Source organism: Cibotium barometz, chromosome 33 (assembly GCF_041138505.1).
Source record: "Cibotium barometz isolate CiBa-2024 chromosome 33, ASM4113850v1, whole genome shotgun sequence".
In the NCBI taxonomy this organism is placed as follows: Eukaryota; Viridiplantae; Streptophyta; class Polypodiopsida; order Cyatheales; family Cibotiaceae; genus Cibotium; species Cibotium barometz.
In genome coordinates, this window is record NC_141078.1 from 39,891,911 (window position 1) to 39,963,999 (window position 72,089).

General features: G+C 42.3%; 2 protein-coding genes across 4 annotated transcripts; both read left to right on the top strand.

The window, feature by feature from the left end:
• The first annotated feature begins 3,077 nt into the window (after positions 1–3,077).
• Positions 3,078–5,867, top strand: LOC147619558 (uncharacterized). Its single transcript, XM_086773232.1, has one exon. The coding sequence runs from the start codon at positions 3,144–3,146 to the stop codon at positions 4,947–4,949; it is 1,806 nt and encodes a 601-aa protein (XP_086629358.1). The 5' UTR covers positions 3,078–3,143; the 3' UTR covers positions 4,950–5,867.
• Positions 5,868–19,288: 13,421 nt separating this feature from the next.
• On the top strand, positions 19,289–54,279 carry LOC147619559 (protein KINASE OF THE OUTER CHLOROPLAST MEMBRANE 1-like). Of its 3 annotated transcripts, XM_086773235.1 has the most exons (6): positions 19,350–19,522; positions 20,433–20,597; positions 20,780–21,156; positions 22,573–22,664; positions 22,761–23,234; positions 52,977–54,279. In XM_086773235.1, the coding sequence occupies exons 3-6, from the start codon at positions 20,797–20,799 to the stop codon at positions 54,043–54,045; spliced, it is 1,995 nt and encodes a 664-aa protein (XP_086629361.1). In that variant the 5' UTR covers positions 19,350–19,522; positions 20,433–20,597; positions 20,780–20,796; the 3' UTR covers positions 54,046–54,279. The 3 variants fall into 3 exon arrangements, with proteins under 3 accessions (XP_086629360.1, XP_086629361.1, XP_086629359.1); XM_086773234.1 differs by lacking the exon at positions 20,433–20,597 and having other exon boundaries at positions 19,289–19,522; positions 20,784–21,156; XM_086773233.1 differs by lacking the exon at positions 20,433–20,597.
• Positions 54,280–72,089: the final 17,810 nt, after the last annotated feature.

Genomic DNA, 72,089 nt, shown 5'->3' on the forward strand with positions numbered 1-72,089 from the left:
TCACATTCAATGATGATTATTACCAATTAAAGCTTGATTATAGCACCTATAAATGATTTTACTTATTTGTTCAACTGACTGTACTAGCCTATTCAAAACGATCTGACTCTAGGGGCTAGATCGAGTGATTCTACCCTAAATGATCCAACTTTTAGGATTGAAACGATCCTACTAGCTCTATAATTCCAAAAAATAGAGAGTTGTTTTGACTATTTTTCCTATAATTTACTTAGCAATGATGTAAATATGATTATCCCTCTTCACCAATGAAGCAAAATCAACAAAAACACAAGAAAAGGGTTATGGGTTAGGAAAAGCTTTAATTACTCACACAAAACACACAATTGCATTCTAGATCAAACACTAAACTCAACACACAGTCGTTCTACTATTTTTCCTATAATTGACTTAGCAATGATGTCAATATGATTATCCCTCTTCACCAATGAAGCAAAATCAACAAAAACACAAGAAAAGGGTTATGGGTTAGGAAAAGTTTTAATTACTCACACAAAACACACAATTGCATTCTAGATCAAACACTAAACTCAACACACAGTAGTTCTACCATAATTTTTGCAACTCATAGGCAAGAAAAAACAAACAATGGATCATTACAATGTCTCAGTTCCACTTGCACTAGTTCTACTCCTTAGTAGAGTGGTGCTTCTTGTGTAGAGAAGTTGTAGTCTCTTAACAAGCATGTCAACATCAAGGAGTACAAACCATCTAAAGGAGTATGACCCATCTAAAGTCATGATAGTGCATTGCTCATGGGAATGGAGACCTCAAGGGTGGTCAAGCCCTCAATCTCTATTAATCCAATTCTTAGAGCCCTGTATTCCAATCACACAATAAGAGGGAGAAGCTAGCAAGCTTCTTCTCTCACTCCATCTCTCTCACTCACTCACTCTCTCTCACACTCCACACCTAGCTATTCTCAAGCAACCAAGCTCATCTCATGCCCACACACACACATGCTTAAGCACTCACACATGCAAGGAAGCAAGCTCTACGAGACTCCATAGCCAAAAACATCCATAGACATGGAGACATGCAAGAAACAAGAAGAGAACAAGATAAGCAAGAATTGAGGAGCTCCCAAGCTTGAGCTCAATTGTAGATTGTATTATCAAAAGTGACTTCCACACCCTCATAAGTCATTATATACATTTAGGCTTTGCTCGATCGCCCACACTTATGGGGTCATGTTCTCTTGCCCTTAGCTATATGCAATTTGAATTACCTAAGCTAGGGTGGGGATTACAAAATGTGTATGAAAAAGGACTAACACTAACTTGCGGAGCTTAACTCCAAGGTTACTTTGAGGTGATGAATAATATCTTCTACACCTTTGAATTTTGTTATTAGCTTGAAGATTTCATTTATTTTGGGTCTCTTGTGTGGGTCTTACTTACAGAGCTTAACTCTAGGGTTGTTTCCCTTCCTATAGCATGCGTTATGCTCAAAACATATGTTTTCTCAAGAGGAGGAGTTGCACGTGGTCAGGGTAATACAAGCACAATTTTGTGGTATCTCACAAGTGGAGGTGCCTAGGCATGGTGACAGCTTGACACGATGGTAACAAAGTGAGGCAGCAATGTGAAATCGGCTAGTCGTGGTGGATGATAGAGGTACAACAGGGAGGGCCGGCTGTGGGGCTAGCCTAGATTTGGAGAGTTATGCATAGGTAGGTGGTGGTATAATGGTGAGAGGCATAAACAAGGGGGGCGGCATAGGTGCACAATGTGAAGCATGTGTGGCGAGCAGGTGTTAGGGAAGGTGGGGACAGATCTCCGAGAAGACAACTGAATGTGTAAGTAAGTAGGTAACAAACCATGATGGTGGGTCCCTTGAGTCCACCCCCAGTGAGAAGGGAGGAAGATTCCTTGAAGTACATAGATAGTCCTGTGAGAAGGGAGAAGGCTTGTTGAAGTACATGTTTGGGAGGAGGTTTCGAATTGCATGTTGGGAACTTTGAATGACATAAGGAGGAGTCCTATATAGGGAGTGATGTGATGAGGTTTCCTTCGAATTAAGCATAGGGAGTAGCTTTTTGAATGATATGCGGAGGAATCCCACTGGAGTAGAGGGAGAAAGTGTGGCTCCCAAAAACTTAAAGATCAACATAGAAGGCTTTTACTCCTTTGAGGAATTACGAAAAAGATGGCTTCTCTCTCATCAAAATAAAGTGCACTCTCTCACTCTAGTCCCTCTCCATTTCTCACTCGTGGTCCTAAGGATATTTTTGAATCTTAAAACACCCTCACTTTTCATGAGAGAAAATGAAAGCATTTGAATTTTCAATTGTTCTTCAACATACACGACTCTTCATAGTGAGTGGAGAGCTTGTCCTTTTTCCTTACAAGGACTTGTGTAAGAACTTGTCATAGGGGCATAAGAGGGTGTTAGATCCTTAAACGCTTTTCTTCTCCTCTTGCTTGTGAGCCCACGTCGAGGCCATGGCCAAGTAGCGGGGCCATATTGGGTTGCGTAGTTTGCATGCATAGTTGTTAGCGGTTAGGTGATACGTGTACCTTGACTCATTTGATTATTATCATAGATCTCTTGAAGAAAAATGTTCATGGCCTAGTGACAACACCTCCAAGGGATACTACACCTATGAGGTGTACTAAACATATTAACTAAATATGCATGCCATCTTCATTCCATGACAAATGGCCTTGTCGAAGCAGCATTGCAACAACATAGGTGCATCTAGGACTAGTGTCGCTAAACTTCGAGAAGAGCCCGTGAAAGACATTTGTGCATTCATCTTGCATGTACTAACACATGCGCGTAGCAAATCGATCAAGCTTGATTTGCTCTAATACTTTAATGAGACTAAGGGTCTTTGCACATCTCACCTTGCTCATCGCTCATCATCGTGGAAAGCTAGGATCTAGGATGGATAGGCCTGGTGAAAGCTAGTTGAATGGGCAACCTTGAAAATTTACTAGGGGTTGTTGCACACGCTAAAAGAGTGTTGGAGAGCCCAGATGAATCACTTCTTGTCCGACCTTCAGTGTGAACAATATTGCATGTTAAAAAATTCAGGGAAAAATCAACAAAACCCTAAGTCTCTCTCTCTCTCTCTCTCTCTCTCTCTCTCTCTCCTGGGGTGTGCGTGAGTGTTAGGAGAGATGGGAGGGCAGGGCCTGTCTGGAAAGAAGAGGATATGCAGAAGAAAGAAGGGCGACATTGTGGAGAAGAAGAAGAAACGAAGAAGAAGAAAAGCAGGCGACAATCTTCCATGCTCTGCCATAGACGGCCCTTCAAATGGTGGGGACCTTCTCTCTGAAGCAGGCCCAGGACAAAGAAAGGTACGTTCCTCACACAACTCAGGGTTAAATTGCACAACTTCTGACAATTTGATCACAAAGAAGAACCATAAGAAGCAGAGGTTGAAAAGTTTGGATAAGGGTTTGCTGAGAATTGAGTGTAGCAGTGCCCTTTACTCTCGTGAGCTTCCAACAGACCCTGAGTCTTCATCAGAGAAGGAAAAGAAATCTTTGTTGGCGTGGGTGGAGATGTGTTTGGAGCGCGAGTCTGATGGTGTTGGAACCCAAGCTTCACAGGAACGCTTCTGCAATGGGCATGATTTTAAGTCTGATCACGAGAGAAGGTTATCTAATGGGCATGCTTTTAGGGTGGATCGCGAGGAAAGCTCAGTTTCTCACGTGTTTGAGCATGAAAAAAGCTCATCTAGTGGGAATGCTTTGATGGTCTATTCTGAGGAAAGATCGTCTAATGGGCATACTTTCAGGTCGGATCACGAGAATAGATCAGGTGATAGGCTTGTTGATCATGAGAAAAGATCATCTATTGGGCATGCTTCTAGGGTTGATCATGAGGAGAGATCATGTGATGGGTGTGGTGTTCGTGATGAGAGGTCGTCATCAAATGGGCATGCTTTTGGTGTTCACCATGATAAATGCCTCTCCAATGGGCCTGCTGCTAAGGTTAAGAATGTGGAAAGCCTCCTCAATGGGCTTGCAAGTTCCCCTAATGGACGTATTAATCTCGAGAAAAGCTTTCCTACTTCTAGGGTCAACCATGAGAGAAGCCTCTCCAGTGGGCAAGCTTGTAGAGTGCAGAATGTTGAAAGCTTTTTCAACAGTCATGCTTTTAGGCTTGCTCACAAGGAAAGCTTATCCAATGAGCAAGCTATTAGGGTCAATAAAGCTAAAACCTTTTACAATGGGCATGCTAATGGTGGCAACCTGCAGAAGGAAGGTGATTCTTTAGCAATAATGAATGGCACCAATCCTCACAACAAGAAGAGAAAGAGAGAGGATGACAAAGTTCTACAGTATGTCATGAAAAGGTGTGTTGTGAAGCCTTCTTCACTTTCCAAGTTTTCCTCATATGAGGCAAGAACGGCAAGAACAGTTGTGATTGCTTGGGGGAAGCATATTCCTGTAACAGTGACTAGTGAAGCATCCACAGTTCAAGAGTGGATATCTGCACAGAGTGGGGACCTCTTCGGTCTGGATGTTGAATGGAGGCCAAATAGGACCAGAAGTGAGAAGAACAAGGTCGCGCTTTTGCAGCTATGTGGTGAGAATGAATGCCTTATCATACAGATGTTGTTTCTAGACAGAAAGCCACCAGCCTTGTCTGAACTTCTGATGGATCCCTTGAAAGGGCTTGCAGGGGTGGGTGTCCTTGCAGATGGTAAGCGTCTTTTGCATGATCATGGTCTGGAATGCCAAGGTGAGATTGAGCTGACAACGCTCGCTGTGGAAAGGTTGCAGCGAGATGAATTGAGGCATGTGGGGCTGAAAGTTCTTGTGCAGGAAGTGTTGGGCCTGAAAATGGATAAGCCCAAAAAAGTCACTCTAAGTAATTGGGCCAAACTGAAGCTGGACCCTGCACAAGTTGATTATGCATGTATGGATGCTTGGGCATCTTTTGCTTTGTCTCGAAAATTGCTAGCTGAGGCCTAGAGGGCTTCACCACTAAGTGGTTGAAACCAGAGGTGGAGTGCTGCATTGGTGATGATGTCTGTATTATTTTTGTCATAAAGAACTAATCAGGCAACACGGAGACACACAAGGTTTCTCTGGCTCAATGGTCAATGGACCTTGTGCAGGTTGATTATGCCTTCATTGATGCTGCATGTCCTGTGTGCTGATGGGCTTTTTGGGCTTCACGAATCTCTTAAGGGACTGTGCCCTCTGCATCGGTGCCACTTTTCATGCAGTTGAAGGGCCAATTTTGAAATTTCATATTGTACCACTATCTGAGAGCATTCATAACCTTGTGAGGATTAGTTTTTGAATTTGTGAAGCAATTTTAGGCTACTATAATAAATTTGGAGATATTTCCTCCCTTTTGAAAGAATGCATGGGTGTGATAACTCTTTTGCTGCCACGTCTATAGATTGCACAAGTTTCTTATTGATTCCTGTTATGTCTAGAGGTGTATTGGTGTGTGGATATCATGACGCATACTACAAGGGGGGCAGGCACCCCTGACTTTTTATACCATGAGTGGTGTCAAAGCATTTGAAAGGCCAGGTGCGAGTTATAAGATGTGACATCTCTGACAGGAAAAAGGTGAGGTAACAATTTTCTTCAGCAGACTTCATCAACTGGCGGAGTATGGGGTCTTGGTGCTAGTGCTTGCAAATGCTACATGCCACATTTAGAAGTGTGCAAGACATAGCAGCACTGGGCTGCCATTGGGAAGGGGCTTTTTTGTAGTGTTTGATTACACATGTGCACTCGCATGCATGTACACAAACATGTATCAGGTACATTTATGTATGCATGTGCCTATGATCCATCCTTTGTCTAAATGCTTAATCCTGTGCATGGACTTGGACAGATCACATCTTGATTCCTTTAGATTTTCTGGTAAAATGTGCAGCATTTCCAAGGTGTTTACTAATTTGGGGCGCCTATTATTTGATTGACTGAGCTTTACTCTGATACACAGGTGATTTAATCTGATGCACAGGTCCAAAAAGCTTGGATTTTGTTGTTGACTGGAGTGCGTTTTGTTCTTAGAACCAGACATACCTGCAGGAATTTTCAATCTTAGAATGTGACAAAACAGTGTCTCTCTCCAGGTGGTTCTGTTTTCAGCAGAGTACAGATGCAGCAGTGTGCAAGAGTGTGATCGTTGTCTGCTTTCAGCAGGGTACAGATGCATTGGTGTGCAAGACTGTGTTGTAGTCTATAACACAAGCCTTTTGCCTCTCTGCACTTGTTAGCATCATGTGCATCAATTGTTTGTGGAAGTGAAGCTACATAAGCAGACATTTTGGTCTAACTTTCAGTCATTTAACACATTTTTTTGCTCCCGCTGTATAGGTAGAAATAGTTTTGAGAGTTTAATTATATCTACACTTGTGCCAGGTTTGAACCCAAGAGCTCAGGCTAGATCTGCCGGCATATGTATGCAGCATTCCTGAGTACATTACGTGAGTATGCCATTCTTCACTAGGCAACATGTGGTATGCAAAGATGCAAAGACATGCCGATGGGTGTTGAGAAGGAAAGGCTCATTAAAGCCTATCCATGTAAAAGGAGTTTGAGATGACCTATGAACACACAAAATACACACGAGATTTTAACGATAGGCACACGGAAAAGAAATGACATTGTGGTAACTGTCTAAACCCCTTTTATGGAAAGAAGCAATGAGAGTGGCCCCCAATAGGCTAAGTTTTTCTCCTCTCTACCTTGAGTTTACAATATAGATGGTCTGATTGTAAAGCCTTGTCCTGTACTTTGACCCTCAAACGAAAACAATGGTGGAGATGTGTAAACAAGCTTTTCTTAAATGAGTGAAAAGATGTAGAGGTGTATCCTTAAAGCGTAACCTCCAAAACTTGGTTCCACCCTCTCCCTTTGTCCACCATGAGACTGAGGATGATAGAAAAAACGCAAGTCCATCGAATTTGCGGATGACTTGCATATGAGCAGGGTGACAATCATAAGGAATTCCTCTGCTGATTCTAGGACAATCTGGCACCGCACAGACTATATCATCACAAAGCAACCACCTGTTCCGAATATCTACCTTCCACTGAGTACCTTTCACCCTAATAGGTGGAATGATCTTGGGGTCCTAGTCTAAATCAATGGATTTCCTTGCTTGGACTTATTACCAATATCTAATGAAGTGCCCATCGGCTCGACATAGCCCTCTCATATAAGTCAATACAAAGCTAGGTGAAAGATTCACCTTGCCAGTCATAGCGACCTCATCCAAATTACTTTTTGATTTTCTTGTCAAGTCTTATGTAAGCATAAACTCTGTCTAATGTAGAGTATCTATCCCCCATAAGGACATAACATGGCAAGGTTAGAAAATATATACACCCAAAAACATGTTGCAAATCCAAGCATCCCATATCACTAGGATACACACCATATAAATTTTCCTTGAGACTTTTAAAGCCAAGATAGGGTGATCAATGCTTTCCTAACTAAGTTTTGGTGCACTACACCTCCATCCCAAGTCATGGTCCACCCTATAAGTAAACCATTGGGATAAACAATGAAATAATTCACTTATGTCCATATATATGACAACTCTTGTCCTAATGGAGTGCCCGCAGGGAAATATACTGTGTGATATATCCCAATCCTAAGATATTCCGACTATTGTCAAGCAATTGTCCTCCCCTAGCTAGCTCATCCCTTGTAAGATGCAGTACTCACAGCCTGAGACTAATGCTTTCTAATCTAGTGTCCCCCAAACATATAACTTAATCGTTAGAATTAACAACAAATGAAAGGACTCACAACACATTAAATATTACATTATATTGTTGAAGTTATAAAATATTAACCCCTGAACCCCGCTAGCACTAATAATACTCTCGAGACTCCGAAAGCTATTAACTTATGCACTTCCGTAGGACCATAGTCCTGACATTAGCATTAATGAAGAGGTGAGTGCTACCAAGGTCAAAAAGGATATGCGTAGTCCCACCTAACACCGACCCATACATACATAAGTATCAAGTCATTAGGACCAAAGATTGCCATGTTGAAAGCGCATTCCATGCATGCACTTTAGTTTAAATCAATAGTATCCACACGGAATAAATTTGAGGAATTACATGTTGCTTCGATCAAATGAGCTGCCCTGGTCTTTGCCTTTGGTCAACTCACCTTCATATTGCCCTTCTGACCATAATTGAAACACCTACCTACCCATTTACTGGTGCTTCTAATCCTTCTTTGGATTGGTTTGCCCAAAGGCTAGGTTTGGTTATGTGGAGCCTTCTCAGATTTAGTTTCATTTATGCCTAGAAGCCTACTTAGACGTTTTTATGGTTTGAGGTTTTTGAGAGACGTTCTTCTGAGTTTGGTCGACCATTGTCTCTTCATAAATCCCAGCATATCGGATGGCATCCTCCAATGTCTTGCTATGATTGTTCTTTACCTAGAGCGTATGTTCCCATGCCAATCCACCGATTAAAAACCCTTTTGGAAGTATGTGAGTATGTGTTGAAAGATATGTTCTGCATATCCAAGACCATAAACCTCACCACAATATCAAACTCATCCTTTGCCTGGAGGAACTCATTTTAAATACCGTCTCGAACTCTACCCAAGTGAGTACTCACTTTATTCATGAGTTCTCTCCACCATGTCAGGGCTTTTCCCTTTAAGAGACCCCTAACCATCTGAACCTTTTGGGCTTCCAAGAATCGGTGGAACTCAAAGTGTACATTCCAACAATTGAGCCAAGAGTCAACCACCTCTTGGGTTCTCTCCTTTTTCTCACCCGCAAAAGCCTCGAGTATAAAAGAAGGAGCTACTATTGCCTATCCCATAGGAGCCACTGCACTAATCACCGCCCGTTGGCGCTGAAGCAAAACTGCCTGATCTTGTAAAAGTTGGATCTCTTCCCGAAACTCCACTCGAAGTTACGCCATCTTCTCCTCGAAGTAAGTTTTCTCAATCCCTTCTACCACATCTTGCTACACCTCCATGTATTTCCAACCCTTGAGGATGATCTTCCTCATGGTTGGAAACCTCATCAACAAAGTGGAGTCGTGCTGCCATGGTAAAGTGAGAAATAAAAACAAAGAAAGGCCTTCTGCTACAAGATACTTATGTGACCGATTCTGAAATTCAAAAAAGCCAAAGAAAAAAAAACATGTGTTTGGTACGAGAAACTAGAGAAAAGCATACAAACAAGGTGACCCACTTGTGCTCCATACACAAAAGATGAATAACTGGTTGAGAATCCTCGCAATGGTGGCCGTCAAATCGATATATATATATATATCAGGACAAAGCGACCCAAGGCCTCCCCTTTTATGGGAAAAAAAACACCAAGTGCTTTAACTAGCCTCCTTAGTTGTTAAGTTGTGCGATTTAAACACCCCCCCTTCTTATTGCGTTTTTTAAAAACACGACCCATATGCTTTTTTTTTAAATAACAAAAAAACAACACTAGCTTTTAAAAGAAACCACCCCCTCTACAGTATGCTTTTTCTGAAAACAGCCTGCCACACCCACACTCTCTCTCTCTCTCTCCTGGCCTTTCTGTGTCGTTGCCCATCTGCCCACTAGGCTGAACCTATATGCTGGCCCTGTACGACCTGTTCAGGCCATATACGGCTTGTTCAGAGCCTACACAAACTTTTGTTATAGAGCTGCTCAACCTATTGGCTGCACACATGCACACAATCTGTTGTTTTTTGGGCCCCAACTCCTGCACAAAAGAGCTGCCTATAACATACCCCATGAAACCCTGTACATGATCGCCTCATCTATGCATGCCTAGTTGCAAGCACTAAATCCCATGCTAGTCGACCACATACACCATGGAAAAATAGACACAATCTACAACAAATCATGGAGAAACTAGGATTTTCATTGATTCTAGGGACAATTTCTACCCGCACACATGCATACAAATCTTCCCTTTTTCCCCTTATCTCTCTACTTCTTGCAGATCAAAACAAAGATATGGTGACCAAGAAATATTTGGCTTAGGTGACTTTGAAAAACACAATCGACATGCAAACCTTGCTTTTTTTCCCGTAATCAGGTTATGTATGGTATCAATTGTAAGAGACTCCTTCCAAGGATCACTTAATAGACATACATAAACAAGATTAGTACACGCAAAGAAGGGTGTAAGAAAGCTCATCACCCAACCATAGGTTCACATCCACAAACCTCCCCCGCGCTAGGGACTAATGTTTCACTTCCACAAGTCCATGACACTCAGCCCTAGCATCCCATACCACCAATGCCTACCCACAAAGGCCCTAAGTAGTAAGGCTACCCATGATCCACCATGTCCATGGTAGGAGTAAGCCTCTTGGTCCAGGTCCAGACCACAATAATAATCCAAGACTCACTTATATATAGTGCTTATTGCTACTATAAATAGCGGTCCAATCATAAATAGCCAATAACCTTGAATTTATTAAATCTAAACCTTAGCCACATAAATCCACCTACTTTTCCTATTCCTAGGGCTCCCCTAACCTTGTTGGATTAGATCCTAACTCCAAGGGTTAGTACTAGGTACATAACTTTATTGGAAGGATATCCATTCATATAGTTTGGTTGATTCCATGTTGACAAGCATGGATAGTTGAAGTACCAACCTGGAGAGTCAATTACGTCCTTCCAGAGCTAAAAGAAGGTTGTTTTCTGGTCCTACATTAACATCCTCTCATGATGCTTGCTAAATGCATGAAAATTATGAGTGTGCAATGTGTAGGGTGCTCAACAACAACTAGTGCCTGTTTTCTAGGCCAACCCCTAGTAGAACGGATCTAGCCTTTGCAAAGATGATCTAGTGTGGTACTAAGGACTTATCATCATCTATTACTTCTTATCTATAGCAATACCCTTCTGAGGGGTCTCCTTGAATTGAGAGTGAAAGGATTTATGTTTAAAACTTGGTTTATTTCCCTCATTTTTCATGAGTTCTAGGGATGATGGTCTATTTCCCTCATTTTTCATGAGTTTTTGGGATGACATTGGGGATGACATCACTTTGGCATTATAGGATATGAGTTTTTGGGATGGCATTGGAGATGTGATCACTCTGGCATTACAAGATATGTGCAACATAGGCTCTCTGCCTCCTTTTCTTATTGAGGGTCTTATCTAGCTCATGCCAAGGATGGTGATAAGGATCTTACCCATCTAATCCCTAAGGATGGTGATAAGACTAACATTGCCTACTGGAGGCCTATCTCATTGCTTGGGACTATGTACAAAATTCTTACTGAGGTAGTGAGTATAAGATTGCAGCCAATGTTACAAATAGTCATTCATGGCACACAAAATGGAATCCTCCAAGGAAGAAGCATCTTTAATAACATCTTTCATTTTGGGAGGCGGTAGAGTGGGCCAAGGCAGCAATCATCCCTTAGAAATCTTGCTGGATTGGTACTTCTTAGAGAGTATATATGGGATTTTCTCAAGATTTTCTCAAAGGTGTCTCTTGCCTTTATTCGAGGCTCACAACATTGTGCTTGCTTGTGGAGGGTCAAGGTGAGCACTTCTAGATCTCTTGCTTTGTATGGCAGTTTAGCTCCCCTGTTGTATCTCATTGTTGCAGAAACTTTGAACCTTAAACATTTTCCTTCACTCCACTGCTAGAGTATTGCCACTGGGTGCACAGAGAATGAGCTTTTAGATTCTAAGTTGGTTGTGAGTGACAATATAATGATGTTTCTTGAGGCATCTTACTCATGTCTTTGCTCATTTCACAGTGCCTTGGAAAGAGTTTTGTCTATAGCAAGCAGGGGCCTTATAAATTGGCATAAGTTTGTTAGATTTTGGGTCAGGGACCTTGAGATGCCATGTCGGGTTACTACACCTACCTACTAGTAGTTTTCTCTTAAGCTTATTAGCATGAAGAAAAAGCTTCTTCATTAGAGATCCATAAAGGTTGATTTGGCATCTAGAGTCCCCGTGGTAAACATGGTGTTTCTTACCCATAGCTTGGTATATTACTTCTTATTGGTGTTATGACCGTAGATGCATTAGACAATTGATGGAGGTTGATTCACAACTTCTTATGGTCAAGGCTTGATGGCACATCAGATACTAGTGTGTGCGTACTTGCAAGAGCTCAAGCTCTCTCTCCTCCCTCAATCTTTTTATGGTATTAGAGCTTGGTTCAGGCTAAGGAGATGAACAAAAATAAGCAAAGGAAGCTATGAAGGCAAATAAAGCGGTACACACAGGTAAGAGTATCATCATCTCTTCCCCTTCTTGTTTTGGTACGACACTCCCTGGGTAGCTCTGGGAGCTACACGTCTTCGATTGAGGAGCTATCTTCACAGGTGTAAAGGTATTTATATTGTGCGAAGTACTTTGTACTAAAGTTTGGTGGTCAGATTTACATTTCGGGCATGTTTCGGCCTCCCGTTTGGCCACTATGCAAGGTGTTTTTTGACATTTTTGGGAAGTTCTAGTTTCGAACTATCTCTATTTGAACTCTTGTTATCATAGTGCAGCATTGCATTTTGGGTGTGTAGAGAGTGATGATTGCATATGTATTGCTGATTATGGGTGTTTGTTGTAAGTGTACTTTGGTCATGCATTATGACATATAGATTGTGCAGAAGTACCGCTACTATAGGAGTTACAACACATACTGCTATGTTTCAGGTTACATATAGAAATTGTTTGTTTGAAAATTTCTAGTTGTTGAGCAAAGATGTCTTAACAACATCAACCAAATTGTTAGTGAGAATCTTGACAAGAACAACTTCCATGCGTGGAAGTTTGGAATAATCGATTACCTGATGGAAAAATAGTTTTGGAATTTTGGGACTATATTGAAGGAGACAATAAGGAGCCTTCGAAATTGTCTGAAGAGAATACTACTATAGCAAAAATAAAGACATTCAAAGACTGGAACCAAGGTGAAAGGAAAGTCATGTATTGGCTTTCAATAATTAATGTGACAGATACTATGATAAGGCATATACAGGATGCCAACACTCCAACAATTGCATGGCAAAACCTGGTGAAGATGTTCTAGACAAACACAAAGGTAAGGAAGTTGCAGCAACAACAACAGCTGAAATAGGAGTTGCATACAGTAGAGAAAAAGAACACCTCCATCAATGAGTATGCGTTGATGAAGATCAAGGGTATTGTTGAATCCCTTGGATCTATTAGTGTCAATTTAAACAAAAATGAAGCAAAAAAGCTCTATGTTAATCACAAAAAGAAGTCTAAAAGACACAAGCCAATGCATTCCTCCATGCAATGAGGAAGCAACTGACCTTACAAATTACTACTCCTAACAAACACAAGCCTAAATATATAACAATTTATATGCCAATGCATTCCTCCATGCAATGAGGATGCCAAATTGACACTATTTTACCATGCTTCCAAACACACCAAAAAGAGAGTAAAAGAAAGTAAAAATCACACCATTTCAAATCTCACTCTCCTTCGTGGCACTCCACTGACTTGGTGAGTGTCTATTTGAATGAGCTTGGCAAAGAATATAAGCCACTCAAGATCTCTATTGTTATAAGAGAGAATGTTCCTAACTTTCGGGATTTAGTGTCTATGTTAATCATAGAAGAGAATTCTTTCGATACAAACTCTTCCTCCCAAAGCAAGAACCCTTAAGAATAGGCCTTCTACTCAAATTCAAGAAGAGGTAGAGGTTGCAGGCGGCAGTCAAGGCCAAGGTGGTCATTTTGGAAATTAGAATTATGGATAGTAGTATTCTAATGAGCAAACACACATAGGTGGAAAAGGCTAGTCTAAAGGCAAGGGGAGCCAGAGAGTCCAAGGTAATTGGCAAAGATAGCAATCAGAATCAGGTACAAAGGATTGCTTTTAGTGTGGCAAACTAGGTCACTTTACATAATCAGAATGTCGTAAGAAGTAAAGTGACATAAAAGTGACAACTTGTAGCAAAACAATTATGCATCTTCAAGTAAGCAGGCTGAAGATAGATGTGAGAATTTGTTTGTTATGTAGCACATATTGAATTCAATGATGCCTATGTAGATGTATCCACAAATGGTGATGATGTATAATATGTGGATTATGGAGCCTCTAACCATATGAATTGTCATGGTAAGTGGTTTAGAGATGTCAAAAATCTAGAAAGCCCAAGTTATGTAGAGATAGGGGATGACATCATATTGCTCGCATTGGGAATGTGCCATTAGCTATGCAGGACTACAAAGATGAGGTACTTGGCTAATGTACTTCATGTGCTAGGTTGAGGACTTCAACAGCAAATGTCGTTCGGTTACAACAATTTGAAAGGACAAAAGTTTGGGTAGAATGTTTACTTTGGTGGATGTAAGCATGCCTGATGTGAAAGCTACTATGTTTGTACAAGGTGTAGGTGTTGTGGCTGAGATAGATATCTGGCATAAAGGTATTAGTCATGTGAATGAGCAATGATTGAAATCTATGTAGAATTTAGAAATTGTTACAAGTTTGCCAAAGTTTAAGGTGGATGGAACACATAAAGTATGTGAAGCATGTCGGTTTGGAAAGCAAATAAAGGAATGTAAGTAAGAGAGAAAACAAAGAAATGTAAGTAAGGGAGCACTTGATGTGGTGCACTTGGATGTATGGGAGCCGACAAATATGGCATCAATGGGAGGATATCGTTACTATGTATCTTTCATTGATGTGACCACACAAGGATCTATTTCATGAAAGAGAAAATTGAAGTGTTTACTCACTTTCAGAATTTCAAAATGTTGGCTTTTGAAAAGCAAACATGTTTGTAAATTAAGTGCTTAAGGTTAGATGGTGTTGAGAAACATGGGTATCCCAGACATGTGTATAGCTATGGTGAGTATTACTAATCCTATATTAATTTGGTGACTAAGCTAATTTAAGGTGGGTGACTCCTAAGCATAAACATGATGATCAAATGCTAAACTAATTAAGCTTAGACTCAAGCACAATTAGGTTACAAGATTGAGACTTGTACTCATAGAGAGGCTTGAGAGCTTGCTTCATTTTTCATTACTTGAAATAACCCCTTTTTATATGCATGGGTACAACATTGGCTTTACTAGCTCGTGGGATAATTCCACCTTTGCTCATGTGGCTGCTTGCTAGGCTTGTACTTCATTTGGACTACTCAAACTCACTTCCTACCAACTCATGTCCTCAATGGCACCACATTTCTCAACTTGCCTCAATGGCACCACATTTCTCTACCTGCAAGGTGGTCAAATGTGAGGTTTAGAAATACTTCACCCTCCCTTAATGTAGGTGGTAGGTGGATTGACATTTGGACTTGGGCATGGGACATCTCCCCCCTTGGGTGCTTAGCTAGCTACTCTCTAGTGGGGTCAGGAATGTTTACATTTGCATCACTTCCCCTAGGTGCTCTTTGGCTACTCTTAGGTGATCGTTTGGTGGCTTACAACATATAAATTTATTAGGTTAGGGTAGTGACTAGTAGCTCCTTTGTTGCTCAATGTTGCTGCTTGCCTGAGATATCCTTGCTTTTGCTTGATGAAGATCACGTGTTGCTTTTGCTTGAGATATCCTTGCTTTTGCTTGATGAAGATCACGTGTTGCTTTTGCTTGAGATATCCTTGCTTTTGCTTGATGAAGATACGTGTTGCTTCTTTCATGCTTCATGTTGATGTCGTGTCTTTCTTTTTCTTCTTCGCATTGTTCGATGCTTCTTGGCTCTTGGTCTTTAGCTTGACTCTTAGCCTATGATGACTGCTTGTCCTTTGCTTATCTTCGTGTTCACCTTTTGGTGTTATCTTCTTCATTGTGCCTTTGGTGTAGACTTTGTCTTTGTTGCTTGTGCTCGATGCTTTTGTTTGTTGCTTTGGTGCTTCCTTTGTGTGTGAGTGCCATGCTTTTTGATGCAGTCACTCCATGCATTTTTGCTTTTAGCATGCTTAGGATAGTATTTAATGCATCTTTTCTTTGCTTTTGATGCTTATGCACATGTGTGTACCCATTTTTGTTGACCCAAGGATGTATCCTTTCCCCATATAATGTCATGAGATGTAAAATACTTACCATTTGAGAATGTCTTGCCAATAAGCTTGTGTTTTGCTTCACTGGGAGGGTCTAATCTCATACAAGATTAGCAATGAGCTCTGATGTGCTAAAAATACACTAAATGCAATGAAAGGCACTCAAATTGAGCAATGCAAATGAGTGAGATGGGTTTTGATGTAAGAGAGAGCTTCCCAAAATAGATTTATATCCTAATTTTCTAATTTTGACATTAATTTGGCCCAATTTGTGTAAATTGGCCCTTAATGATTAGTGATTTAGGCTGAAAAATAGTGATTTGTAAAAGCAGAACTTGAAGGATCAAATTGAGCATGTGTGTGCAAGCATTGAAGTGGATTTTTGCACAAGCATGTTGCCCTTGATTAGGATAAGTGTCCTATGTAAAGAAATCACCTCAGAACTTCTAAACCGAGCAGATTTGTGCCTTGCTAGTTTTTTGATGCTTCCACCTCGTGTAATTGATGAAATGCCTTAAGATTCAAGCTGTGGGCTACTTGTGATATGGGTAACACATCCTTAAGAGGATTTGCCCTAATTTGATGCTCACAAGGAGAATGGACAAGAAGACTAGTCACATTGAGTTTTTCGTTTTCTGGCCGTACTTACACAAGGAAAAATGGGCAGCTTCCTTGGATGTGTGAGATCACCTAGATGAGCTTGACTTGGTGCTAAAAGGGTTTGGGTAATGGTGCTATGAATTGAGAGAATGGATCTCAACAAGTTTGGGCCACAAGAAGAATGAAGGGATGAGTTGTGATTAGTAAGGTTAATGATAGATTTAGTGCAAATGCAAAAGTGATAAACTAATGTGCACCTAATGAAGAGGCTCAAGGGGCAAGGGTAGGATCTGATACCATGTTCAGAAGGTATCCTGGACATGTGTATGGCTATGGTGATTAGTACTAATCCTATATTAATCAAGTGATTAAGCTAATCTAAGGTGGGATATCTCAGCATAAACATGATGATTAATTGCTAAACTAATTAAGCTTAGACTCAAGCACAATTAGGCTATAAGATTGAGACTTGTACTCATAAAGAGGCTTGAGATCTTACTTCATTTTTCATTGCTTAAAATGAACCTTTTTTATATGGGTGGGTACAACATTAGCTTTGCTAGATCATGTGGCATAATTCCACCTTTGCTCATGTGGCTGCTTGCTAGCTCCTTGCTATACTTGTACTACATTTGGACTACTCAAACTCACTCCCTACCAACTCCTATACTCAATGGCACCACATTTCTGATGAACAGATGGAGGGGGAGAATACTTCTCCAACAATGAGTTTAGTGAGTACTTAAGAAAGCATGGAATTCCAAGGAAATTCACGTGCTGGTACACTCCATAGCAAAATGGTGTTGCTAAGAGGAAGAATTTGCACATGCAAAGGTTGCTCGTGCATTAATGTGGCTGAGAAGAGCATGCCTCACCATTATTGGGCTAACTTGCAAATAGGTTTGTAGGTTAAATGCCTAAGGTCAGATGGAAGGGGAGGGTACTTCTAAAATGACTTCAGTGAGTACTTGAGAAAGCATAGAATTATGAGGAATTCACATGCATGTACACTCCACAGCAAAATGGTGTTTTTTTTGACATTGGACTTCTGCGTCTGTCAGCTTTAAACTGTCAACCTCTCAACATTCCTCTCTTGAGTATTTGACTTTTGCATCAATTGATTTTTCTTGGTTAGCTCATTTAACTACGTGAGTCAATATCGCCTTATATGTAGCTCAGCCCTTCGATTTCTACATTTAGTGTTTGGCTTTTAGTCTTCAACATTCATCGCTTTGCTCTCCACTTTCAGTATGTGGCTCTTGACTTTTAGCATTCAGCACTTTGCTCTACATTCAAATTATGTTTTTCTATCCAGCTTCCTATCTTTAGTAGTTAGCACTTCACATTCTGAATTCAGCAATTGGCCAGGTTTACTTTTTTGGCCGAGGTTTACTTTTAGCTGAATTAGATTACACATTAGCTTTGGAATTGTTGACCCCACGTCAGTATCAGACCTGCTTACTCCAACGTTATTAATCAACAACCCCATATTAACAAAACATTTGAGATGATTATGCCTCCACATGGTCTTTTAAATAAATAAGTACCATTGTGTGCATTTCATAAGAAGGGTAAGCTAGACTTACAAATAGGAGTAGTCCAAATGTGGCGACCTTCACCAATGAGGCAATGTTCACCTTGCTTGCATTCGTTCACATTGATGAAGAGAAAATACACACTACAAAAGCAATGAAATGACCCTTTTAGACCTTAATGGAGTATGGGCTTTTGTGTAAGTTTGCCAAATCCTTAGTTGATGGAGAGGCATAGATAAGAGAGAAGGTGAATTTAGTAAGCATGACAAATATATTATGCAAAAGGGGAGGGCCTTCATAACAACATTGATTTTTGACGGGCACCCTTATCCTTCAAAATTGATGGGCTTGGTGAAATGTAGCAATTTTTTTTTGTATTTTAGTTTAATTTTTTGTTAGGCATTTTAAAAAATTTGCAAGTATTTTAGAGCCAAAACGGGCGTGACACCCGTCAAAAAGCAAGCATGCTTGAGAAACACGAACTAGTGGTTTTTGGACGAGGGAGGTCAGGTTAATGGGGGCAATGATATTTTGTTATGCATGTAGGGAGTAAGGTGGATAGGGAGTAAGGTGGATAGGATGTGGTTTTTTGGAACATTTCAAGGTACAAATTTGATTGATTGGTTGATTGATTTATGTACTACCTACCTAAGAACTACATCCACGATAATAGAAGTTGTACATGTAGATATGCATGCTTTTAAACAAAATTGGTACGTGGATCCCATTTTAAAAATAAAATAAAAATAGAAATAAAAGTAGTACTCCAACTTCCAAGGAAAAGGATTTTCAAAAATTACTTTTGCGTATCCTGCAAGGCGCAATCAAATAATGTAAGGGCCAGCCACCGGGTTATCCGGTCGCCCCTTTAGTCGCTGGCTACAGCCGGTCGCTGCCGGCACAAAATATATTTTTATAATGCCTCTAAAATAAAATGTTGGCTGGTTAAGAATCCCCAAAACAGTGCCTCGTTCCTCCGAGCCGCTAAATTATCCTCTAAATCTGGTAGCAAAACCGCAGCTAAATTACCCTCTAAATCTGGTAGCAAAACCGCTGGCGTCCAAATATAGCTGCGGTCAGTGGTTCCCCAGCGCCAGCAAACCGCCTACCAAATCTGCCTGTAAATTTGTGGTTTTGTTCTTTTTTTTTGGGGGGCCAATTTCCGTTATTTTTTAAATGGCCGTGGTCTGCAAAGAAAATAATAATAATAATAATATTTGTATTTTTGTTCGTTACTTTTCGTAAACAACTTGTTTTTCCTCGCACAGCAGGTGCACTCATATACCCAGTGCCCACTTTAAACATCGCACAGATTGATGCCCATAGCTGGCCCTCTCTTCTAATCTCTTGTAATTAGCAGCGACTAATGCCAACCCACATCACAATTCGTCGATTAAACTTGGGTTTTGAGGAGCTCTAGGAGCCTGGACTTTTAAGCAAAGTGAGTTTAAATTTTTCTCCCTTTTTTTTTTGGTTGCAAGCAAAAGATGATCTATTTTTTCTGTTGATCCATTAATTCTGATTTCTTGGATACCAGTTGCCAATTTATTAAGTACGAGATTTCTTTTGGGGACCCATTTGGTCAAGGGAGATTAATTATAGACGCAGGGCATCAATTCTGCAGGTTTTGTATCAATACACACACCACGCACACTCATGTATGTGTGTATATGTGAATATACTTAGGTGTGCACACATACCGATACATGTTCAGTTTGTCCGTACATGTATGTTTACATATATATGTACACACATGCATGTATGTCTTGACCCTCACATACACATGCATATATGCATATGTTTGACAGGAAAAAAAAATATCTGTTGGGTGGGTTGATCCAAAGGGTGAGTTTGACATTTATCAGCCATAGCCAGGTTTTACTGGAGGATCCTGAAATGCCGAGTGCACATAGTCATCCTCATTGTGCTCATGATAAAACAGCCTTATTGATCAACTGTATGACACCTTGCATGATTATTGAACTGGATTCACTAGTGCATGGAGCACAGGAGTGGAGTCCATACTGCTGTAATAGGTAATAGTAGGCTTCTTGTGTGGTGCTTCACCCACCATCACCGTTCAGAAATGGCACTGCTTGCTGAATGATTTCATGGTTATGCCATTCACATAAGAGCTTCAGAAACTTCATGTTGTGTGACTATCTCCTTGAGATGTAATGCAACCTGCTCTACGAAGCAAGCAGGGTGAGGGCATCAGAAACAAAGCCCTGGGTGGGCCCAGCCTTTCATCCCTTTCCTTGGCAGTAAAGTTTTTGAGTACCCCTGGTCTTTAACACTTTTTAACCTCTGGGATAACAGTGTGGCATCGATTATGACCAATGTGATTGCAGTATCAGAGCATGCAAAGCAAGCCAAATGGACAGAGTTGGAATCTCCAGGTCGACTAGATCGACCCCTTTTTCCCAATATTGCTACTCCTCATAAAAGCAGCAGAGTTTGCCAAGCTGTCTTTCTTTGCAGTCCTTCCATTTTGGAGGGGGACCAACAGGCTATAGGTTACACTTACCCTGTACTGGTGTGAACTGTTATGGTTGCCACTCTTGCTTTGAGTTTGATGGATGATGTGAATTGTCGTGGTGGACACCTTTGAGTTAAGGTTGCAGTCTTTTGTTCTTATACATATATGAACGAGGATCTAACATGCTTTGAGAAAAAACTGTGGTGTCTCACATGTCAGGTAGTTAAGGTGCCACAATGGGGGACAAAACCGACAGTGGAGATTTAGAAGATTATGAGATTTTTGACAACGATGCTACACGCGCAACACGGATGGCGGTTGTGGAATCCACACATTCCACTCCATGGATTAAACCAGAAGATATCAACCTTAAGCACAGGATTGGTAGGGGTCCTTTTGGGGATGTCTGGCTTGCTACCCTTCATAGTTCCAATGAAGATTTTGATGAGTTCCATGAGGTTGCTGCAAAGATTCTCTCTTTTGTGAATGATGAGCGAGTACCGGATTTGCTCTCAAAATTTTATCACATCTTTCAAAGGTGTCATAGCCTCAAACGAGTGAGCTGGCCACGAGGCATTTCTAGAAAAAATGATAAGGTGCACATTCTCTCCCTAAAACTTTTGAGTATGAAGTTTTACCTAATATACAAAAATTCATCAAGGTTTAGAACTTGAGTGCTTTTACATAATAACCATGCCTATGGGACTCATCAGGGGTAATGGATGGGTGAATTAGTTGACACCCACTATAATGGGTCTAATGTCCTTTTTTGAATGCTACATGTGGGCGCTCACACGTGCATGCACTCATATAGTGCGTGTGTCTACACACAGGTACAGCTAAATTACTGCATGTACATAAGTGAACACATGCATAACATATGTAAGTGTACACACAGTTGGCATATATACACATATGAAATTGTGTGTGTGTGTGTGTGAGAGAGAGAGAGAGAGAGAGAGGTTATATCAAACCTCTGTAAAAGACCCAAAAGGTCTGTGAGACCAAAATGAGTTACATTAGTTCCTTCAGGTAACTGGATGGAAAAAGTGAAGAAAATAAAACAATTAGCTATATGCACAATAGTGATCATATAGTGACCATGAAGATCACCATCCTAGTACAAAAACTAGCCAACTGGTTCATATCCTGAATGTAAGGTACCACCTATGGTATAATCACTGTGTGGGGGGAGAGAGAAAGAAAGAAAGAAAGAAAGAAAGTTATATTAACGTCCACGGGAGGCTGAATCCGACCTATGGGACAGATTAGGTACATCCATTTACATTCCACTCTGGGTATCGATGCCAAAGAGGCATAAAACTGAAAAAAAAATAACTCAAAATGAACTCTTAAGACTCTTAAGAGAGAGAGAGAAGAAAGTCATATTAACGTCCGCGGAATGCCTTGGGACCAAAAGACATGACATCACAATCACTACAATCCACTTTGGGGTGCACTTAGGTGCAAGTGCGCATAAGCGCGAACATTGAAAATAAAAATAAAAAGCTGAGGGTCAACTACCATGTGTAATATGAATGCTTGTGGTACGTAGGAGAGAGCTAGTTAGTGGGGTTTAGGCTTCCGGAAGTCTTCAATTATTGCTCTTCCTTCGTGGTAGACAGCCCACTTTCCAGCTTGGCGGGCTTCTCAAACTTCAGCAAGGTCTGCACTTTTGTTTTTGAGCTGCATAGGTGTAAGCTCGTCTGCTAGCCACAGCTTGGTGCCTTGGAGAGAGAGAGAGAGAGAGAGAGAGAGAGAGAGAGAGAGAGAGAGCATTCTGGGTGTAGGTCTTGGGAGGCTATGGAACTCTGATCCCTGCTCTGGGACCCTGGGGAGGGTATGGAACTTTCCCTGCCTTGGCACCCTGGGGACAGTATAAAACTTTGATCCCTGCCTTGGGACCTCTTATTCCTCACTACCAGGCTTGTCGTGGGCAGAATGGGGCTAATTTCTTTTGGATGCTTCAGCTCATGTTCGTTCTCTGGTGTTGTCCATTTGGTTTTGACCAGGTTTGCCTCATTACAAAGTTTTACGAGGGCTCCATAGGGGATAAGATGGCTCGTCTCAAAGAGAATCGGATTCCATTGGCAGACGTGTTAAGGTGAGCTTATTTGCTTTAATTTTGAAAAGACCTTTTATGGATGCAAATGTTTACAAATGGGAGATTATGATGGGGTTTTCTTTTATTGGCGCATAGATATGGTTTGGACTTGGCTCTTGATGTATTGGAGCTTCACTCTGTCGGGATCATGGCACTCAACCTAAAGCCCTGCAACTTCCTATTGGATGACCAGGATAAGGCGATTCTGGGAGAGTTCGGCATCCCGTTGCTGCTTTTGGGCAGTTCGTTTTCTGATAACGAGGTGGCTGTGTGGTTGGGCACCCCTAACTACATGGCGCCTGAGCAATGGAGTCCTGATGTCCGTGGCCCCCTCTCTTTCGAGACAGATTCGTGGGGCTTTGCTTGCAGTATTATTGAAATGTTCACAGGAGCAAAGCCTTGGCACCACTGCTCTCCCGAGGAGATATTTTCTCTTGTTGTAATGAAGCGGGAGAAGCCCAAAATCCCAAACGACCTCCCCCCGACTATCAAAAATGTTATCAGGGGCTGTTTTGAGTACGATTATAGGAAGCGACCATCGTTTGGTGAGATTGTCCGTGCTTTTGAAAGGTAAGTTTAAAATTTCTTCCTTTTTTTTTGAACATTGTTTTGCTTTGTGTCCATGCAAGAGACGATATCATATTGCAGGAGGGTTTCCAATGTTTACTTAGCTTAAGAATAGATGAGAGAGAGTCGAATTTTCCTTAGGCTTCTGAACCTCCCAGTTGCCCAGTTTTGCCATGTGGTTGTGGTGTTTGCTCCTCAAGTAATGTCATGGGGCCTACTTCTTTGCGTATGGCTATTTTGCTATGTCAGTGTCCTGCAGGTCTAGCAAAAGCTGTGGATGCTGTAGTACGGTCTTGAGTACATCGATGGGTTTTTCTTTTTCTTAAAAAAAAGGGAATTTCTATAGTGTATAAATCGGAGGTCCAAGGATACTCTGTTGGAGCCAATCAGGAATGTGACAGTTCCACGGAATACCAGAGGCTCTATCAAACAAGAAAGGCTTTCTCTCCGAATATGCATTAAGATCTCTAATCTGTAGTGGGTAGTCATGGAAGGCCCCTGAATCTTATTCTAGGGTATGCACAATATCTGACCAAATAACCGATGGTACCTGAATGTGGAAAGTCTGCGTCCCCTCAATGGCCTCTGTACAGTGAGATCATCAAAAACGCTATGCACAAACCATTACTTCCATGTCGGGCTATAATCCTAACTGGAAGAAGCTCTGCATTGGTGATGGGCAATCTCCTCAATCCCCTCATGTAGACGCCACCCCTTGACAATTGTGTAACTACACCAGCTAGGTGTGAACAATGAACATCCCTGGGTACTGCCTCGTGAACAATATGTGCATTGTGCGTCAACACTTAAATGTAATAGCCACAATGCACAAAACGACTGAAAGATACATCATTGTACAAGGTAATCTGCAAGAGACAAGCATTGCACAGTTCACCACCACTAGGGCTGTGAATGGGCCGACCCCCCCAACTCCCACCCCTGTGTACAAGATTCCAACGGCTTTCCAGCCAAATAATCCAATGCAAATTTGAAGACAAGTTACCCAAACAAGAGTGTGTCAGAGTAGTTTGTCGAAGCCAGACTCATTGAAAGAGTCAAAATAACCTGGGCACCAGTCTCACACACTTGGAGGGGAGTGAACACGAAACTGTCGTTCTGAAACCACACATGAAGAGGCGCTCTCATACTAGAGCCTGACTCACCCTCACAGAGAACACAAACAAGTACATGCACATGAACAGGTACTAGTATGCGGTTTCAATAGCAGGTACTCAAACAGGTACACTTGGAGCTGGTTCACAGCAAGCATGCCTGGTGCAGCAAGTACTACTGTAAGCACGGCAGGTACGGTAGGTTTTTCAGCAGAGTACAACTGGTACAGTGCACTGTACAGCATGTACAGTAGGGTTTCCAGCAAGTACTGCGGGTAAAGTGGACTGTACAGCAGGTACAGTAGGATTTTCAGCAAAGTACAGCAGTCGGGTACAGAAGGTACAGGAGCAGTATGGTACAGCAGGTATATGTGGTGTAGTCGAGTACAGAAGGTACATTACAGCAGTCAGGTACAGTTCAGGTACAGTACTGCAGTCGGGAACAGCAAGTCTAGGTGATGCAGTCGGGACTTGGGTACAACAGTACGGTAGCTGTACAGCAGCAAGGGGGAACACTTGTGAATGTGGATTTTCAGATGGAGAAGCCAGGTGCGCCAGCCTCCAATGAGTGAAAGAGAGAGAGGCAATTATGTGCATGGAAGGTGGGCAGGAGGTGGAGGGGTCCAACCCCTGTGTGCCATATGGCACAGCCCACCTCAAACTAAGTTGAGCACCTCCTTTTAGTGTACACACACACACACGTGTGTTTACATGGTCAAAAAGGTGTCCGCAGGTTGGGCTGCCCTAACTTGCATCCCTTGGGTCCCGGGCACTGGCCAATGGCCAGTGGCCTGAATGTGAATAGTAAAGGTTGTATAACCTTTACAATAAGAAACAAGGGTTTAAATGAATACTTACCACCTGTTCACATGTCACAAACCATGTAAACATATAGGGCACTCGCATGGTTCATGGGTTGGTGTCCCTTGCCCATGAACTAGACATGTCATAGCAGGCAGTCACATGAAAACAAGTCATGCGAAGGTAGAGTCAAGTAAGCTGAGATGCGTGATATATCTCTTGTTCCTGGAACCTGTAAATAGCAGGTCTTCCCGAGCATGGAAAGTGGCTCAGGGGTTAACCTAAATTGGGATCCATGATAGTGGCTTCCACATTCTGGCCACACTACGGATGACATGAAGCCTGGCCTCCTATAGGTGACACGTATCTTGGCCTCAGTATGGGCGACATGAAGCTCCCTGGCCTCTCGTACTTTGGCATGAAATAGGGGAGATCCACTTGGGCGGCCAAATGGTGACATCCCCCTCGGCTTCTAAATAGTTGTCCTCAACTGAAAAGCCTCCAAATACACCTGAAGAAGTTGTGGGTAATCTTTTTAGTAGTATTTATCAACCCATTTCACGTCGATAGGCAAGTCATTTTTGAACTTCACAAGGTATTGCTTGGAAAGCTTACCACCAAGTAGCTTTCTCTTCTTGTGAAACATAATTTTCTTAGGGTGAAGAACTTCCTCCAGCTCATCAACCTCTGGCGGCTCTTCTTTGATAGACTCTTCTGGCTGTGACCCCACATACTTCCACAATAGACTCGCATGAAAGGCATTGTGAATCCTCCAATGATGAGGCAATGCAAGCCAGAAAGCAACCTCATTGATCTACTTGATCACCTTAAAGGTTCGTAATACCTAGTAGAGAGCTTAGGGCATGCTCCCTTCTTTCATGACCTCTTACGAAGTCTTGCTTTCTCAAATTTCAACAATATCCAATCATTCTCTTTGATGTCTACCTCTCTTCTATGCTTGTCGGCAAGGGCCTTTCCCATGGAGGCATGCACTGTATGTCATCTATGCATGGGATTGGAAACTGGTTTAAGGGTAAGCTTGTTTAAAGCCTGGTAATCCACACACTGCGGAAGGAACCATCCTTCTTTTGGCAAGATAGGTGAACAATATGGTGAAGAGCTTCGCTGAACCAAGCCTTGGTCCAACAATTCGATCACCTGTTTCATGATCGCTTCTTGCTTTGCTCTGCTTACTCCATATGCGGGTCTATTTGGTGGGGGACTACCCGGCACCAAATCAATGTGGTGATTCTCGGGTCTCTCAAGAGGTGTTACGTGTAACGTTGATAGGTTTTTTAGTGTCGAGGCTCTGGTGCCCAAGACATGTGCTTGCCCAAACCTCAGAAATGAGAATAAGCCCATTGGGTATGATTAGAACCATAGAAATAAGAGGCTTTTGCATGTCCACCCTTAAATAAAGCTAACTTTTGCCAATTTTAGTTAAGAAAAGGAGAGGCTAGGAGCTGAGCTGATCATTGTAATTTCCTAGAAAAGGAGGAGCTTTTGCTATTGTAGGAGCAGCCGTGAGAGAGGTTAGAAGATCCAAGATTTTGAAGAAGCTCTGTGAAAGCTTGTTAGAACAGTGTTTTTTGTGGAAGAAGACACGGGAGTAGTGTGAGGAGGCTTGGGTTTATCAATCTAGTGCTTTGCTCAGTTGTTCCTTTCTGTGCTTGAAGATGGAGACATGTGGAAGTGGTTGCATATTTCAACCATTGAAGCTGGAAGGTGTTCAAATGAAGATGAATCTCTGAAGATTGATGTTGGGATGCATCTGTGAAGATTTTCCCCTTTCTGTGTTTTATTTTCCTTTTGCTTGAGCCCATGTCTCAGGGTCGTTGAGATGCTTTTTTTTTTTTGGGGTGCATGTGTGAAGATAGCAAAGGATTTGGATATGAATATGTTGTATATGGAATGATGATGTTTTTGCTAGGTGGTTCTGTTCTGGATGAATTTGGTTCATGTCGGATTAGTTATGGATGACAATTTGGTAACTTGGAGGACATATATCTGACTGGGGTCAGCACAGCAGGTATCTAATTCAGGTTACAGTTAGCAATTGAAAAGCTGAGTGTTAGCTGAGAGCTTTTTTGGTCAGCTGGTTGTTAGAGGAGGTCAGCTGAAGAGTTAGGAGTGAAGATCATAGCTGTGGTAGGTCAGGTCTGACCTGAGAGGACAATTAGAGGAGTGAGTTGAGTCAGTTAGAGAGTGTTCAGGTGTCAATTTGAGTCAGCAAGACTGTAGAGGATATCAACAGAGTTGTAAAGTGCCTTAGAGTTGTGATTTTGGTGTTCCCCACATTTGATTTCGGTATATATTCTTCTTGTGTGGTTGCTGGTGGTGATATAGAGGCCATCACCCAGAACCATCACATGTATGTGCAATTTCGATTTAGATAGAGTGTGTCTATGATATATGTTTTGCTGGTGTTGTGGTGCTAGCATATAGTGTCCTCCCTATGGTGGTGTGTTGGGACGAGCTATAGAGGAAGACTCCCTCGACGCATCATTGTTTTGGTGCCCCCACTGAGGAGGGCTTTGAAGCACCCTTCAGATTATTTGCAGGCTTAGAAAAGTTCTCAGCAGTTGAGATGGCTGCTATGATGACCTAGCCTGTGTTTCATGGTCATGCTGGTGAAGATCCAGAAGAATTCTTGGCAGGGATGGTACTTATAGCCTTCACCTTTGGTAAGGAGAGGGATGATGATAAGCTGACTTTGCTGACTATGTTGCTGAAAGGTGATGCTAAAAGATGGTTGTTGGCATGGAGAGCCCAGCCAACCTAGGGGCAGACATATGAGGATATTAAGGTGGCTTTGGTGCAACACTACAAGCAGAGTGAATCCCTTGATGCCTTATGGCAGGAGATTGAAAACTTAAAGCGTAATTTATCTGATGTTTTTGACAGGTTTGTAGATCATTTTGAAGACTTGTGGGGAAGGTGGGACAACTCCCTGGGAGTAAAGCACCCACCTGTTCTTGCAGGACAAGACTGGTGGTGAGGGCATTTGATTTTGGGGTTGGACAAGCCTGTAAGGGGGCAGATTAGGTATGATATGGCCAAGGGAAGGGAGCTGATTCAGGACAATAGTACATCAGAAGAGGATGAGGAAACAAGCTCTGCAAAAGACTCAAAAATTGAGGAAATTAGCTCAGAAGATGATGGGGAAGAGGTCCAAATACTGGAGCCAGATTTAGATCTTTTGTGCTCGTCTGTGCAGCTATATGCAGAGGAAGGAAAGAGGCTAAAATCTGAAACTGAAGTGAAGCCAAGTAGGGAAGAGGTTTTGCAAAACATGTTGGCCAAGGACCCGACTGAGGCAGAGAAGGAGAGTATATGGGCATGCTGTAGAAATTTTCAGATTTGTTTCTCTTCTTATACATAGGTTAGAGGAGTATCTGTAGTACAACATCAAATCCAGTTGAAGCTAGGAGCCAAGACAAAGTCTAGAGGTTGAGGAGGTTGGGAATCATACAGTAGCAAGTGCTGAAAGAAGAGATAGATAAACTGTTAAAGGCAGGTTTTATTTTCCCTGTGGATAACTCTGAGTGGGCTTCCCTAGTGGTCATTACTTCAAAAAAGAATGGCAAATGGAGGGGGTGTGTGGATTTCAAACCCCTGAATGCGGTGACTAAAAGAGATCACTATCTGGACATGAGAGATACAGTGTGTGTGATGAGTATTTAGGGTATTTTCAGATTTCTATTGCTCCAGAGGACCAAAGAAAAACTACTTTCGTCACTCCATGGGGATGCTTTGCCTAAAAGGTCATGCCCTTTGGGCTGACAAATGCAACTTTTTAGAGGTTCATGAACCTGGTGTTTGAGCCTTATCTGGGATCTTTCATCAAGGTTTTTATTGATGACTTTTGCATCTATAGTGGTAGGAGGGTTCATTGGAACTAGTTCTGAGGAGAATTGACGATTTTTGATGTCAATTGAATTCAGACAAGTGTCGCCAAGGTTTCTCTTCTTGGCCATGTAGTATTTTAGAATGGGATTGAGGCTGATCCAAAAAAGGTTAAAGCTTTGCTGCCATTGGAGGCTCCCCAGGATGTGAAGCAGTTGCTAACCTTCACCCATAAGGTGGGGTATCTTGCTAGGTTTATTTTCCTTTTGTCCCAAGCTCTGTATCCTTTGCAGCAGGCATCCTAGAGGGATCCTTTTAGTTGGCAGAACAAGGAGGAAGAGGCTTTATTATGAGTACCCTACTAGTGATTATGCCTCCTGATTGGGACATAGTTTTTTGTGAACCCAAGTGTGGGTGAAGATGCTATGGGTGCAGTGTTGTTGCAATAGGGGAAAGAGCATTCATACATGAGGCCTGTGTACTTTGCCAGCAAGACTAAAACACAAGGGGAGAGGACATATTCAGAGGTAGAGCAGGTCATGGTTGCTGTTATTTTTGCTCTTAGAAGATTTAGGCTCTATCTGCTTCCTAAGCCATTCACCATCTTGACCCATTACTCTCTTCTCCCTCATATCCAATCTGATATCCCTTCCAAGAGGTTATCCAAATGGTCAATAGACGTTAGTGGGGATGTTGTAGTATCTAGTCCATACTATGCATAATGGAGTTGATAGTTATATAGTCTTGTGGGTTGACTACCATGAGTATATAACATGCACGTTTTCCTAAAAGGTGAATTCGGGCATGTTCCTGGATTCATCTAGGTATATAATTCAGCTGTATTAGCGGACATGCAGATTTCACATTGTGAAGTTTTCATCCGAGTTGCGGCCAGTTGATATTGTGCTAATTCTTTCTATTCTTAGCGGTGCATTTGCCCTATCAACTACTTATTTGTTTTACTAATTCTTTCTATTTGCTACTTCCCTTAGTGCTAGGCTTCATTGTGGTTGAGTCTGTCCTGCATCTCCAGAGGTTTGACAGAAACTTAGTACAAAGGGCTTTGTGTGAATATATGCTCTTATGTGTGTGTGTGTGTGTGGAGTGCGCGTGTGAGAGCAGATCTTGGTACAGAGTTCTACACCCACTATTGGGCACTGATGACGTTAGTGGGGATGTCATAGTATCTAGTCCATACTATGTATAATGGAATTGATAGTTATATAGTCTTTTGGGTTGACTACCATTAGTATATAACATGCACGTTCCTAAAAGGTGAATTTGGGCATGTTCCTGGATTCATCTAGGTATATAATTCAGCTGTATTAGCGGACATGCATATTTCACATTGTGAAGTTTTCGTCCGAGTTGCGGCCAGTTGATATTGTGCTAATTCTTTCTATCCTTAGCGGTGCATTTACCCTATCAACTACTTATTTGCTGTACTAATTCTTTCTATTTGCTACTTCCCTTAGTGCTAGGCTTCATTGTGGCTGAGTCTGGCCTGCATCTCCGGAGGTTTGACAGAAACTCAGTACGAAGGGCTGTGTGTGAATATATGCTCTTATGTGTGTGTGTGTGTGTGGAGTGCGCGTGTGAGAGCATATCTTGATACAAAGTTCTACACCCACTATTGGGCACTGATGACGTTAGTGGGGATGTCGTAGTATCTAGTCCATACTATGCATAATGGAGTTGATAGTTATATAGTCTTGTGGGTTGACTACCATGAGTATATAACATGCACGTTCCTAAAAGGTGAATTTGGGCATGTTCCTAGATTCATCTCGGTATATAATTCAGCCGTATTAGCGGACATGCAAATTTCACATTGTGAGGTTTTCGTCCGAGTTGCGGCCAGTTGATATTGTGCTAATTCTTTCTATCCTTAGCGGTGCATTTGCCCTATCAACTACTTATTTGCTGTACTAATTCTTTCTATTTGCTACTTCCCTTAGTGCTAGGCTTCATTGTGGCTGAGTCTGCCCGGCATCTCTAGAGGTTTGACAGAAACTCAGTACGAAGGGCTTTGTGTGAATATATGCTCTTATGTGTGTGTGTGTGTGTGTGTGGAGTGCGCGTGTGAGAGCATATCTTGATACAGAGTTCTACACCCACTATTGGGCACTGATGATGTTAGGGGGGATGTCGTAGTATCTAGTCCATACTATGCATAATGGAGTTGATAGTTATATAGTCTTGTGGGTTGACTACCATGAGTATATAACATGCACATTCCTAAAAGGTGAATTTGGGCATGTTCCTGGATTCATCTAGGTATATATATATATAGAGAAAATTGCAGGAGTTTCAATTTACCTGTATAGTGGAGGACAACACCAGAGCTACATTGGCTGACATCTTGACATATAGGCAGAACCCTGTGGTATTGAAGGAGGAGACAATAGCAGAGAAGAAAGTGACCAATGGAAGGACCCAGAAATAGGGCTGCCAAATGCTTATACTTCGTTCTTTGATGGGGCTTTCAAGAGGAGCTCAGGAATGGCAAGTGGAGGCATTGTTCTATTGGATCCAGGGGGCAAAGAGGTTTTTAAAGAGGGGATTAAGCTGCAGGTATAGACCAGCAATTAAACTGAGTATGCAACCTTGGAATATGGACTTCAACAGTGCATAAAGAAAGGGATCAATAGGCTCATCATCAAAGGGGACAGCCTGCTGGTTATTAGGCAGCTTCAAGCTATTTGGAAGGCCAAAAACCCCAAACTAAAGGAGTGGAGTTTCCAGATAAAAAGGATGATGCACAGATTCCAAGAAGTGCAAATTCAACATGTAAAGATGGGGTTGAATCAGGCTACCAATGCACTGTCAAAAGGGGAGTTGGGCAAGGACTTGGATGTACATGCCAATACTGTTGCCCATCCCAGTTATGCTGGAAGAGAGAACTTGTAAGAGATAGAAGCTTTTTTACATATAGGCCATGCACCTTCAGGTATATCCAAGAGGCAGAAGTATGGATTCATAAGGAAAGCCTTGTAGTATATCATTATGAATGATCAGCTATATATGAAGGGAAAGGACTTGATTTTGAGGAGAGTTCCTAACATGGAGGAGATTTTTGCCATTTTGGCCTCCTGCCATGAAGGTGTGTGTGGGGGACATTTTACCTTGAAGCTAACACTCAAGAAAATCTTGACAGTTGGATATGTTTGGCCTAGGCAGCTTGAGGAGGGATGTATACCATTGGCGCAGGAGTTGTGAGCCCTGTCAAAAGCAAGGCAAAAGAGTTTTGCAATATGAACTGAGGAAGAGCATTGTGTCCTATGGAGCTTTTGAAAAGTGGGGATTGGATGCCATTGGTCCTTTGCCCACTACTGCTAGGGGTAAGACTTACATATTGACTCGAGTGGATTATCTCACAAGATGGACTGAAGCCAGGTGTGAGAAACATAACTGCTAAAGAGGTAGCCAAGTTTGTGTCTGAGGACGTATGTGCCAGGTTTGGCATGCCTTTGGAGCTACTGACTGATCAGGGGCCAGGATTCAGAGGAGAGGTACTAGAAGAACTGATGCAGAGATTACATATTACACACAGGTATTCCACTCCATATTACCCTCAGTGCAATGGGCTAGTAGAGAGGTTTAATGAAGAACTGTGCACTATGTTGATCAAATGTTTGGATCCCAAGTAGTGGGATCTGCATGTATCTTCAGCTTTGTAGGCTTATGGGACAGCAGTCAGATCAGCCACTAATTTCTCACCTTATCATCTTGTATTTGGGAAAGAAGCCATGATGCCTATTGAGGTAGATATACCTAGTTTGCAGAAGCATCAAGGAAGTGGCCGGGATGAGTATGCATAGTTGTTTGTGGGATGCGTACTGCACCACAAGGACGTAAAGACTGGTACGAAACGAAACGGAGGTACGGTACGAGGTCTGGGACGTTTTTTTTTCCATGACAGTTTCGCTAAATGTTTCGTACCTACCAATACAGTACGATAAAAAAAGATGATTTTTTCTCGTTTTTTTTTTTGTTTTGTTGTGCTCGACGCCCTTTCCCCACCCGCCCTTTGCTCGTTGTTTTTTCGCTGCTGTAGGCCGGCCGCCCTGTTGCGCCCTTTGCTCCCTTTCCCCACCCGCCCTTTGCTTGTTGTGTTTTCGCTGCTGTAGGCCGGCTGCCCTGTTGTGCTCGGTGTTCTCGTTTTTTCGCTGTTGCGCCGTTTGCTGTCGTTTGCTCACTCTCCCCACCCGCCCTTTGCTCAGGCCCCCAAGGCAGCAAGGCAGCCCGCTTGGACCCCATCTCTCTCTCTCAAGCTCTCTAGGGCCTACTACCTAGGCTCTCCCCCCCTCTCTCAAGCTCTCTATATCTACTACCTAGGCTCTCTCTCTCTCTCTCTCTCTCTCTCTCTCTCTCTCTCTCGTCGCTTGGGCCCCATCTCTCTCTCAAGCTCTCTGAGTCTCTAGGGCCTACTACCTAGGCTCTCCTGAGTCCCTCTCTCTCTCTCTCTCTTTGGAAATGAGGTTTGGACTCCACAGGAAAGGAAAAGCATGAGGTCCCTAGTTTGAAAGTATGAAAATTAAAGGAGGGTATGGTGCCGCGATTTGTTTCAGGTACTAAAAAAGTACAAGAGGGTATGGTGCCAAGTCTGAAAGTATGGCCCCGGCCCCCGAGTCTGAAAGTATGAAAAGTAAAGAAGAGTATGGTGCCATGATTTGATTCAGGTACTGAAAAAGTAAAGGAGGGCTCAGGGTATGGTGCCAAGTCTAAAAGTATGGCCAAAAGTGTACAAATATCTATTTTCCATGTGTTTTTTAAGTGGACCGTACCATAGTCACATGAAAACGCGTTTTTGGAGTGAGAAACCCCGAAACTCCGAAACGCAAGAAACGTTTTAGAAACTCCTAATTTTTTTGGTTTCTCAAAAAAAAAGAAAGTTTCTCAAAATGTTAAAAGTTCCTATTGTTTGGAACTTAAGCAATGCAAAATTATATAGAAAAAAAACCGAAACCCCAAAAACCCCGAAACGCCAAAAACCCCGAAACGTTTCTGGTGACTATGGACCGTACCGCAATCAAACTTATTTTTCGAAATTTAGAAGTCCCGTACCGGTACCATTTTTTCGTACCTTCGTTTCGTACCTGACAACTATGTGAGTATGTAGAGAGGCTGTTGGATCTCCGAGAATTGCAGTTGGCCAGAGAGGAAGCCCCGGATCATTACATTCAGCTAAGCAGCCTGAGGGTTGAACATTTCAATCAAACTATCAAAGAAAAAGGCATTAAGGAGGGAGATTTAGCTCTCAGGTACAACAATAGGCTAGATAATACCTTCCAGATGACTAAGTTTCAGATCAAATGGGAGGGCCCCTTAAAGGTACTGCATGCATATGAGAATGGTTCGTATTAGGTGGCTGATTTGGATGATCAGTGGCATTCCAAGAGGGTGAATGGCTACAGGCTCAAGTCATACTTGTGCAGGATCATGACTATCCAGAAGGATTCAATGGTGATGGATACTAGCCTGCATATTAATGCAGATGTTCCAACTGATCCTGAAGATACCTTCTTGGTGAAAGAGTGCACAGAGCGGAAGCAAAAGAGCACTAGAGTGTGTTGAATAGAGAGTGCAAAAGAGAGAGAGATATGGAGCAACTATGCTGAATATACTGAAGCAATACAGTCCCAAGCAAGAGACAAAAGTAGTCTCAAAAGTGAGGGAGAAAAAGATAGACAAGGCAAGATGAAAAAATGAGAGGCCAGCCCACCTATTTATAGGTGGGGAGAGCTGGCCGACTGGACATCAGTAGTTAGCTAGTTGACAGGCTGGGAAAAGTCCCAGAAAAATATATAAAATAGGGGTGGCCAGCCCACAATCAAGGGCCATGCAAAAGGGACCAAAAGGACACCAAACATGGGCAGAAACTAGGGATGAATGTGCTAACGCCCCCTCTCAACACCAGATGCTGAACATACTCTGAGAAGCCGAAGAAGTCGTCCTCTGTCAAAGACAAAAGAATGCAGCAACAACAGGTACCAGGAAAGCTCCACAAGCAATCTCCGCAGCAACTCAGCTACAAAAGTAACAGAACAAGCTGCCAGGTATACTGCTCCTGTAGAAGAAAACAACCATGTAGGTTACGTTGTGCTGCTCCAAATATCGGTGCCAAACCCAAATGTAAATAGAGTGCCATAGAAATCCCTAGAAGCCTGTAGCTCCAAGAAGATAATACCCTCAAAAGAAATAGAGTCCATCTGCTCCAACTCTGTACCAAGAGTAGCCAAATACTGTACAATAGCACCCTCCTCGAAGGTCGGCATCGCTAGATGTAAGAACTCAACTGCCCCCTCTGGAAACTGATGTTGGGACTCCACAAGCCCAACCAAATCCAAATCCCAATCCTTCAATCCTTGGAAGTACCATTGTGCCCCAGGCACGGTCACGGACACACCTGACCACAAACCAGAATCCTCACACAATCCTCACACAGAGTAAGGGAAATAGGAACATTCACAGTAGTGGTAACTGAAGTAGTAGTAGCCTCCTCAATAGCATCACACAGCATAGAAGCAGGCTCCTCCATAGAAGGCAAAGGGACCAGCAACACATCCTGCGAAGAAAGAGTCGGAGGCGAAGCAATAGGAGACAAATCCCCCTTAGAAGCTGTGAGAGCAAGGATAGCCCACTATCTTCCTCAAAAACATTACCAGAGATATCATCCTGGCAAGGAGAAGTATGCACAGAAAGTGAAGGCAAGGCAACAGGAGATACAAACAATTCAGATGCAGTGAGCAAAACTAGCCCACTATCCTTCGTTGCAGGAACATCTCCAAAAGAAGTATCCACAAGATCACTGGCTGCATAGCACCTAGAAGCAGAAACCATCTGCCGATCACACTGGCGTCACCATACAGGTCACAAAGCAACTGCCGCACATAGAAAGTAGAAGCATCATCAAGAGCATAGATGAAGTGTCGAAGAACCGAATCCTGAGAATTCAGGAGGAGAAAGCCATAGATCTGTCCGTTGTTAGTCTTTCTCCATTGACACACATCCTCCGCAGAGGCAAGGTCAAACAAGCAACGATTCTTGTACGAGAGAAACTCCATCAAACCATACTCCGTGAGAATAGAAGTAACCTACAACTTCCATGACTGAAAGTTACCACCATCCAACTTGTCTGCCTCATCTAGGAAATAACAAGAAAGTGGTACGGGAACCAAATCTGAAGCTGTCATCATTGATCCAACCAATAGGACCAAACCTCATAAGAAAAACTGTCCAAATCAGAAAACGCTGATGTAGGTCCCTTCCTCCCACCAAAATGCAGCCCTAAGAGGCTGGATAGCACCCGAAAATCCTCCTGTAGCAAAAAACGTAGAAGCTTCTGTCGACTGTACCTCCAGCCTTGAGGCCACCAAAAGAGGGGATCAAAAAATGCAGATTTAATATAGAGAGAAAAAGGCAGCCACACAGGGCTTGGGAATATGCTGTAAGAGGGTGCAAGAGGGAAAGGCATCAACGAGGACTGTAGCTTGGGCTCTCCTTAGGAAAAAAAAACGCACAATCTCAGAAACAAAAGTGTCCACCACAGGTACCAAGGTTGCCACCAAAGCCCGAACCACCACAATCCCCCTCTGCAAAAGGGATTGTCCACCGGAGAGGAACGTGTGACATCCACTTTGGAGTACTAGAGTTATGGCATAGTTATAGCGCTAGCTCATATAGTCGGGTTCACACTATAGATCGACCATTGTGTGTTATTGTAGGAGAGTAATTTCCCTTTATGTATATACTCTGATCTTTTAGATATGTGGTAGTAGAGAAGAGAAGAAGATAGAAGAAAATTTAGCCATCCATCTCTCTCGTATCTTGCACTCTCTTGTGTGTGTGTGTTTTGTTTGCAAGGAACTCAAGCTCTCCCTCTCCCCCGCATTCTCTTTATGGTATCAGAGTTCCGGTTCATGTGAGAGCTAAGGAGGCAAGCAAGAGGCAAGAACAAGCAAGCAAGCAAGCGGTACACGGGTAAGAGCATCATCATCTCTTCCCCTTCTTATTTAGGTACGTTACAACACCCCCTCGGTAGCTCCGAGAGCTACACATCTTCAATTGAGGAGCTGTCTTTGTAGACTTGGAGAGGCTTGTGTGGTACGTAGTACTTTGTACTGAAGTTTTGTGCTAGGATCGCGTTCTGGGCGTGTTTTGGTCTTCGCTCGATCACTTCAAGGTATTTTTGACAGTTTCGAGAAGTTTTGGTTGAGAATTGTGTAAACCGGCCTTCAGAAACCAAAGGGCGGTGGAACAAACATTTGCACATAAAAACACTTCAACACCATTGAGGACCTAGAAAAGGAAAACAAACAGGGGGAGCTAGAGTGCTCCTGCAAATAGTACATGGACACCGATTGGCCCCAAATCGCAGTGGCGCCCCTTGCGGTATTTCTTTAATTGATTTTAAGAGCTTTGATTACAATATAAGGCTGGTAATTCAGCCGTCCCAGTAGAACTCCTGAAGCCTGCAAAGAACCTGCATCTGGCTTCTTTTCCACACGGCATCCACAAACAAGTCCAGCCATTGTTCATATCGAAAGACTCTTCACATTGAGTCTGCATACAGAAGCTTTCTCCCATGATCAAGGCTGCCACAACCATCCATAGCCTCTCACACTATGAACAACATCACACCCTGACACATCCAGTGCTCCTGTATCACAACACAGACTCCCAAACTGTCTCTCAGAAGAGTATCACAGCACAGCATAACATACAGTCGACACACCTGTACAAACCCTCTCTACCATCCAAGGGTACTATCCATCTCTGTCATGGATTCCCTGTCCCTTGTCCTATCAGTAGCAAGGATGTACCAAACATGTGTCCACTCCTGTACCTTCTGCCTGCATGTGCCCTATCTCCTGGAGAAACCCAAAAACATGTTTCTTCGAGAAAACCTACGACCTGTTTCCACATGAAAACCCTTAGGCTTGTTTCCCTTTGAAACTCCTGTTCTGTTTCCCATACATCTAGTTACCTGTTCCCTCATGAAACATCTGGCAACATAGAGATGCCCATACTGTAGGTCCCACTGTTCCTTTCTAGCAAGAGAAACAATCTGCTCCATGAGCACGCAGCCATGCGAGCTTGCTTCACTCCCATGCCAAGAAACATAACCAAATAACCTTGTACTTGCAGCCAAAAACCCAAGCACATAGCTGAATTTGCTACCAAACAAAATCAGCCCATAAACTGTCCTAAAACAGTCCCGAATCCAAAGCAAAGAGAAACTGAAAGTTCCATCAGATGAACGCCATCAACATGATGTCTATGTTCATGGAAATCCAGCCCCTGTCCACCTTTGTGTCCAAAGAAACCAGCCCTTGTCTACTCTTCAGCAGAGGGAGAGAGAGAGAGAGAGAGAGAGAGAGAGAAAGCGGTACTGGCTGTCCCCACATGTACGCCCTTGTTTCTCCTGCAGTTCCCTCTTTCCAAAAGAGCCTCTCATGCCCTGCTTATCTGCGCAGCTTTTCACTAGGAAGGGGGAAAGTCCCACGCTCAGATCAGCCACTGTCCAACTGTCCTCTCTTCCACGCTGCCGCCTTGTACCTGCAGTTCAGCCCACGTGCATCCACCATGCAACCGACTAGGCCCTGCAGTCCAGCCCCTTGCGCATAGAGAAGAACATGCGCTGCTCTGTCCAGCGCTGCCTGTACACGCCTACAGCAGAACTGTCCAGCGCCAGATTCTGTCCTGTCCGTACAGCTGTCCGTACAGTCGTACAGACCAGCATGAACTCTCCTGTGTGCAGCCCACATGTATCTTCAAGCGACCAGCCCTCCTCAGCAAAGAAGCACACACGGCAACCAAAGATAGGCGCCTCCTTTGCCTGGCAGCCCCTCCTTTTCCCCAAAAAGCACACGTGGCCCCAAAATAGCATAAGGGCCATGATTATCTTTAATGAAGGGCTTTATAAATGATTACAAAGGTTTTTAAACCTTTTAAGCTAAAATCTTTTTGCCCCCTTTCACACATGGGATTATCCACACATGGGCTTCCATCTTCACTCCCACCTGATGCCATTCACACTGTCCACCATGTCCCCGTGCACACTTGCATACTGTCCAGAGAAAAACACAGGGTCATGACATACCCCCCTCTTGAAAAATGGCAAGCGTCCTCGATTGCACTCAATGGCACAGTAAAGCATCTTATGAGCAAAGACACCCCATATGGCAAAAACAATGGCCTTCCAATGCATCTGGATGATATAACAATCATCCTGCACAATAAGCCACACTGTCCTCTTGCTTGTTCCTTCAGAACCTTCAGCAAAAGTCTAAAACCAAATGGAAACACGTTACCTGTGTTAGCCAAAACAAAACCATGCATCATTCTACATATGACACACATATGCATGACACACATATGCATTCGCAAACAATATGCTCCTCAAAATGCTCTACCTACTCCAAAGTAACAGTCTAAGGGCTGCTCGCAAGCCTTACGCCCATGGGCATCCCTCAGGACCCACGACTGAAGGTACAACATGAGCATATGAAAGCACTCAATGCATCCAAACACTACATCCAGTAAGTACTTTCCCACATATGTTTCATGGCTATCCCGCAGGAGTTACACCCAATGGTGCATCCATGAACATAATAAAGCACTTGATGTATCATACCAACATACATGCAACACATGACACAATGCAGAGTATTTCCCAATGTATTCTCAATGGTACCAGGATCCAATGGCACCAGAATACAGAAATACCTCTACCTCAAAAAGTGAATGCATACATGCACAAACAGAGTTCGATCCATATTTCCATGAACCAAACCAACTCTAGGACTGCTCGCAAGACTTATGCCCTCCATAGAGTTATCCATAGTTGCAGTTAGAGTTCCAGGTGCGCGCGACTGTGAACCATACTCAACCATCATCTCATGTGTCTAGAACACAAGATCATAGAAGTCCCATAAGCAGATGTACTGTCAGCCTCAGTACCTTCGGGTGAATACAAAGATGTCACCAAGCGACTCCTAGATAACAAATGAGCCTGTCTGTAACAAGGGAGCGGAGTTGCTACCCCCCTCTTGAGCATCAGGCAATGCTCCAGACCTATGCTCTGCTGAACCTGAATGAGTCGTAACAAGAGGCGACTCCAACTCATAGGCATCAAGATAAAGCTGCAACTCCTGAGGTGAATCTGCTAAGTCACCCTCCTCCATCCACTTCGCATCCATCAGTGAACCTCCTCCATCCACTTCGTATCCATCAGTGAACAGCTCTTGAACTTCACAGGATAGCGACGGAAACTTTACCTTGTACCTAATGTGCCAGTATATGCTCAGGAATAAGAACCTCGTCAAGTTCCTCCACTTCCATCTGAGCCTCATCTGATACATCCTCAGGCACCCAAAACCTGCTTGCACTCCACCCAAGTGATAAGCACAAGTTCCCGATGAAGCATAGTAGATCACCACTGTTAAACATAGAAAGAAACTGTCTTCCGAACCCATGAAGCCTCTATGAAGATACCACCGGTGACAAACTGTCGAAAGCCATAGCCTTCAACGCATCTCCTGCACCATAACACTTCAACTGCTTCTTGTTCCTGGCCGACTACTTCTTGTCCTTGGTGTCTTTTCTCCTGAGCTTCATCTTCAGCTTTTGCTCTTCACCTCATATAGGCAAAGACACAAAATCCTGTACTGTGTCCTGCACTTCCTTTTTACTTTCCTCATGTTGAAGCTTTTGATGTGACTCTCATGAGACAACCACGAGCTTGCCCCCTTAGGAAAGTTGGCGATTGTCCCAACCAAAGCAACCACGGACTCGCCTCCTTGAGAAAGTCGACGATGTGTCCCGGCAACGGAACCATGTAAACCGGCCTTCAGAAACCAAAGGGCGGTGGAACAAACATTTGCACATAAAAACACTTCAACACCATTAAGGACCTAGAAAAGGAAAACAAACAGGGGGAGCTAGAGTGCTCCTGCAAATAGTACACGGACACCGATTGGCCCCAAATCGCAGTGGCGCCCCTTGCGGTATTTCTTTAATTGATTTTAAGAGCTTTGATTACAATATAAGGCTGGTAATTTAGCCGTCCCAGTAGAACTCCTGAAGCCTGCAAAGAACCTGCATCTGGCTTCTTTTCCACACGGCATCCACAAACAAGTCCAGCCATTGTTCATATCGAAAGACTCTTCACATTGAGTCTGCATACAGAAGCTTTCTCCCATGATCAAGGCTGCCACAACCATCCATAGCCTCTCACACTATGAACAACATCACACCCTGACACATCCAGTGCTCCTGTATCACAACACAGACTCCCAAACTGTCTCTCAGAAGAGTATCACAGCACAGCATAACATACAGTCGACACACCTGTACAAACCCTCTCTACCATCCAAGGGTACTATCCATCTCTGTCATGGATTCCCTGTCCCTTGTCCTATCAGTAGCAAGGATGTACCAAACATGTGTCCACTCCTGTACCTTCTGCCTGCATGTGACCTATCTCCTGGAGAAACCCAAAAACATGTTTCTTCGAGAAAACCTACGACCTGTTTCCACATGAAAACCCTTAGGCATGTTTCCCTTTGAAACTCCTATTCTGTTTCCCATACATCTAGTTACCTGTTCCCTCATGAAACATCTGGCAACATAGAGATGCCCATACTGTAGGTCCCACTGTTCCTTTCTAGCAAGAGAAAAACAATCTGCTCCATGAGCACGCAGCCATGCGAGCTTGCTTCACTCCCATGCCAAGAAACATAACCAAATAACCTTGTACTTGCAGCCAAAAACCCAAGCACATAGCTGAATTTGCTACCAAACAAAATCAGCCCATAAACTGTCCTAAAACAGTCCCGAATCCAAAGCAAAGAGAAACTGAAAGTTCCATCAGATGAACGCCATCAACATGATGTCTATGTTCATGGAAATCCAGCCCCTGTCCACCTTTGTGTCCAAAGAAACCAGCCCTTGTCTACTCTTCAGCAGAGGGAGAGAGAGAGAGAGAGAGAGAGAGAGAGAAAGCGGTACTGGCTGTCCCCACATGTACGCCCTTGTTTCTCCTGCAGTTCCCTCTTTCCAAAAGAGCCTCTCATGCCCTGCTTATCTGCGCAGCTTTTCACTAGGAAGGGGGAAAGTCCCACGCTCAGATCAGCCACTGTCCAACTGTCCTCTCTTCCACGCTGCCGCCTTGTACCTGCAGTTCAGCCCACGTGCATCCACCATGCAACCGACTAGGCCCTGCAGTCCAGCCCCTTGCGCATAGAGAAGAACATGCGCTGCTCTAACTGAAAGTTCCATCAGATGAACGCCATCAACATGATGTCTATGTTCATGGAAATCCAGCCCCTGTCCACCTTTGTGTCCAAAGAAACCAGCCCTTGTCTACTCTTCAGCAGAGGGAGAGAGAGAGAGAGAGGAGAGAGAGAGAGAAAGCGGTACTGGCTGTCCCCACATGTACGCCCTTGTTTCTCCTGCAGTTCCCTCTTTCCAAAAGAGCCTCTCATGCCCTGCTTATCTGCGCAGCTTTTCACTAGGTCCCACGCTCAGATCAGCCACTGTCCAACTATCCTCTCTTCCACGCTGCCGCCTTGTACCTGCAGTTCAGCCCACGTGCATCCACCATGCAACCGACTAGGCCCTGCAGTCCAGCCCCTTGCGCATAGAGAAGAACATGCGCTGCTCTGTCCAGCGCTGCCTGTACACGCCTGCAACAGAACTGTCCAGCGCCAGATTCTGTCCTGTCCGTACAGCTGTCCGTACAGTCGTACAGACCAGCATGAACTCTCCTGTGTGCAGCCCACATGTATCTTCAAGCGACCAGCCCTCCTCAGCAAAGAAGCACACACGTCAACCAAAGATAGGCGCCTCCTTTGCCTGGCAGCCCCTCCTTTTCCCCAAAAAGCACACGTGGCCCCAAAATAGCATAAGGGCCATGATTATCTTTAATGAAGGGCTTTATAAATGATTACAAAGGTTTTTAAACCTTTTAAGCTAAAATCTTTTTGCCCCCTTCCACACATGGGGTTATCCACACATGGGCTTCCATCTTCACTCCCACCTGATGCCATTCACACTGTCCACCATGTCCCCGTGCACACTTGCATACTGTCCAGAGAAAAACACAGGGTCATGACAAATTGTCTTTGGTCGAAATCTGGTTATAGTAGTGCAGTAGTGCATTTTGGGAGTGCAGACAGTGTTTGCACATGTATTGTTGATATTGGGTGTATGTACATATACTGTGGTCAGATCTGGTGAGTTGTGCTGACGTACCGAAGATACTGTTGTGTTATAGGTTGTATACAGAAATTGTCTGTTTGCAGGTTTCTGATTGTTGTAGGCAAACATGTCTGACAGACTCAATGAGATTGTCAGTGAGAAGTTGGATAAGAACAACTTCCATGCTTGGAAGTTCAGAATGACCAATTTTCCTGTCCCAGAAATAATTGGTACAGCTCCTACTCGAGATTGTCTAGATAGGCTCGCCTCTTCCTTCGTGTGAGACGTCGGAAGATCGCTCATGCCTGCCGGTGAGTGGTGGAGTCTAGAGCAACCTGGACATGGGTCTCGCGACACTCCTCATCATACTAGCTGTTCTGTGGAACAGTCCCACTTGGTGGTCTCGGAGTGGCTCTGGTGTGTGGAAAGGTAGCTGTGGCAGATGTGAGCGGATTGACATTTGCACTTAGACATGAGGCATCTCCCGCCTTGGGTGCTTGACTAGCTACTCTCAGGTGGTCAAGAGTGTTTAATTTTGCATCACTTCCCCTAGGTACTCTCTGGCTACTCTTAGGTGGTAAAGTGTACTTACAAATACATAGATTTGCCTACTCAGTTCGTGGCTTATAACATATGAATTGATTAGGTTAGGGTAGTGGTTGATAGCTCCTTTGATGCTCAATGTTGCTGCTTGCTTGAGATCTCCTTGCTTTTGCTTGATGAAGATCTTGTTGCTTCCTTCATGCTTCATGTCGATGTCGTGTCCTTCTTTTTCTTCTTCGCATTGTTGGATGCTTCTTGGCTCTTTGACTGCTTGTCTTTGTGTTCATCTTTTGGCATTGTCTTCTTCATTGTGTCTTTGGTGTAGACTTTGTCTTTGCCACTTGTGCTCGACGCTTTTGCTTGGTGCTTTGGTGCTTCCTTTGATGCTTTGTGTGTGAGTGCCATGCTTTGTGATGCAGTCACTCCATGCATTTTTGCTCTTAGCATGCTTAAGATAGTATTTAATACATCTTTTCTTTGTTGTCGATGCTTATGCGCACGTGTACCCATTTTTTATTTCCCAAGGATTTAACTCCTCCCCAAATGATGCTTTGAGGTACAGAATGCTTGACATTTGAGAAGGTCTTACCAATGAGCTTGTGTTTTGCTTCACTGGCAGTGTCTACTCTCATACAAGATTAGCAATGTACTCTAGATTTTCTTGCAATGATGATTTTAGGCTAATCCAAGTGATTAAAATGCAAACTATGTGCTAAAATTAAACCAGATGCGATGAAAAGTCACTCAAATTGAGCAATGCAAATGGATGAGATAGATTTGGATGCAAAAGAGGGCTTTCCATAGTACATTTATATCCTAATTTTTCAATTTTGACATTAATTTGGTCCAATTTTTGCTAACGATACACTAATGATAGTGGTTAGTGCTTAATCAGAGTGATTAAGGGTTACAGAATTTGGAGGCCAAAATTGAGCAAATAGGAGAGGTTGATAGGGCTTTTTGCATGGCAATGTTGCTCTAGCTTAGTTGAAGATCCCCAAGCCAAAAACCTCAGCTCAACTGTTTCAAAAATCCACGATTTTACTAATGAGGTGATAGCTCAAGTAGTGAAGGTGTTTGCCTAGGACCAAGAGGTCTTGGGTTCAAAACCTCCCTTAGTGCTTCCTCGGCGGCATCGCCTACACAGGCGGATAATAAAGTGCCCATGGGTAGATGCCTACGGGCGATGACAAATCGGTAACTACGGGAGGATTTTGGGCCTAAGGCCAATCGATAAAAAAAAATCCACGATCTTAGGCCTCAACAGTCGACTGGTCTTTTGACTACTGTGCCTCTATAGTTGACGAATTTCGCTCTACAACCTAGTGGCTTGTAGCACGATTTTCGGGCATTTTCAACCAAATCCGCCAATGATTCTTGGTGAGAAGGGACACTTAGATGTAAGCAAGGTAGCCCTTTAAGGACTTGGAAAATGCTTGAGTGAGTGAAGAGGACAAGCTCTTGCAAGCTTGGCCACAAGAAGAGGATGGGGATAAGGTTATGGTTAAATGAGATTAGTGGCTTTAATGGTGTTGATTAGTGCTAATGAGCTGAGATTAGGCTGTTAGAAGATCATGGGAAGAGGAGTGGCTCTGATATCATGTTGAGAAACATGGGTATCCCGACATGTGCATGACTATGGTGATTAGTACTAATCCTACATTTATAAAGGATTTTGGGACTACGTCGAAGGAGACAATGAGGAGCCTCCAGAGTTGTCCGAAGAGAATGCCACTCCAACAAATATAAAGGCATTCAAGGATTAGAATTAGGGTGCAAGGAAAGTCATGTATTGGCTTTCGATAAGTGTCACAGACACAATGATAGGACACACACAAGATGTCAACACTCCAACAATTGCATGGTAGAACCTGATGCAGATGTTCGAAACCAATACAAAGGCAAGGAAATTGCAACTAAAACAAGAGCTGCATACTGTGGAAAAGAAAAGCATGTCTATCAATGAGTATGCTTTAAAGATCAAGGGCATTGTTGAATCCCTTGGGTCTATCAATGTATCGGTGGAAGAAGATGATTTGGTGAGTGTCTATTTGAATGGGCTTGGCAAAGTGTATAAGCCATTTAAGACCTTCATTGCTGTCAGGGAGAATGTTCCCAACTTTCGGGACTTAGTGTGTATGTTGAAAGTCTCTTGTTGTTGAAAGTAAGAATACATCAGAACGGGCCTTCTAGTCTAATCAGGTAGAGGCAGAGGTAGAGGTTGTGGTCGAGACCAAGGTGGTGGCTAACAAGAAAACTAGAATTCTGGACAACAATAGTCCAATGATTCGAAGTAGCAGCAATCATACACAGGTGGAAGAGACCAGTCTAGAGGCAGGGGGAGCCAAAGAGTCCGAGGTGGTTGGTAAAGAGATCAAAGTGACATGAAGAAAATGAAAAAACCAGGTTATGTAGAAATAGGTGATGATATTACGCATCCCATTGCGCATGTTGGTAAAATACCATTGTTTATGCAGGATGGCAAAAATGAAGTACTTGGGAGAGGTACTTCATGTTCCAAATGTTACAAAGAACGTGGTTTCTATTGGACAGATGGTTGAGCAAGGTCTCCAGGTGAGGCTTAATGCTCAAGGATGTTTTGTGGAAGACTTCAAAATCAGTGTCGCTTGGTTGCAAAGGGTAATAGGAATGATAGGATGTTTACTTTGGATGTAAACATGCCTGAGGTAAAGGTAGCCATGTTTGCGCATGGAACAGGTGTCATTGCAGATATGACACATAGCACAAGCGCATTGGTCATGTGAATATACAACGACTGAAGTCTATGCAGGCCCAAATATTGTTGCAGGTTTGTTAATGTGTAAGGTTGATAGTATGCATAAAGTATGTGAAGCATGCCAACTTGGTTAGCAGGCCAAACATGCTTTCCCACATGAAAAGTATGTCAGTGCAAGGCCATTAGATATTGTACATTCAGATGTATGGGGACCGACCAAGACTGCAACAATTGCAGGTTGTAGGTATTATGTTACATTCATTGATAAACACACTAGGAAAGTGTGGGTTTACTTCATGAAGAAGAAAAGTGAGGTGTTTGCTCACTTTCAGAGATCTAAAGTTTTAGTCGAGAAGGAAAAAGGCATGCAAATAAAATGCCTGAGATCAAATTTCTCCAATGAGTTTAATGATTTCTTGAGAAAGCAGGGAATCAAGAGACAGTTTACATGCAAGCACACTCCGCAACAAAATGGTGTTACAGAAAGAAAAATAGACATATTGTAGAAGTGGTACGTACCTTGATGGCTGAAAAGAATATGCCACATGATTTTTGGATAGAAGTAGTGGCAATTGCTATGTACATTATGAACAGGACACCCACTGCAACTGTTCATGGTATGATGCCTGAAGAGAAGTTTACAGGCATAAGACCGGATGTGTCTCACTTGAAAGTGTTTGGGTATATTGCATATGTGCATGTTCGTGATGAAGTAAGAACAGAGTTGGATCCAAAGGCAGAGAAATGCATTTTTACTAGTTATGCTATGGAGAAGAAAGGTTATAGATGTTATAACCCTACCACTCATGAGATGCGAGTAAGTAGAGATGTTGTCTTTGACGACGTGAGTAGTTAGTATGCACCAGCGGTGCGAGTAAGTAGAGATGTTGTCTTTGACGAGGTGAGTAGTTGGTATGCACCAGCGGTGAAGGCAATAGAAGATACAGATGTAAGAAGTGCTGATGCTGCATCACATGTAGAGCAGCAATCACAGATGCTTAGTGGACCTCAAGAGTCCTCTAGGATTGGATCCAATGTCAGTCCATGGCTAGACAGGTTGAGGACAGATGTAGGTACACATGTATCACGTAAAGGAAAGGAAAAGGTAGATCAACCTTTTGTGCCTAATCTATCAGCAGGTCACTCATATGTGGATGATGACTCTAGCGGCTCTAAGCAGAGCCTTGATGGGAAGCTTGGCATTTCGTCTGTGGTTACTCCTAGTGTAAGGAGAACGAGGGCTGTTTTTAGGACACCTGGCAATGATCTAGGTGTATGCAGGTCTACGAGAGTTAGGTACCTTGTTGACAGCTTGAGATATGATGGTTATACAGCCCATCATTATGCTAACATGGTTAAAGCAATATAGGAGTTGGAGCCCACTTGTTTTAAGCAAGTTGCTAGGTACTTGGAAATAAGAAATGGGAAGATGCCATGAATGAGGAGACAGCAGCATTGGATGCAAATGCAACATGGACTGTATATATGATGGATATACAGTCCATCATTATGCTTACATGGTTAAAGCAATACAGGAGTTGAAGTCCACTTGTTTTGAGCAAGCTGCCAGGCACTTGGAAATAAGAAATGGAAAGATGCCATGAATGAGGAGATGGTAGCATTGGATGCAAATGCAACATGGGAGTTAGTGTCTTTGTCTTAGGAAAAGAAGGCAATTGGATGTAAGTGGGTGTATAAGGCCAAGCATAATGTTGGTGGTTCAGTAAGCAGGTATAAGGCAAGATTGGTTGCCAAGGACAATGCGCAAAATTATGGCATTGACTATGAGGAGACATTTAGCCCGGTCGTAAGAATAACCGTGAGAGCTGTCATTACTATGGCTGTAGCAAAGGGCTGGCAGATGAATGTAAAGAATGCCTTCTTGCATAGTGATTTGCCAGAAGAAGTATACATGATGCAGGTACCAGGGTATGAGAGTGATGCACACCCAGTATAGGTTACGCGAAGCCTTGTATGGCTTGAAGCAGGTACCCAGAGCATGGTCAAACAAGATCGGGGAGTATCTTGTTACCATTGGATTTCAGATATCCAATGCAAATTTTTCACTTTATGTAAAAAAGACAGATAGAGGGATCATGCTATTAGTTATCTATGTGGATGACATGATTATCATTGGTGATAGTGATGCCAACGTACGTGATGTCAAGAGGCTTTTGAAGCAGAAGTTTGAGATGAAGGATTTGGGTGAGCTGTGGTATTTCTTGGACATAGAGGTAGTAAGACCACCTCATGGTATTTTGTTATTGCAGAGACAGTATGACTCGGACATGTTGTCCATGTATGATATGACAGGTTGTAAGCCTATTTTAGTGCCATTGGAGCAGAACACAAAGCTTTCCGTAGATACAGGTGAGCTTTTGGAGGACCCCACTACTTACAGGCGCATAATGGATAGCTTGATCTACATGACCATTACTAGGCGAGACTTGAGCTATGTTGTTGGACTTGTGAGTCAGTTTATGTAGGCTCCTAGAAAGCCACACTTGGATGCGGCTAGACGGATTCTCATGTACATAAAGTCCACAGTTGTTTATGGACTTTTCTATGAGGTTGGTATAAAGATACAACTACATGGGTACATAGATGTTGATTGGGCTGGTAGTGTTGCAGACAGGAGATCTACCAGTGATTTTATGTTCTCGTTTGGGAGTGTTGTTGTGAGTTGGAGCAGTAAGAAGTAGCCAACAATTGCCTTGTTGAGTATAGAGGCAGAGTACAAGAATGCTGCTATGGCAGTTTGTGAGAGAGCTTGGTTTCAGAAGCTACTTGGTGATATGGGTAAGCCTGTGGATAGGACAATTGTCATTTATTGTGACACCACAAGTAGCATACAATTGGCCAGTAACCTAATATACCATGCTAGAACGAAGCACATTGAGGTGCAGTATCACTTTGTGAGAGAGAAGGTTCTAGCAGGTGATGTAGATTTGGTATATATCATCACAGAGGATTAGGTGGCTGACATCTTCACGAAGGCATTGGGCACAGAGAAGCTCCATAGGTGCAATGTGTGAAGTTGAGCTCAAGGAGGAGTGTTGAGGTATCGAGCTCAACTAGTGCTACGACGAACATTGATGACCCACCTGGGTGATAGCTTCCACACTTATATCATTGGCATGGTTGGTAAGATTATGGTTGATATACCACAAGTGAATGACAGGCTGTGTAACAACCACTCTGGAATACTAGAGTTATAGCATAGTTATAGCACTAGCTCATATAGTCGGGTTCACACTATAAACCGACCATTGTGTGTTATTGTAGGAGAGTACTTACCCTTATGTATGTACTCTTATCTTTTAGATATATGGAGAAAATTCAGCTATCCATCTCTCGTGTCCTGCACTCTCTTGTGTGTGTGTGTGTTTGTTTGCTTGCAAGGAACTCAAGCTCCCCCTCTTCCCCGCCTTCTCTTTAGGGTGGACTGGTCAACAACGACCTATGTAAGGAAAGACCAGAAAAGAAACACATCAAGTCGTGCATCATTACAAAAAGCTTGTACACCTACCGTACTTAGTCGTATTGCTCTTGTGTTGTGTCGAACATGCTTTGCAGGCTATTGCCCCTTCCGTACTTGTTGAGGTCACGCTGCTGAACCAATTGTGTCACCAACTGTACCCAGCTGTACTACTACTGTAGCTACTGCTCCTTGCTGATGTCATCAGCTTTGTACTTGTTGTTTCATACCTTGCGGGTCTGCTGATGTCCCTAGAAAAACCCTAATCTGCAGATTTGATTGTGTTAGCTAAAGTCATCATTTTGCTGTGCATAAATCTGTCACCTATGATTGGCTCTCTATTGCCTGTTGGAGTTTGCTCATTGTTGGGGAGAGTGTGAAGCCGGTCACTCAGTGCCTGTGAAGAAAAAGACAGGTGGACGACTCTGGGTTTGTGAAGACCTGTCTGGACACTCTAGTTCTACATCCGCATCCTTGGCTAGCCGGTCTTGCCAGGAACACGCATGTATGTGTATGGATGCCTACATAGAGTAGCATGCAACTAGCAAGGTCCAGGGGATTGGGGAATGTGGAGCTGCTCTTGGGACTTGGTGAACTCGGTATTGACTCATCATGATTTTGGTAACTGATTTCATTCAAAATTGATGATGGAAATTTTGCTCGTTGTGCTTATGAAGCTTGTATCAATTACTCCTTGTTAATACAATATTATCAAGGAATGGGGGGGTTTGGTCCATTCTGGCCTAGTGTCAATTCGTTTTTCAGCATTGCTATCTTGTATTTGGTTCTGCCATTTCGATTGTTGTTTAATTGTATTAATAGTAAAAGTGTGATGAGATTGTGCTCAATACTGGACGGGGATATTACACGAGTGTAGACTGATTAGGGCAGTTTTGAAAGCCCTATAGGTGTCTAGAGGTGCCCAAGACATAAAGCAATGGTTACTGGGCATAATATGAACATGTTTGGTGAGCTTTTTGACTATATTTTTGGGACCTGAAAACTAATGGCCAACGTGAACATAGTCACCAGAAACACGAAACGGGAACAAAAACGTTCGAGGAATGGAAATGGGGAAATGAGAAACGGCCATGGAAACGGATAGGGTCCTGAAACGGAGAAACATGTTTCTAGGGATTGAAACTATGGACCTGAATCCGACATGCCATCAGATCTCAATATCTACGGAGGTCATGGGTTATTCATGGGCATTTAGAGACCAAGGGTTTGAAGCCAAGACCAAGGGAAATGGCAACCAAGGCATTTGGATCACCAACGAAACTGTGAATCAGCAAGACAGAGCTGTCCTCATGTGCATTAGAGCATACAAAGTAGATAGGCATACATGAATTGGATCTCAGTCAAAGGTATCATTGTACCAAAGAAGCTATGAATCAGCAAGACACAATAATTCTCATGTGCGTTAGCGCATATAAAGTAGATAGACATGCACACCCTAGCATATTTTTTGAATAATTATTATTATTTAGTTTTCTTGGATTTATCTCATTTATTTCTTATAGAAAATCTTATCGTATGATTTTTTTCTCTTTCTAACTCCAATGTGCAGGGGGTGCACGTGTGCACGTGGGAAGGTCCCAAATAATTTGTGCACATGGCAACTTGGCCATTGATCTTAAATATTATTTTTCTAATTTCTCAATTACTCAGACTTCCAAGTCTCTCCCATTAAATATACACCTTATTAAAAAATTCACACTCACTAGAAAGTGCACCTTAGAAGAAATAATACCTCGGTTACATTAGGATATTAGGATATGAAAAGAGGAATCTTATATCCTCCCTCACTTGAAGATCCGAGATGTCCTCATCTCGCAAACTAAAGAGGGATAATCTTTCTTGGATTCTTCCTGTTTCTCCTAGGTAGCATCCTCAGTCGGGAAAAACTTCCACTTGATTAAATATTCTTTTAAGATCTTGTTTCTAAGGAGCTTTTCTCTCACGTCCAAAACTTCTTTTGGTTCCGATTCCACTTGTGTGTTTCTGCAAGTAATTTGATTAGCGTTAATTTGTCATGCTTATTATTAATCATAGATCAAGCATGCTTCCGTGTAGTTAGCAAGTTAGTTGCCAACATTGCTCTACTTCGCATATATGGGTCAATATCTATCCCCTATGCCATACGGTCCTTGTTTGGCATGGGGTATAAGATTATGGTATGACAGGCTGACATTGGAGGTTCTATTTGATGATCTTACCCACTTTATTCCTAAGTCGGTGATAAGGCTTTTCTTTCTCTGTTGACGCTGATACTTGATACTAAACCTGGTTTCATGCAATTTAGAAGCACCTTTGAGATTGTCTTCTTCTCTTGCAAAGTAGAATGGACCAAGGAGAGGAAACAGCGCCATGCTTTTACTCTTGGACTTTTAGAAGGCTTACAACAAGGTTGACTGGGATTCCTTGCAGGGCACCCTCATACTTATTAGATTTTCAGAGTATTGGATCACAGGGGTCTCTTCCTCGAAACAAACAGCTTTGAGTAGAGTTCCAGAGTGATGGATTAGAGGGGTGTCTTCATTGTTCTCAAGATGGGGTCTCAAGATTCCAAATATGGAATTCAACTGCATGACGAGAAGTCATTTTGACTTGGATCTTCCATGTAATGGAGGGAGGGCATTTATATGTATAGATCAATATGTCGAATTTCACCTCTCTATCTTTTGAGAGGGGCCAAAAGGCGAGCTACTTGTTTTCTTACCTTTTCTGGACGTTGTGATGTATTCTCTTTCATTCTACCCAATGGTGCCATTTGCCGATCATTGGAGCCTTTTGTCCAATGACAAGGGGAAATTGGCTTTGTTTTTAGGGCAAGGCTGGTGAGCTGCCACCTGGCTCTTGCTGTTGCAGGCATCATACTGAATTGATGTGTTTTTTTTTTTTTTTTGCAATTGTTGATGCTTATAAATTTAATGTTTTTTTTTCACTGCATGCTTTTTTTCTCTTAACTATTGATGCTTATTGACTATTATTTATCTTTTTTTTTTAATGGTCTTGTGCAGCCCCGAGGTTATGTTCATAGAAGGGGATTGGGTACACGTGAAAGATAGGTCAGATGGGAAAGTTGCAGTTGTGAAAACTGTTGTGGGTTCTGATAGTATTGTCTTGCAGTACTTTGACAAGAAGAATGAGTTGGTGAACTATGATGGGATTAGCAAGATGTCCCTCTGGAAACACTCTTTTAGAGTTGGGGACCTAGTTCAACTCAAAGAATCTCCAGTTCCAAAGGATTTCACTGAATTGCAAGAGCTCATAAGAACAGAGGGAACCATTGTTGCCATAGACAAGAGAGCCGGCACTATCCTTGTCAAGTTTTCAGAGTCTCAAGAGCCCGTGTATGTGAGCCCAGCTGCCATAGAGAGAGTCTCCTCGGGTTTTGTTGTGGGAGATCTTGTTCGCCTTCGTGAAGGCTGGCATTCAGATTCCTCAGCAACATTGGTCCGAATCCCCTCTTCTGTTGGCATGGTACACGTCATTGAAACAAATGGCAAGCTTAAAGTGGCATTTTTAGGCCGGGAGACACTGTGGACTTGTAATCCAAGGGAGTTGGAAAAAGTGAAGCCTTTCCATGTGGGACAATTTGTCAAAGTGCGAAGTGATGTTGTCTCACCTCGTTTCCAGTGGCCACTAAGAAAAGATCGATGTTGGGATACTGGCAAAATCACTCGTATTGCTCCCAATGGTGGTCTTGTGGTCAGCTTTCCTGGGCGTATATGGAACTGGGATGAGTGGTGGGCTGATCCTGAAGAGGTTAAAGTTGTTCAGATGAATGACTATGACAGTTTGGTTGACAAGTATCATCACTTGGAAGCCATGCATTGGTCGGTGCGCCCTTTTGTGTTTGCCGTGCTGTCGTTTGTTGCTGTGAAACTAGGGGCAGAGGTCATCCGTGCTCTTCCCTTGCCAGGAAAAGGCAAGAAAAAGGAGGGTAAAGAGAAGGAAAAAATCAAAATGGAGTTAGTCACAGATGGGCAAGGCCAAGGAAAAGATCCTAATTCAGGAAACCCTTTGTGGTTGCCCCCGTCAGTGGCAAATATACTGTTCAGGGAGGGTGCACCGGTCTTACAATAATTTGGTGCCCAAACTCTTGTATCAATTTGGGGGATTTGATCAAGTGTACATAGCAAATTATGTGGTGGCTCAATGAATCTGCAACTATATTATGGTCTATAATTCAATCACTTATTGCGGGTGTTCACTGGGTAAGGACATTGTACAGGCATTTATATTGAAACATTGTACAGGTGTAAATGTGTTTCTGATACGCGTGGATTCTTTGTAATATAATGTAGATGACATTTGAAAGTGAGTCTTCTTTTGTTTTTATTTACAATTCTTGCAGCACCGATGCTTGTCAGCTTTAACTTCACTCCTTTTTTTCATCAAAGAAAGGAACCTTTAATCGGTAGAAAAAGAAGCAACTGCCATAGGCAGATTACAACCCTCCAAGGAGTAAAATGCTAGAGGAAAAGAGGGGGAGGGGGGCTCCCTCCATGGCTGGCTGCTCTGGGAGGGAGGCTACATCCTTGGGGGAGGGGGGAAGCCACACTGGGGCTGTAATGCCAAGTAAGACTGCGGACCGGTGCCTAGGAAGGCATACATATGCTGCATGATCTCTGAGTCACCTTGCAAGCATTTCCAGCATCCCTGGAGTGTGTGGGATGTCTCACCCACATGGACACACACATTGCAAACACACAGAAATTGGCAGTCATGGCTTTGCAAGCACAGGATGCCTTCACAAGCATGGAGGAGATTCTACTGTTGCATGTTGTAGGAATTTCCTCACATGGCCATAGCCAAGGCCATGGGGAGGTGAGCCAGGTTCCCATGTGCTGTTAATCTTGGTTGGCTTGCTTTAATCTATGGCCTTCTGATGCTTGTTTGTCATGGCCTTGGCTATGGCCATGTAAGGAAAGAAAGGGGGCTACCGCCTTTATTTCCTCTCATTGCTATAGCCAAGGCCATTGGGGGTGAGTCATGTGTTGGCCTTTGGCTGAGTGTAGTATAATGTTGGTCTTGGACTAGATTGAAGGTCTATCTTGGCTTCTAATCACAGAGTTGAGAGGGTTGAGAGTTTCAAGGATCGGGGTTGATGGTCTTGGACTAGATTGAACCTCTATCTTGGTTTCTAATCACAGAGTTTAGGGTCAAGAGTGGCAAGAAGGATAAGACTTGAAGCGGCTCTTCTATATGGCATTCCAGCCAATCTCAAACCCCGGTGATGCTGCAAGGCTGCATCTCATTCAACTTGTCAGAGGAGGCTTGGTTGGGGGCTCCTCGACACTTCAAACCTTGGATACCAAGGGCCTGCTTGTTTGCCATGGCCTTGGCTATGGCCATGAGAGGAAAAAAAAGAAGCCCCCCTTTTTTTTCCTCACACGGCCATATGACATGTTCTTGGATATGCTAATCATAAGAATTTGCTTGATTTGGTGCTTAAATATATTTCCTGACTCTGTCCATTTGCATATGCAACATGCCCATTAGTAATCCAATCTGTATGTGCAACAAATTTTCATCAGACATGCTTCTCACAAATGCATCTGCTTTCCTTACATTTGGAAGAAATGTTACAAAGCCATCAAGAATCTTCAAAGCATGCATGAAAGAGTTTTCAATTACCTTCTTAATGGCGTTATTTCAAATAAACCCACTATCTTCCCATGCACGATGTATCCCTTGACTGCTCTACTATATATCTGCTCTGCTATATGATGTATCTATCCTCTTTAAGCATATACTGAAAGACAGATTTATGCACATCCAATTTGTATCCATGGCCTTGGCTATTGATTGGAGACTTGGAGGATGGTGGAGCCTTGTGACATAGCTGGCAGCTCTCGTGATTGCCTGGGCACTATAATTTTGATCATGGTCTGTGTGTGTGCTGTTGCCGTTGGTTGAGTAGTATACTGTTGGTTGTGGTCCTTGACACTTTAAATCTTGGATACCAATGGCTTGCTGTTTGCCATGGCCTTGGCTATGGCCATGTTGTTTGCCATGACCAAGACCATGGGGGGGTGAACCATGTTCCCATGCATGATAATATAGCATAGAGGAGTGCCAGTGCTAGTGTTAGTAGTGGAGCCAATGTTGGTTCTTTTACTAGTTGAATTACTATTGAAATTGCTAGTGTTGGTGCTATTAGTAGTGTTTTTATTTCTATAGCTATTGCAAGAGCTAGTGATTATGATAAATTGTGGCATTTAATGTTATTATTGCTGCTACCAATGCTAGTGATGTGTGCTGGCAGGGTTGCTAGTGATACTAGAGAGTGTTAACAAGAAACTAACAAACAATTTTTAAGATCACTCCGTGCAAAAACACACCTACCATTCTTAGCTTGTAGGTGTGTGTGACATTGTTTCTAGCCTCTCCAAGAGCATCATGCTTATGAATTTTGGCAGAGAACTTGTGTACATGGTCTTGTGCATGGTGCAAAGGTTCACAAAACACAACAGATGGCAGGGGTGTTTGTGTGAAAAGATGAAAAACGCCCACCACCTCATCATCTTCTAAGGAGAGGCCACAAGCAGCACAATTCTTTTTCCACTTTAGTGAGGCACTTTTGGTGGTAATAGAAGTAATGCATCATGGTTCTTGGCTTGCACAAAAACTCCATTATCTACCTTGAGAATTCCACATATGCTTGACATTATTGGACATGCTCCTCATGCTGTAGCAACTTCTCCTACCAAGCAAGATGCAAACTTTCAGCTTGTCCTTGGCATGCCTTAGAAGAAATACCACCCCCTCATTTCAATGGATGTATTGACCTTGGTGTTCTCAAGGGCTCTTAAGGGATTACACAATCAAACATGTGCCCTCCTGTAGCTTCTCGTTGGTGCCCCTCAAACAACCAGTACCCTTGGGATTGAGTCAGGATACGGTGAATTTCATTGGAAAATTTAGTATGTGTCTTGTGTTTCAAATTGTTACCACAACTTTTAACCAAATTAAGGTTAAAGATCCCTCAAGGAGCTTGAAAGTACCATGAGACACTTGCTAGGCTTCCTTGTCACAAAAAGTTTTGCATGAGAGGTCCAGCCTCTCAGAGCACCCCCGAGCTTTGTACACAACCATGTTTCACAATTATATGTTTTCCCTTCACAAATCAACGTAATTTGTAAGCTGCTCACTCACAAACAACTAATGACATCTTCCTCTTGATGCCTTTAACTTATACCTCTGAATCAAGAATATGTACCTTAGATGTTGGTTTTTAGCCAAAATCACATTATTTATAATCCACTTTAATACCTTAGCACCAACTTCATAATATTTTTAGCCCAAATCACATTATCAATGACCCATTTTAATGCCTTATCACCAACTTCAGGATTTTCACCATAATCAACTTTCCAAGGCTTCTCACTAGCTTTCTTTCCTAGAGTGATGTCTGCCATATAAAAGTCCCCAAAAAACAAACAAGGCAGCCTCCTCTTAGAAAGAAAATGGGGCCTGTATCAAGACTTTCTGTATCATAGAAAACATATGGGTTTGCATCAAGACTTTCTCTATCATAGAAAACATATGAACTAAGGAAAGTTGCATGATTTTGGAATGTAGGATTACGTGATAAGACACAAATGAGCACAAAAAAGTAACTCCTAATATTTCATAGCATCATAGGAATAACTTTTTGTCTCCCAAATTGCACAAATACTTTGCTAATGGAACAAAATCACTCTTTGTTCAATTGAGAGAGTAACATGCCATAAGGACTTGCCACTAATGTGGGATATTGACTGACAGTAAGTCAAGAACATTACCTGAAACCTGACATCTTCACATATATAGTGGTTTTTAGGTGCAATACCTTCTAGGATGGGATCAAAAGGTAGAGGGAAATCTTTTACCAAAGGTAATTTATGCCTATTCTTCATGCAGTCTATTAAAGTAGAAAACATCATGAAGTGATAGTAGAGTAGCCTGAGGAAACCCTTGGTGGCCCCACCTTGACTCAAGTGGACGTGGATGCTACTCAAGGTGATGAGATCCTGGACAGGGATCAGATTTTTTTTTTTTCAACCCTTAAAATTAAAGGCAATGCTTAAACTTAACAGGGATTTAGACTTAAAAATCATACAAATGCTAGGATTTATAGCTAAAATGTACATTTGGCGACATGATATTCCAATCGGGATTTTTGAATTACCTCGTGATGGCACGCATCATGCTTTAAGGTGATCCAGACGGTGGGCCTCAAGTCAAGTATATAACTTGTAGTCTAGCTTTGACTCAAAGCGTTATGTGACATGTCTCATCTAGGATTCTAGTGCTCCATTCATGAGGAGACACAATGAGGACTACCTCTATGTCTCCACTTGAGGATCAACATGAGTGGGGACCCGTGTGGAATTTTTGCCAAAGCAGTTTGGAGCCTAAGCCAAATGAGGAGTGGCAAGATTTGAAAGGACAAAAGTTCTTGGTATGGCATGGGAACAACAGGTAGAAGGCTTGGTATACACGCATTTAGGAAGGTGCATGTGGTAGAATAATCTTTTTTTTATGTATTATAATTTTTTAATTAGTGTTGATCATTCATGTGAACATGTTATAAGACTTTGCCCATAGCTCTGCGATGGAGTTGGGGTGGCCTTTGTGGCTCAAGGGATTTGGCATTAGTGGGCGCCGGTGTGGATAGAGGCAACATGGATCAATGGGTGGGTGGTCTTCATCTCTTATACATGGTTTGAGATAGGGAATTGAGTGTTAGTGTGTAATGAGGTTGGTTGATAAGGTGGGTGTGAATGAGGTTGGGTTGTCTCCACGAGAATGAAAGAATTTAGGACACTTAGTAGTATGGCATGTATGTTGGTAAACTGCGAGCTATAGGTGGCTTGCAGGATATGTCTAAATGGATCCAAGCACGTCTTGAGCCTCTTTTTGAAAAGTTGGTGGCTACTTGGCCTGCCGCATGCTTGAAGTATGTTGATGGTGACAATGAAAAGAAGTGAAGCATTATAAAGCTTGCACGGCTTTGAGGATTTGCTGGACAATGTGACCTTTGCATGTGGCTTTACATTGACCGCAGACGCATCTCTACCTTGCTTGGTTGTAGGAACGTTTTGTGCCATGTGGAGACGGGTTGATTCTTAGGTTTTTGCCAGCCTCGGTTGTGTTACACCGGCTCTTTTCTCCAATTAGATTCTCTTCCCGGTTCTCTTCTCGAGGAGAGGTTCTCTTCTTGGGGGGAGGTTCTCTCTCTCTCTCTCTCTCTCTCTCTCTCTCTCTCTCTAATATAAAATTTAAAGTTTTTAATAAAAAATAAGTTTTTTGGGTGTCATGTGGCACACGTAACCTTATTTTTTAGGTTTCTTTGTGGGCCCACATGGCACACATAAACCTATATTGCCTAACCTTACTTCTTTAAAAAGTTTTTTTTCCATTTTTTAAGGATGCCACATGGCAGTTGTGGGCTTGTGTTGCCACGTGGCATACATGACCCTTTTTTTCAAGATTCTTTCTTTGGGTGCAATGGCACACATGGGCCTGTGTTGCCACATGGCACACATAGAACTGAGATTTTTTATTTTTTTGGATGCCATGTGGCACACATAACCCTAAATTTTAAGGTTTTTTTGAGGTGCCATGTGGCACATTTGGGCCTTCATTGCCAACATGGCACACGTGGGCTTACGCAACCATGTGGCACATGTAACCCTTAAAAAAAATTGGTTTATTTTTCAAGATTTTATCTTTGTGTGTGTGTGTGTAGGGGGTGTGTGTACATGTGGGTGCACACGCAGGTGATCGTGGGTGCACGTGTGTAGAGAGTGTGCCCGTGTGTGCATTGTAGATGCATGTACGTGTTTCTTGTTTTTTTAATCGTTTTTCATTTGGTTTTGGGTTTCAAGTTTTTAATCATTCCCAGGTATATGTGTATGTACAATTAATAAGAACTACTATGTTACATGTATACAACAAGGTTTTAAGGTTTTGGCTTATCATATGGCCTCACTGAGCGAAGGAGTATAACAAAAGCCTTGACATCATTGCGGGGTCGTTGTGATCTTTTTGAGCCTTAGGGGGTACTCATCGACGGTGTCACGGAAGTGTGTGCATGGCTTACTTTGGGGTTTGGCATGATGGGTGGCTCTTCTTTGATGGGAACATGGATGGCCACTACACATGGGGTTGCTTGATGGCCATGGAAGTGTATGCATGGATCTCTTTAGGGTTTGGCACCATGGGTGGCTTTTCTTTCATGGAAATAGGCATGGACATTAATGGCCATTGCACATGGAGAGGGTATTACCTCTTGCTACTTGGCATCCACACAAACTCCTCGGACTTCTCTGAAGGTGGTGTTGGCACTTGAGTCCAAGTGGAACCCATTTCTCTCCATTCTTGCTTGAGTCCAAGTGGATCCAAGTGGAACCCATTTCTCTCCATTCTTGCTTAAGCTTTGGGGTTGGTTTTGGAGACATGGCTTTTAGTCTCTCCACCCCATCGTTGGTCTAGTGTTTGATGATGTGGTTGCAGAGAGACTTGTGGTGCAGGTTTTCTTGACTTTGAAACCCAAGTGCAAAGGTTCCCTTTGCTTTGTAGTAGCCTTGTGTTTCTAACATCCTGGTTGGGACCCAATGGAATGTTGTGGTTGAGCTCAAGGTGGAATTCAATGCTGTCATCCTAACTTTCTTTGTCTTTGGAGATTGGGGTGTAGTCTATGAGGTTCTTGGCAGCTAAACAGAAGGGTTTGTGTTGTAGAAGCCTTGAGCTTCTAACATCTTGACTAGGATCCACAGGATGTGGGTAAAACTCTATTCCTTTTGGGACTCCCACTTGGTAGATATCCACTCATGGGTATGCTTTTGGTGGCTGCTAGGCCTTTGCTTGGGCATCGTACTTTCCTTGGCTAGCCAAGGTACTCTTCAGTACCCACTCCTTGTTGAGGTTAACATTTGGGGGGGGAGGGGGGAGGGGAGACTTCGTCTTTGCCAACAAGGTTAAGGATACCCATAATGGTTTGAGGGGGTGGTCAACATGGCGGAAAGAGGAGCGTTGAGTGTTAGCGAGATGATTACCTGAGGTGACGGTTTGTAAGTAGAGGGAGAACGAGGCTTGGGATGTTAATAGGTTTAGGGTTTCCTCATCCACCAAGGGTACAATAACCACCTGTGATTCTTTTCTGCGAACTGACTACACAATCAGTGGTTGTAATATATCCCCTTCCAAGGATGATACTCTCTTGCATTATACCTCACTGCGTGGGGATCACATAAAACTTTCAAGTTCCAATATAAAACTTAACTTCAAAACAACCGATGGTCATGGATTGGGAATTTTTTATCACAGTAATGGTTGTGCGGATGGTGCGAGGAGTGGATGGCCTAATGAGGTCCGTGTCTCTCAAGATAACATGGTGGTGGGTGTTGCATAGCTCCCAAGCCTCCTAGAAATTTTTTGGTGATTATGATAACACCAACACTAGCATCCAAGGTTACAAATAGCATTGATCCTTTAGGTAACATGGTGTTAACTTCATCGCTTTCAAAATTACGTCTCAGCTTGTTCATGGGTAATTTCGGTTCTCCTTTGCCTTGAGTATGGAGGGAGGGTGCTCAATGTGGCACGGGTCATCCTCCTCCTCTTCAGATTTAGGTGTGTGGGCTCTTAGATTACCAGTCAGCCAATAGCTCTTAGGTTCCCTATCATCCAATATGATTAGACTCTCCAAATTTGTGATTTTTCTTCTAAAATAAAACAAGGCTATGAGGCCTACTATGTTCCTTAGATAATATTCACACTCCATAGACAAGAAGGCTATTATTGTGTCCCTTAGATAGTATTCACACTCACTTGGTTTGTACTCACTTAGAGGTGAGCTTGGACTTGCCAACTTGTAAGGGATGCACACTGATCCTTCCCTAGGAGGTGGTGCCTTTGATGGGGTTGAAATGAAGTCCTCACCTATCACATTGGAGAAAATATTATGGTGACTATGATGACCCATGGAGAGCCAAATTACACCTCCCACTGAGTCCTCCTTTCATGGTGTCTGTGAAGTCCTCACCTATCACATCGGAGAAAATATTATGGTGACTATGATGACCCATGGAAGGCCCCGGTTCCCTTATTGGTTCTATGATTGAATTTGGAATAGGGCATGTAATACGTTTAGACAGGGTTAATGGTTCACACTTGACCACTTGCTTAAGTAATGGCTCTAGTTCAGCCTGCATCTTCCTTACAAGCTAGCTATTGGGATTGTTTCATTCACACTTTCTTCAACACAAGGTTGGGGTGCTCTTTAAGTTTGTTTGGAAGGTTTGTGTAGTCAATGGGTTTTTTCTCTTTGGGAAGATCTGGTTTGAGTGTAAGAGATCACTCGTTGTCTCCCCGCGAGAGGGAGGCAACTTTAGAGCTATTATCCAAACAACTTTCAATGGTCACAACGTCGTTGCCTTTGACAACTGTTCATCCATTGTGTTTCTACATGCTCTTTGTGGTTTTCTTATTTTGGACCTTTGGTTCCGATCCTTTAGTCTTTTTAGGAGCTACTGTAGCCCTTGGGGTTTGCACCTTAGGCTCTTTGGGATTCTGGCTTTCAGGTTAAAGCTCAAGTTTTCTATTTCTTAGTTACCTTAGACATTCCTTGGTAAAACAAAACTACCCTCAACTTGGCCTAGAGCCTTGTGATGGAATTAAGGGGGGGAGACTATATGAATAAGTCCTCCTTGTACGCTTAGCAAGGTAAGGTGTTATGGCTCACCCTAACCCCCCTTGAAACACATCCAACAAGAGATTACCTAGTGAATCACAATTGTCATGAGGATCTTTCCAATGGCCGAGCTTGTAACCCTTGAGGTATCAAAGCTCTACAACAACTCCTTGAGGTATCAAAGCTCTACAACTCCTTGAGAAGCAATTCCACCGCACCTCCCCGGCGAGTGTTGTCACACCGCCGCGTTATATAGGTACTTGTCCCTCCTCTCACCTCATATCACTCACACACACTCACTAGCATGCATTGGAGAGAGAGAGATTAGCAAGAGGATTAGTAAGAGCAAGACTCTATTGCACAATGGGAGAGTATATTGTATTATGAGAGAAATTCACTTATATACATGGCCATAACTATGGCTGGCCCAGGTACTTTAGGCTCATCAAAGGCCTAATGCTATTACAATGACTACTCTCATAATATATCTATGAAGTACATCACTTGGGACTTCATCCTAACTTGCTACCACATGCTCTTGAAGCGAAAATTGCCATAAATATTCTGTCAAACCATCACGGGCGCCCATCCAAGTTATAGATTTGGACACCATTGCTTGCTATCTTGAATGTATGACCTTTTGGTGTATCTACCTTGACTCCTTGATGTAAGATAATGGTAGTAGCTCTTGTTAACCTTAGAAATGGGTTAACATTCCCCCCTTCCTGATGGCGATCGCATCCTCGCAATTGAAGACCTTTGTGTGGGGAGAATTCATAAGCTTTGTTGATGGCTTTTTATGTTGAGTGACGTTCAATGGTCATTATTCCTCCAAATGAGAAGGGCTAGTTATAGTAAATGAAAAGGTTAGTGGATTTTTGGGAATTCCTAAATAGGTGGGTCGATGGGTTTTTTTGCGAATGATTGCATTTTTATATTTGTGTGAAGCATTTTTTGGGTTTTTTTCTCACTTTGTTTTTGGCAAAGGTTACATGTGATTTGTGTTAGGTGGGGAAGCTAAGATATGTTAACAATGGGGGAGAAGAGAGGAAGGATCCGGAGGAACGTAGACATAATCATCAAAACGAGATTGTGTTTCTCAGTTCCTCATTTGATTTATTGAAGAGACATTCATTGTTAGGTGGGGAAGCTAAGATATGTTAACAATGGGGGAGAAGAGAGGAAGTATCCGAAGGAACGTAGACATAATCATCAAAACGAGATTGTGTGGTAAAGGTTTTTTTCTCACTGTTTTTGGCAAAGGTTACATGTGATTTGTGTTAGGTGGGGAAGCTAAGATATGTTAACAATGGGGGAGAAGAGAGGAAGGATCCGGAGGAACGTAGACATAATCATCACAACGAGATTGTGTTTCTCAGTTTCTCATTTGATTTATTTGATTTATTGAAGAGACATTCATCATTTGAACATATTGGCCTTTGATGATGTCCCTTTGTGTGGTAAGATTTTGTCGAATGTTATTGAGTAGAACTTGTTCCTGCATGCTTCTTCCCATGTGCTTTTTATGCTTTTATGTATATTTAAGTGCTCTAATGAAGTAGACATATATAAAGTACAAGAACTGAGTCAAATAGACTCTTATTAAGCTGCTTCTTTTTGTTGAAGTAGCCACTCATTGTTAGCGAAACTTAGAAGAATTATGTCAACTTGCGAGGCTTAGAGAGATATCTTTACAAAGGATTAAATATCATTGTGCTATGAAGATTCTATCTTCGTTTGGAGAGGTTTGTAATTTGAAGGAAAGTTCCAGGCGATGGGTTATACCATTGGCCAGGCTGTCACCCACCATGGTGAGTCTTTTGTAGAGAGTATGTCTTCCTCTTAAAAGGGGAAGAGGTACTCCTTAAGTTCTTGTATTTTGGTTATTTTTTAGGATTGGCATTATGAGGTTTAATCACAACGGGTGATCATGTAAGACACTCAACCATGCTAAGCATGCTCTCCTGAGCTTGCTTTTTGCATTCCGCATGTCATATGATCATGATTTTCAATTTGGGGTGGTTGGGTGGGTTTTAGCTTTGTGATTGGTCTATTAAGTGCATTGAGTGATGAATCAGAACTTGTTTCATCCTCACTAAGTGACGTACTAGAACTTGTTTCATCTTTTGACTGTCTTTGGATCATCAAGGTTTCATTATGTTTGCCCATGCAACGAGATCGAATGTTCTTTTGGCCTTTTGTATTCTGTGTCGCACATATGGGTGTTGTGTTTTGTGTGGTAGCCTTTAAAGTGGATGCTTTTGCATCATGTGTAGTGCCAGGCTCTTTTGGGTTTATGTTTTCTACACGTTCCTTTTCCCTGTCCTCTTTGTCAACCTTGGTTTTGATAGTTTGTTGTCCCTTGTTTTTCTTGGGTTTAGAAGGTTTCATTTTCTCTTTTGGTTTCTGCTTTAAGGCATGTTCTTCTACCCATTTCAAAGTATTATCTTCTGCATTCTTTTTTACCGTTTCTCATGCCTTGGGTTGCAATCGCGTAAGCACATTCAAGGGTACCATGAACAATTGCCCGTTTTATACACTTAAGATGTTTAGAGTTATATTCTGTGAGATAGGTTGCAGTGAAGCAACTTGCCTTGGGCAATCTTGGAACATGTGATCAATGGCACAACGTTCACACAAGGGTTGCAAAGTGTCATTAATTGTGGGCATGGAAGTATTCCAAACTGTGTAATCAGCCACCTTGTGCGATCCACGACAATAGAAACACTAAAGTGTTCGCTTAACTGCTTCCTGACAGTTTCTACCCTTTGGGCTATTTCTGTTTGGTGCATGGGAGATGGAGGTTTTGAGTGAATTGTTGATGAATTGGGACACTGGGTAGTATCATGACCAAAGGTTTTGCAATGTATGCAGTACAGAAAAACAAGTGCCTTGTACGCACAATGGAGATGGTCGTAGTGATTGCCCTTAACACAAGGCATTTCGCTCATCACTTGGAGAGACGTTAAGGATGTTTGGTTTTGAAGGATTGCATCCTCTCCTAGATATGTTGGTTGTAGGATTGTCATTTTGTGGACATGTTCGGACATATGCCTCTATATGGAATGACATTAGGGTTTGGCTTGGATTCAAGGATGGAGTTGTGGTACTTGGTGCAAACGGATCTATGAGAATACGCGGCAACACGGTATAGGTCTTTATAAATGAAAACGTTGAAGAGGTGGTATGTGTGACATATTATTAAAGTCTCTCACTCTTTGTTACACCATGGCTAGGGTTGTTCTAAATATCTGTGCAAATCGTATTGCTCATATGACTCATAGTTCTCATGTTCTCGACTCTTGGAGTCTCTGTCAAAGGTATCGAGTAGTACTATTATGGTACTGGTGTGGTACTAGCAGGAACCGATTGGGCTCGTAATACCGAAGGTAGGTATAGCATTGGTGGCTGTCTGTACATGCCTCTTGGTATAAGGTTTTTGAAAAATGGTCATTGGATTATGTGTCAGTTGAGAAGTATTTGGTATGGGCGACAGAGCCAGTCGTTACTTTGGTGCCGGGAGCATAGGTTTATGGTGTCGGGTTTCCCTGGTACCAACAATAGGTTGTATCGTGCCTCCCATAGTGTTGGCAATGAGCGTAATACTGTTGTTGTGTCAAGGCCTTAGCAATGGACACTCTATTCTTGTATGGTTTTGGTGGAAAATTGCTCACCAAACCATATCTCTCCATGGAAATAAATGTGGGTGTCCTAGTTGAGGAACTGGTGGTGGTTGAGGTTGGCCTTGGTGGGGTTGCCCTTAGGGCTAGCCCCTACCACTACTCGCCTAAACAATTATGTAGAATTTCTACCAATTTATCCATGCTCATGTCCTTGATTATGACCAAATCTGGTGCTAGTTGGGTACCCTCAGCCCTTTGAGGCTTTGGATGTCCCCTATCTCTTGGTTCAGATGGATGACTTCTACATCCTTATCTTGCAAACTATCTACTAGGTCTATTGCCTCATGGTGGAAACACTCATCAAAGATGTAGTGTCTAGACATATATAGAGATGGTCATGAAGCATCTTGCTCTTGAGACCGATTATTATAAATGAGCGATAAGTCATCTCGTCTTTCACGGGGGCTACATCTCATGTGAAGATACTTGGTCTAGTCCCACATTATTTCTCCCTCCTCTTGTTTGAGGTCATACATTTGTGTGATGGGCTCCATCTAGCTCCACTAGGTGAGAATCTGGATGCCCATTAAAGCTCAACATTGATAACTTGAAGGGTTTCTTGGTGGTCCACCAAAAATCCTCACCATATTACCTATAAGGCAATGACCAGGGGGGAAAAGCACTAAAAAAATGTTATGTGTAGTCCTTAGAAAAATAGTTGAGAATAGCCGTAGTGATTAGGAACAACTTACAACTGCACTTTGGGCTTATCACACATCCTACAAGGTTGTAACAATTGTATACTTCGTTTTTTGGTTGGCAAATGGTGTGGATGTAGTGTTGCTCATGGAGTATTTATTGCCAAGCCCAAGAATTACTGTTACTAAAAGAATGATTGAGAATGGTATGGCTGAAAGATTAAAAGATCTGGAAAAATTGGAAGAGTGGATGTGGTGATGCTCATGGATTATTTAGTGCCAACCCTAAGAATTATAGTTACTAAAAGAATGATTGAGATGCTATGGCTAAAAGATTGATATACCTAGAAAATTGGAAGAGAGCGGGTTGATAACCATACATGGCTTGATGGTAGAGAAGTTTCAAAGGAAAAAATGGTTTGACTAAAATGTAAAAGACAAGGAACTTAAGAAAGGCAACTTAATCATTTTGTGTGAGACATGTAACAATGAAAAGAAACCAAATATCAGGGAATGGGATTGTTGAGAATTACAGAGATTGTTCCATAAGGTTCAATGAGAATCGAGACCTTTGATGGTGTAAAGATGTAAGGATACATCAATGGGAGTAAGTTAAAAACTAGAATGGACCCCTAACCCAAGATATGTTATCATAGGTGCATAAAAAGAAAAAGGACTAACAGAGAACATAAAATATGACAAAATAAGCCCAAGAAGAGACCAAGTTCCGTATAGCCATGGCTTAATTGAGACTCAAGAATAAATTCTTGAATTGGTTGTACTCGTCTCTTTGGAGGATGGTGACTTGGATATTAAACCAGCAATGTGTCTGCTTTAGGTAAACATACCCCTAGCATTTTATTAAAAGGCACATGGACAAGTCACACCTTTCTTTCTTATTAAACATGGGAAACCTTGGTTTTAAAAATGATCTTGAGCCTACAAATGCTAAGGGTAGAAGTTTTCATTCAAGTATGGTTAAGGCCAAAGGATAATTGAAAGTTCACATTTCCATAAGCATAACAAAAGAGCATGTGTTTCTACGAAGGAAATGGATTAGTGCAACCAATTATACAATATAATGGGCTAATAGAACCACTCAACTAAGAAGAGAAGATGACCCAATAACAATGCTGCTATGGATCCTCACACCAAGGTAATAGGTAATTCCACTATATGCTTTAGGAAGACAACTGCTTTTTCCCAACCCACAAGATAAGAGGAGTAACAATACATCAACTCAATGGAAGAAGGATCTACAAGTGTGTAGCAAGCTAGTGTCCCAACCAAGTATCAACACTTAGTTCCAAAACATCTTCTGGTCAACACTTAGTTCCAAAATATCTTCTGGAATCTCAAGAATACTATAAAGGGGGGCCTGAGGTATGGATACCAAAAAGGGAAGCTGTAAATCTGCTATAAAACAAGCCTCCCAAAGCACCATCAGGGACCCTCATCATCGACAACAATACTTACAAAGTGTACCCTTCAAGAAGATAGTCCCACTAAGAATTCATACATGTTGGGTATACCAAAGGCTATTCTAATGGCTCAAGGTGCTATTATCAAGGTGTCACTCGGCTCTAAATACTTAAGAGGAAAGAGGATTAGAAGAGAAGCTATGTTAATGACACTAATGGGGTGGTTAACCCCATTAGTGTCACCAATGGGGTGGTTAACCCAAAAATTTACAATAAGCAAAATAAAGTACTCTTAGGAATACAAGAACCTCGACAAACATGGAGTAAGAAGCCATAAGAACCTTCTTGCCAATAAAGCACATAAGACATTAATGGAGTAAAGCATGTAGTAATCCTCAACACATACTCCACAGGAAAGGAAAATTTGGTAGATACACAGGAAGCCAACCCAAAAAAAAAGGGATGGAACCACAAGAACCGTTTGCTATGTCAAAAGACACCTTGATACACTAGATGGAGGAAGAGTTACAATGTTCCAAAAATGAGTTGAAAAGGGAGGTAGCCTTAGAGCTCTCATTTGAAACAACTTTTGATGGTCACTCATGACGATAACAACTGATCGTGTGTTATGTTCGCCAATGCGCTCTTCAAGGTCTTCTTTTAATTTATTTGCTTGAGTCAACTAATAAAATACATTACAAGACACGTATCAAACAAAAAACGCTGCAACCTAAATTTCCATTCATAGCATAAAAAATTACATGGTCATCAAAACATAGTCATCAAAGTTACATAATCATAATAGCTATATCCTAGGCTTCTTACTAGGCTCTCTAGACTCTGAAGCCACCTTGATGGCTGGAATCAAAACATGAAACCCTTCAAGCTCTGCCCTGATGGTGGGATCCTATACCCCCGCAAAAATACAAACGTAACTCAAATAAAAATTGTATCCATTCGAAGACACATATAAATCAACAAATTATATAAACTCAAATTAAAAGAGACTTATTTACAACACAAGATAAGAGAAAAAAATTATTTAAAATATACATCGAGCTTTACATAGCTTTTGAGAATTACAATCAAGCGAGACATACAAAAATAAAACTAAAGATCCTGGCCCAGAGGATCTCTCCAGCGTCGCACCAAGTGCATGTCCTTTTCACTGATGGTCACCCTCTTTGCATGGATAGCTACAAACACTGTGTCACCAAAAATGAAGAAAAAATTCATAAACCCTTGTATGCTTAATGAAAAATGATGAAAATTAACAGTCAGACTCTTAGAGCATAGAGGTAGGCATGGGTAAAAAGAAATTTAAAAATGTGATGTCTACATCAAGTTATTCCGTTTTTTAACTTCTCCCATTTTGAAATACGTAAATGCAATCTATTTGGAAGGATTTAGAAGCTAAAAAGTCGAGTGGGCATTTAAGAGTGTCACATCTTAGATGCTTCACATTTTTAGATCAAATAGAATATTATTATTTTAGATTTGAGAATTTTGAGGACAGGTGTGGTCCTACAATAAAATAATAGGTGAATCTCTTTTAAAAACAACATAAAGAGATCTCCTTGATTCTACAGTAGCTAATATTACAGCATTATTTTAGAATCTTTTTCTAGAGAGAGAGAAGTGAGAGAAACCCCTTAAGGGGCAAAATGGAGAGTCCATATTTCTCCTAATGCCAATATTGCTTGATGTTAATTAGGAGATTACACATTTTGAGAGCATTTGACATGTTTGTTTACTATGTTTGATTTTGAATTGGAGTTTATTTTGTATTAGGGCATTCCATGTTCGTCTATTGGTAGGGTAAAACCTTGGTTTTTTGGTGATTTGCATGAAACTAGAGCCCAAGGCTTAGATTTCATTGCTTTGATCTAAGAATTAGCTTAACAATTATGATTGGGAGTGTAATCCACTCCGAAAACATGAGCATTGAGCTCCATAGGTTGAATTAGCGTGATTGTCAATTTTTCTTTATACATTTCATATTTTTTAATAAATTGTTCATGCATTATTGAATTAGTAGAGTAGAAGCATGCAAAATAATCTAAAAATAATATAAAAATTTACTAGTTGTATCACAATCATTAACTAAGCTTAGGATCCTTTTAATCTCACCTTATGAAGTCTAAAAAATCACAAAAACCACCAAAAACCAAGCTAAATTAGCTCTTGAGTAGGGGACATGAGCATAGTCCTGCATAAAAAGATGTGAATATAGATACATGAGATTGCAAATGTGAGCTTGGACACGTGGGCCATGAGACTAGACACATAAGCCGTAGACCTGGAGATATGAGCCGTGAGCCTAGACATGTGAACCTGCACACGTGAGCCAAGAGAATTAAGCCTAGAGGTAGGTATACCTAATATATTACATACCAATTATTACGGCTATAAAGACTTATATGGCCACACCTATCCATGTCCTTGGAAGATTTTCTTGTCATACAATTTGTTATTGTTACAAATTTCAAGGAAAATTCTTGACCTTGACAATTATTGGGGAATTAAGTACAGTTATTATCTAATAATTGTACACTAACCCTTTCACAGGTCCAATTCCTAGATTTCCATGTCCCAAGTAGGCTAATTTCATACAAGGAAAGTATGTGAGCTGAGTTCATACAAAACATGCATGAGTCTACATATGTAAACTTGGACACGTGAGCTAAGAGACATGAGCCCATACAAGTGAACCTATAGACGCGGGCCTAGAGGCAAGAACCTGGACACATGATCCTAGAGATGTGAACCTATATACATGAGCCGAGACACATAAACCTGTAGACGTGAGCCTAGAGATGTGAACGTGGATAAAAGAGCCTAATAGTAGCAACAAAAAATAAGGAAAAATAAAATCAACTTTGTAAAATTTTTAAATTAAATATAAAAACATTCTCAAACCTGACCCAAAAACACCCGAGACTTTTGATGAAAACTCAAGCTAGACTAATTATTAGAAATGACAATACAGTTAATTACAACACACACAAACTAGACCTCCTTAAACATTTGATCCTAGCACTTAGGAGACTACTCCCCAATTAAGAAGGATAGACTTTTTCGGATCCGCCTCCAATGAGCAATGAGCTTTGGAAAGAAATGAGCCAGCAAAACATAGACATGAGTGGAGGAACAACATAACATCTAGAGACAGGAGCCACCCATGGGCCTCCAAACTCTGGATTCACTAACTTACTCTATTAATATCACCTTGAATTTTATGAAGAAGACATTCAACCACCCTATTTTTGGGCATAACGGAAAGCAGCAGAAGTAAGACCAAGAACCTTAAGGTTTTCTCCCTTAAGAAATGGTCAAACTAGATGCCACAATGTTTCAAACATTTGGTGTCGATCCTGAGCTAGGATTACCCAAGTAGACCATGACTAGCAAATAGCCTAACAATCTCAATTTATGATAATCGGGACATGTCTCTTTTATCGTACCACGAGGGATAAATGTTCCACAACAAGCATACATAGCGCAAATAGGAGTCCTACTCTCCAATTATAGAAATACCTTTACCATAGAACCAAGTTCTAGTTCTTCTCTATTTAAACTCTCTATTTAGACGTGGAATAAGGAACATGGGGAAAGGTAAAGAGCCAATGTTTTTTATGACTATCTCAAACCAAAGGGATTCATTAGAGCAATCTCATCATGTGTCCTCAACCATAGCAAGCCT

Coding starts and splice junctions, on each gene's coding strand:
- LOC147619558 (XM_086773232.1), top strand. CDS start 3,144: ATGGGAGGGCAGGGCCTGTCTGGAAAGAAGAGGATATGCAGAAGAAAG.
- LOC147619559 (XM_086773234.1), top strand. CDS start 20,797: ATGGGGGACAAAACCGACAGTGGAGATTTAGAAGATTATGAGATTTTT. Junction 22,665..22,760: donor CCATTGGCAGACGTGTTAAG/GTGAGCTTATTT, acceptor ATTGGCGCATAG/ATATGGTTTGGACTTGGCTC. Junction 23,235..52,976: donor ATTGTCCGTGCTTTTGAAAG/GTAAGTTTAAAA, acceptor GGTCTTGTGCAG/CCCCGAGGTTATGTTCATAG.